Source organism: Amphibalanus amphitrite, unplaced genomic scaffold (genome assembly GCF_019059575.1).
Source record: "Amphibalanus amphitrite isolate SeventyFive unplaced genomic scaffold, NRLGWU_Aamphi_draft 000003F_arrow, whole genome shotgun sequence".
In the NCBI taxonomy this organism is placed as follows: domain Eukaryota; kingdom Metazoa; phylum Arthropoda; class Thecostraca; order Balanomorpha; family Balanidae; genus Amphibalanus; species Amphibalanus amphitrite.
The window spans coordinates 2,556,141-2,628,229 of NW_024881500.1; the positions used below are offsets into that span (position 1 = coordinate 2,556,141).

The 72,089-nt window shown below is 49.9% G+C and overlaps 2 protein-coding genes across 2 annotated transcripts; one reads left to right on the forward strand and one right to left on the reverse strand.

The window, feature by feature from the left end:
* Positions 1-478: 478 nt before the first annotated feature.
* On the forward strand, positions 479-1,793 carry LOC122369269 (ras-related protein Rab-38-like). The gene has a single exon (XM_043343921.1). It carries the CDS (start codon positions 642-644, stop codon positions 1,440-1,442), a length of 801 nt encoding a protein of 266 aa, XP_043199856.1. The 5' UTR covers positions 479-641; the 3' UTR covers positions 1,443-1,793.
* Positions 1,794-19,006: 17,213 nt separating this feature from the next.
* Positions 19,007-52,988, reverse strand: LOC122369338 (homeobox protein Hox-A1-like). The gene is made up of 3 exons (XM_043344048.1): positions 52,788-52,988; positions 37,345-38,433; positions 19,007-20,407 (listed from the first exon to the last, which is right to left on the reverse strand). Exons 2-3 carry the CDS (start codon positions 37,928-37,930, stop codon positions 20,046-20,048), a joined length of 948 nt encoding a protein of 315 aa, XP_043199983.1. The 5' UTR covers positions 37,931-38,433; positions 52,788-52,988; the 3' UTR covers positions 19,007-20,045.
* Between the last annotated feature and the right edge of the window lie 19,101 nt (positions 52,989-72,089).

Consider the following 72,089-nt stretch of genomic DNA (forward strand, 5'->3'; position numbering starts at 1 on the left):
AGGTGCTCTCCTAATGACCAGGTGAGATTGATTTGAGAGGGATGTGACAATGCAACATGCTGCATTTTCTGAAACTGTCAAGCTCTTGATGATGAAGGAACAATTGGTACCTATAATTAGTATTCTGTACCAGAGTGCAAACTCCCCTACAACAAATGGTAAAACCATTACAGGTTTTCAAAGGCTTTACCACTTTCAATGTTGCTGGGCATCCTTTGCATGATTTTTACAGGCTAGACTGCTTATCAGAATGTGAGATTAAGGATTTAAAATTTTATATTTGAGTACTTAAGATTGAGCTTGAAATCTCACAGCCGTGGCCACAGCCGTAGCCGTGTTCTTGGAGATATTTGCAGCCGCCCCGGCCCACAGCCGTGGGGCTGCAGCCAGCCGCGGCTGCAGCCGGCCGGTGCAGACCTCTAGTCGGAACAAACACCTGCGAGCTGTCACCACACATAGCCATAGGCATCCGTGAACTGTCACCAGCCACCAGCATCGAAATCAGCACCAACGGAGCGTCACGAGACGTAGCGATCAGCATCAGAGAAACCAGCGAGTCATCACCAGCCGCGGACGCCGTAACCAGCGAGCCATCACCACACGTCTCCACCACCACCAGCGGCCTTCGGACTTCCTCTGCGATGGAGGGAGCCAGCCAGGACCGTCCGCGCAGCCTCTGGTTCGAAAAGTACCACTCCCGGCGCCGAAAGACCGTCTCTGGGTTCCCACAGCCCGTCTTCAAGATCCTCTTCATCGGCGACCGGTGCACGGGGAAGTCGTCTCTTGTGCGTCGGTACGCGTACGATGAGTTCACCGGTCGGCACCACGCGACGATCGGGGTCGACTACACGTCCCGGACCATCGGCTGGACGGTCAACACCACCATCAAGCTGAACCTGTGGGATGTCAGCGGCCAGGACCACCTCTCTGAGCTGACGCGGCCCTTCTACCGGCACGCCGACGCCGCCTTCGTCGTGTTCGACAGCTCGCGGCCCAAGACGCTGCTCAGCACCGTCTCGTGGAAGGCCGACCTGGACGACAAGGTGCGTCTGCCGTGCGGCGCCAAGATCCCCTGCGTGCTTCTGGCCAATAAGTGCGACCTGGAGGAGAAGAGTGACATGGTGCGGAACGCCCAGTACATGGAGCGCTGGGTACAGCGGCATGGCTTCCAGGGCTGGCTGGAGACCTCCGCCAAGGAGGACATCGGCGTCAACGAGGCCTTCGAGTGTCTGCTCATGAACCTGATGGACGGAGCCGTCCACAGGCGCGTTGGCGACCTCGGGGAGAGCCGGTTCACCCTCGGGGAGGGGGAGGTGGCCTGCGCGTGTATGACGGAGCGCCGGCGGCCGACCGTGGAGCCACTGGGACCGCGGGTGCACGTGGGTACCGTGTCACTGCCGACCGGAAGCAGGGCCGACTCCATGTGCCCCTGCTGCTGGTGACCTGCGAGAGAGTCAGGAGAGGGTCATGTAGGAGGGTCAAGGGTCAGGGTCAGGATCAGGGAGAGAGCTGGGGAGGGAAAGGGAAGGAGAGGGTCAGGACTCGGGACATGGCGGCCGCTAGAGTTTCCTCAGTGCACTTGGGCGCGGCCCGGAGTGTCGTGAGTCCTAGAATGTGCGTTTTATTCAGGGAACTAATTGGTATATTCTGATGATTGAAAGGCTTTGGTGTCTCATTAGTGTGTCTTTGTGTGTGCTCTTTTCGTGTCCGTATTTATACATTTCCATGGCGCGTCCGCATATTTTAGAAATGCATTATGTATTATTTACCCGACAATATACTCGTTAAAAGCGTTCCAGTGTTTTAATGCACAAGTAAACTGATAGTTCGTATTGTATTTTAAAAGTTCTTCTACCGCTCCAGTTATTATATGAAGCTACTCCGGCCTGGGCTATCGGATTTTTGCCAGTTACGTTCGAAATAGGAAAAAAATGTCTGAGTGGTAATAATGGACGTATAAATAATCTCAAGTTTATTTATAAGTCGGTGCACTCGATGCGCTAGATGTTTGCAAAACTAGTTAGTTGCATGGGACGAAATCCATCAGAAGCAAACCCAATAAGAATCAATACATATGCCAAAGAACATCAGCCTGTAGGCTGAAGACTGTGGATTAGTTTGTCCTGTTGCCGCAGTAGCGCTGACATCGCCCGAGCGCGATATCTAGGTGGCGCTGCAGGTCACGGTGCGGCAGTATCTGGTGTTTCGGCGTCAGTCGTGGGGATCAAATCTGTCACTATCTGAAACTTAAGTTCTGGAACATGCTTCTTGTTTAACCACATCTGTCCTGGACAAACCCATCCGCATCCCCCTCACGCTTCCCTCCCGGATTGGTGATCACGTCACAAAGCAACCAGGCCCGGGGCTGACCGTTTGAGGGGTAGTGCGGGCTCAGGGCTGTCCCATTGGGATATTTTCGTCCCACCACGGCGGTCTCTGCCGCTGCGCACATCGTTGTAGTCTGCACAGTCCAAAGTCTTCGCCATGTCCCATCATATCAGTGTTGTGCAATGACCTTTTCAAGCCGAAAGAGACCTTTTCATTCGAACTGTCCATTATGTTCTTAATGATTGCAGCTCGTGATGTTCAGGCGAAAATGGAAGATCGCAGGAGATCGTAAATGTTGGATGATAAATGGACACGCTTACCCAACGAAATTTTCGAGACCGAACGCAACCAAACGAAACGAGACACTCACAAATGGTATGACTCGGTCCAGTAAAGCGAAACACGAGAAGTTTGCGAGCAAAAATGTATTATTTCTCCTTAGTGATTTTCTATCTTCCGCCTTATTTCCATTTTACCTCTTAGGTCATCACCCAGACATTCGCATTACAGTTCGTACCTACATGATCAGTGTCATTTTCTCAGCAATGATAATCGCACTATCGTCATTGTCGGTTCATCTGTCGTTGATGTGTCACCCCGCCCCTGCGCCCGTGCTCTGGTGCTCGCGTGACCCACCCCGGGCGAAGATCTGCGTCCTCTCCTTTCCTGTCACCCCGTCCGCCGCCGGGCCATCCATCACGATTATCGGCCGCAAAAACCGAGCCAATAAGAACCAAACATCGTTATGAATCTGCCAATAATCGCCTCTACGGGCACGCCTCTCAAGGGTCGCCCGGCTCCCGCGGTGCGAGGCCCGGGGGCGTAACGTCAGGCCCAAGCGGCCCTGGAAGCAGAAGGTCTGGAAATTGGCAATGGATATTGGCAAATGGCAGCACTGCTGTAGACTCACTTATATTGTGCCAGTAGCAGGACCTACGCCCGAAAATAAAACAAAACATTGAGAAACAGGACCAGGCTTCACTCGTTCGCATGATTCCTACAACCTCTTACACCATCTGTTTGACCCACGGGCCACGAGTGACAAAATTTGTCGCACATCTGCCATAATTTACGTATACTTCTGCCGTGTTCGCTATTGGTTGTGATCGCGCATTGTCACCCCAGCGTGTCAGGAAGGGTTGCTTCGGCAACAGTGACGCTTCTGCGGCGAATATGACGGATTGGCGCGCTCCCCTCCTACGGGGCCCATTTTCCCAAATACGCGAAAATTGAAAACGGTCGCCGCGCCGAGCGGCCGCGCACAGCCGTGCACACGGATTCAAATGATGGCGCATCGATCACGAGGCATGTCAGCCAATTTGTGGGACCGGTCGCGCTTGTGGATCGCCGCTGAGAGAGAGGGCTATAGAGGCCGGCAAGGCGCGGAACGAGTGGGGGGGGGGGAGCTGGAACGGGGCAGAGTGGACCCGGAACGGAGAGGGAACGGAGAGGGATAGGACCTGGAACGGGCGCTGAACGGGTAGAGAGGCGACCTGGAACCCGTGCAGAATGACAAATGAAGTAGAATTGAGCTTAGAATGGAGAAAGGACACACAGTGTACACAGATCATATGTCCAGTGTCTAGGCTATTTTAACCCTCGCCGGACCTATTGGTTTTCTACATACGCGCCGGCCGAGGGGGGGGGGGGGCGGGTACGACCCCCCCCCCTCGCCGTTTCGCCCCTGGTGGAGCTAGCGCGTCGCGGAAAAAACGAGCGTGTGCGCCGTTACGAGACGCAGAGATTGGTACCCGATTTTAAGGTCCTAGGTCAACCGGTGACCTCTGAGGTCAGGTCAAGTGCCCCAAGGTACGGTTCAGTTTTTGGTGAATAACTTCGCAAAAAACGGCCGCAGAGCGCCGATTTTGGCAGCATCGTGTTCGCCTCGCTCAGGCGCGTCGAATGATATACTTTTTGTCCGGGTCAGGTCAACTTGGGGTGTTGACCTCAGGTCAAGGTCAGGTCAGCACCCCCAGGTCACGAAGTTGGTCGAAAGAGGTCATGTCGCATATCATTCGATTCGGCAGGCCTTCCTGAGTCCATTGGTGGCTTTCCCGACTCGCTAGCTCAATTTGATCAAGAGTTATTGACGAAAAACTAATATGACCTTGATGACGTCATAAATGACGTCACGAAAGGTCAACATTGCAAAAGTGACGCATCTAACCTTGCAAGGAGTGCATCAAATCACGATTCTGTGTGCTTGAGATAGTTGGAGATCGTTCCCGGCGCCAGAATAGCAGTTTTTATTTTTCCCCATTGACTTATAATGGTGAGGTCACGAAAATGACCTGACCTCATATGACCTTTAGGAAAAATCCGAGATATACAAGTTGTGGGACTCATAATGGATACTAGATCCTGCAAGTTTCATTTCCCTGTGACATCTCCTCTGGCAGTGAGGGCGTTGCGAAGTTGCGACATCTGAAGACCGTGCAGAGGTTCACTTGTGACGTCATAGGTCAGTGACCTGACCTGACCCAAAAATGCGGTTGGTGTCAAAAGATCCGGCTTGGATTAAAGGTCAGGTATGCCAAGTTTCAGCTCTCTATCGCCAGCGTGTTCGGAGCTATCGCGAAAAAACCCTATGGGGGGGGGGGGCGGCACCCGCCCCCCCCTCGGCCGGCGAGGGTTAATCTTAACCAAATTTTCGCTTTTAATCAAAGCTGTCAGAGGCATTGAACGTGAAAACTCAAAAACATATTTGCTCACACCTACCAAATTATTGACAGATTGCAATATTCTTACCTTGACCGTCTGACTTCAGCGCATTATATATGTTACAGGGAGTATGCGATTTCAGTTAGTTTGCAACGACCCTAGGGTGGTTGTAACCTCCCTGAACGATCAGTTTGTTTGCAACGACCCTAGGGACGTTACAAAATAACTGCTCGTTCCGGGACGTTGTAACGAAACTAGGGTCGTTGAAACCTCCCTAGTTAGTATGCAACGAACCTAGGGTTGTTACAAAATAACTAGGGAGTTTAAGAAATCATCGAGTCTCGTTTCACAGGGTGCGCATGGGGATGGTTGCCACTCCCCCAGGTAGTCTTTCTGCTCTGCACTCAACATTTTTAGAGCTAGAAGCCGGATTTTTGGTATAGCTGCTCCTCTATCCTTTCTTGATGTTCACCAAAAATTTCAAGTTTTTGTGGTTTTTGGTTTCGGAAATATGAGATATGACCTTGTTTTTAACCCTATTCCTGGCGGGCTCCGCCGGGACAAGAAACTGGCGGGGGGGGGCCGATTCGGCCCCCCCTGAGATCTCGAGAACGAAGCAAGATAGCGACAAGCGGTAAACGGCATCGGATACGCACGGCCAAGATCTACAATTTTTACTGAGGTCATTTTCAGGTCAGGTCAAAGATGACGTCACAGGGGTCGAAAAAGTCAAAATGGCGGCACTAGATATGGAGAGAGTTTTTCTCGAATAACTTTCGAATTAGTCAAGATAGGAACAAACTAAGGGCATCATCGTGATCCTCTCGTCAATCCGCATCGAATGATATATATGTTGACCTCGAAAGGTCAAGGTCAAAGGTTGACCTCAGGTCACGTGACCTCGAGGTCATCATGTATATCATTCGATGCGTCTTGACGAGCTGAACACAATGAGACCATCCACGCGTCTGTATCTTGTTCCTGTACGGAGTTATTGGCCAAAAACCTTTGGTGACCTTTGATGACGTCACATGACCTCACAGCTGCCCAACAGCAAAACAGACCTCAAGGTAGTGAAGGTTGATCGTATATGAAGTCATGTATGGTATATGGGGCCATTCCGACCCGTTTTAGTGGTAAAAACAGGGAGTTGATTTTTCCCCCATTGACTTATAATGGGGAGGTCGCGAAATTGACCTGACCTTAGGTCACCGATATCAAAATTCCGAGATATACAAATTGCACATACTGGTACCCTAACTAAACCCTGAAGAGAAGAAATTGATCGGTCAAAAACTCTAGCTCTGGCGTGATTGCAAACTTTTCTGAGTTAGCGTCACCAAACCGCCTCTGGTGACCTGACCTGAGGTCAGATCAACTCAAAATTTTCAGACATGTTGCGTAGAAGCCTTTTAGGAAAAGTCAGAAAATTTGAGCTTCCTAGCTCAACGCGTTTGGGAGATATAACCAAAAAACCTCAGGGGGGGGGGGGGCTCCTGAGGCCCCCCCCCGCCAGGAATAGGGTTAAGGTCATGTCATGACCCAAATGGCCGATTCTCAACATCTTGCGTTGGCTATGGCCTATGGGCCTTGTGAGCTTTTGACACCTTGATTTCGGCCTTTTTTGCCAGTCTTACCTCCCACCTATTATGGAACATGTTGTTCGACGATGTACAGATGTCAAGGTCAGGGTCAAGGTCAACCTAGGTCATCTAAAATAACTGCGTTTTAGGCAAGCTGAATTTACTTTTCGTGAAGTTTTTTGACTGCATTCTTGGTGAAAGCTTCTCAGATCATTATTTCATGTAATATGGACATTGGACACATAAACAACCGGTACACACATCAGTATACACACAGACACACACAGACATACAAACACATATCATTGACCTTGACCTAACTTGACCTGAAATGACCTCAGCAGCAAAAATCTGGTCGGGTAGTGTGACAAAGAGCCGAGGTTCTAGCTAGCTGGGCACCAGAAAACGGCATCGTCATCGCTATATGATAAGCAGCGCACTTATACAACGGTGACCCAAAACAGCAACATTTTTTAGTTTGACCTGACCTGGAAGGTCAAAGACTGACCTGAGAAGGTAAAACTGGGTATCACTGGATTCGTTTCTTCCCTAAGTATCTTTTTGGTCTTCACCGCGAAGCTCTATCTCCAACAGGAACGAAATGGCGCGGGGGGGGGGTGGCAACCCCCCCCCCCATGTGCGTTCTAGGATGGGAAAATGGCATGTGCGGGCGAAAGTTAACTCTCGCCCTTATTGGTGTTTTGCTAGCTGCAAACGCACATGGCGGGGCTAGGTTATTGGTTGACTTTCCAGGTCAGGTCAGTGACTCAGAAGTCGGGAAAATCGGGTCCTGTTAAAACTTTGGAGAGTTAGCTTGTTACAAGGTTTTTCGGTGCGCTGATCACGAATTTCATGTTAGCTTTGATCACCGATGATGTCTTGATGTTTTGGGTCAGGTCGGGTCAGGTCAGGTCAGGTCAACCAGTAGGCGTCTTGCTAGCTGTCCATAGTAGGTGACAACCACCACTGACAGCCTCGTGACATGGTACGAAGGCGCCAAAATTACTTCTTAAATGTTCAAATGGGTGCTAAATTCGAAATCAGCTCCAAAAACTAGCCTAAAGAATATATGAACCCAGAAGAAGTGAACTAAGGTCATCAAAGGTCAATGACCTTGACCTGACCTTCACGTGACCTTGACACCCACTATAATGCATGGGACCATCATCATTTCACATGTTTGAACGTTAACCCGCGAGTTCTGGGGGGCCGGGGGGCGTTAAACGCCCCCACTTTTTTCTCCGGGCCATGGTATAAAAACGGCGCGCCGCAGGCGCTCCAAATTTTGGGTACTTGTAGGGAATTGATTGAAATTTATTGTGACAAAGTTTAAAAAAATCGGTCGGAAATTTTTTGAGATATCGAGGTTTTAGTGACGTCATGATTTCTGAGTTTTCGACCAAAAACGGCATATGTTCAAAAAATCATATAAAATCACAGAATAGACATACAGACATGCCGTAAACGCCATTAGACTGCCAATACCATGAACGATCAAATGGCTATCTTCGATTATTGATTATCGTTCCGAATTTTCCAAAATCTTGAACTGAATCTTGGCAATTTCTCGTGACGTCTTCACGACCATGATACATGCATTTCTTAAATTGAACTTTTTTAGCCAAACACGTACACATATGATAAAATGAATGTGACCATCGTGTTCTACGCCCCAAATTACCCATAAAACATGTATCACAGGCTGCGAATATCAGTTTTGATTTTCGGGGATATGTGCCTACCCGGTTGACCTGACTTTGACCCTGACCTATGCTTGACTGACCCCTACATGGAGCTGACACTCTTGTATGCTTTATATGATGGATTGTGCACCGTTTTGACAGAGTTTGTGACGAGAGGCGCCCATTGCGAAGTCCTGAAGTCCATGCTACTGAGTACTGAAAGCCCGATTTCAGGTGTTTGACCTGACCTTTACCCGACCTGTGACCTCAAAGTTCAACTTTAAAGTACTCATCTGAAGCGTCTCGTCGCGCTCTTTCGTTTGCCGCCTCGTGCGTTTCGCTGCCCCTATTGGTTCTCGAGTTATCGGCTGGGGGCGTTTAACGCCCCCCCCCCCCCCAGCAAACGGTGGGTGGCGAAATACCCCAGCAACTGCCGGGTTAACAATCACAAAAAGGCTGGAAACGAGCGGATGATAACCGTTTTTACGAAGGGCTTCCTGGCAAATGCTCATCTAATTTGAACAAATCTGCACAAAATGTGTACTAGATGGCCGTCGTGAAATGCTCCTGAGCTGAATGTTCAAATTTTGTTCTCCTTTTCTTTTTAAATGAACTAGATTGAACAAGATTTTCAATGGACAAGATTGCTGACGGCCCTCATGTGAAACGAGACTCGATGAATTCTTAAACTCCCTAGTTATTTTGTAACAACCCTAGGTTCGTTGCATACTAACTAGGGAGGTTGCAACGACCCTAGTTTCGTTACAACGTCCCGGAACGAGCAGTTATTTTGTAACGTCCCTAGGGTCGTTGCAAACAAACTGATCGTTCAGGGAGGTTACAACCACCCTAGGGTCGTTGCAAACTAACTGAAATCGCATACTCCCTGTAACATATATATGGCGTTGAACTTCTTTTGTATTGGCTGACCAGTACTGGTCGCACCACTCGCCAGTCCTGGGTCCAACTAGACCCAACCGGAGTGCCGTGTCAGGTCAGGTCAGACACTTTAAAAGGTTCGTTCATCGGCCTATCTGAAACACGGTGAGGTGGCATCCCCACGTCTCCGGTCCCGCTTTGGAGCATTTCGGTACTGTCCCATGGGCCCCGCACTCGCCAGTCCCATACATCATCGGGACGTCGGGCTGTGACCAGAAATATTTCATCATATCCTGATGTGTCAAAATAGGAGATTCCTTCGATCGTTTCCAATCTGATGTTTGTCTCCTCTGTTTTACACAAACGGTGTTTTGGTCTGCGTCTTCTGGCTTGGTATCAGATGTCAGGAGGCTATATCCTTATGGGAACACTGACACACAGGGTGTCGAAGATGGTTCTCCTGCCTTGCTAGGCCTGACCGATAACACAGACAACATGACTGCAACCGGCCAGACCGAAACCAAGCCACAAATTAACTTATTAAGTTATTAACTACATATAGTCGTTCCCTCTGAGTCTGACGATGACCGTATCAGGTCAGGTCTATCAGACCCAGCCGGGAGCGCCATGTCAGGTCAGGTCCAATCAGAGCCAGCCGGGAGCGTTGTGTCAGCTTAGGTCAGGTCCAACTAGACCCAGCCGGGGTGCCGTGTCTGGTCAGACCCAGCGTCCAGCCAAGGGCGCCGACGCAGTGGCGGCGCCACGAATTTTCGCCAGTGGGAGCAAGCTTCAGGTGACCCGACTGTTGTCTGATAACCCGATCTGCAAAATCCATGAGCTCCTTGCCCCTAGATGTTGCCAATTAGAAATTATCATGGTTTCAGGTTTCATGCATACGTATTGAGCTTAAGCATTAACCCTCCGGGGTCCGGAACGGGGGGGGGGGGGGCGTTTTTCGCCTCCCCTGGCGAATATTTGCGATACCACATGAACGCTTATGAGTAGAAATACGAAACTTGTTGTACCTTATCCCCCATTAATTTGTAATCTTTTGAAGCAAAACAAATTGGACCTAGCCTTCTTGATAACGTCTCAAGGCCGATTTTTTCTAGACTCCTGCACGGCAAACTTCGGCGTCACAGACGTAAACTTCAACCAGCTGCCAAAATAGAGTTTTAGAGATAAATACAAATAACGAGCACCGTTGTGTAGCATTTGACCTAGAAACAATACGTAAGTAACGTTGGTGACCTGAGGTCAGAGGTCAGGTCAACGACCCCGAGCTAAGGCTTTAGTTTTTTTTTCGCAAATAACGTCAACAAAAAAAGTCCTAGAGCTACGGCAGCGGTAGATACCCTCGCATTCGTCTCGTCGAGACCCGTCGAATGACATATATATTGTTTGGGAAAGGTCAAGTTTTATGTTGACCTCATGTGACCTCGAATGACGTCTGGTTGACTTTGACACATGAAAGGTTGTTAGTGATGATTTTGTAGCCACGGATCACGATTCTGGCATCCATTTTGCTCTAAGCATTAATTTAGAGCCTCAGGATGGCAAAACATGTCTTAATTATTATGCCTGACTGAAATAAGTGAAATAGCCTCTAGCAAGGATACTCTCTTGTGACTTTGACCTTGTAGCAGCCTTGTATCGTAAGCTAAAGCACAAATAGGGGCCCGTTAAGCTTCAAAACATTTCAAAACATCTCTGAATTTAGTATAAAAGGTATAAGAAAAAGTGCAAAGTTTGTGGTCAATTTTGATCACGACCGTGACCTTGAATTTGAATGTTATGCACTGCACGTCATCGGAATCCCCAGACTCTCTTCTTTCGTTTAACCCTCGCCCTGGCAGGGGGGGGGGTCGATGCGACCCCCCCTAAGGTTTTTCGAAGATAGCGTAAAAACGGCGGCGCGCAGCGCCGCCAAATTTGGCACAGGCTATGGGGCAACCTTTTTACATATGCCCTGAAAATTTCAGGTCCGGGTGACCTTGAGTCAGGTCACCAGGTCAGAAAAACCGGTACAAGGTCATGGTCAAATTTCAATTTTCTTTTTGCACCTGTCCAACTCACAGTTTTGCACTGATTTCCTTCAAACTTTCAGGATGTGCTAAGTTCACCGAGTTGTATAACATATAGTTCGGGTTTTTTGAGGTCACTGACCTGAGGTCAGTTAGAGGTCATTACGTCGTAATGTTAAGCCTATGGGAAAATACTAAATTCGGAAAATACTGGAGATATCCGCTTCGTTCTATCACTTTTGTGCTTTGAAACCACAGTACTTAACAGCAGGTCACTTGGTGCTTCTTTGTTTGGTGTACTTATCCATGGGTCAGTTCAAATGAGGTCAACTGAGGTCAAATGACGTTTTTGCCAATAACTTGGCACATAATGACGCTAGAGCTTAAAAAATGGTATCGTTGTGTTCCTGGTGATCAGCCTAATCGAATGATATGCGATATGATGCAATTTGGTTAACTTTAACTTAATTTATTAATTTAAGTTTACTTAAGATTTAAGAAAAACTTTAAGTACACTTAAGCAAGCTAAAAAGTATATCATTCGACGCGCCTTGACGTGCTGAGTTCACTGGTGCTTTTGTTTTTGCTCTATCTTAATTAAATCAAAAGTTATAAGCGAAAAACTTTTGAGCTGTTTTTAGCGAAATTTTTACATTTATACCCCCCAAAACCCCCTTAAATATTGACCTAGAGCAACCAAATTTGCACAAGGGCGAGAACTCCAGGGGGCCCACCTACCTACCAAATTTGGTGTTTCTAGGTGCCATAGGAGCCAATCGCGAGGGGGGGGGGGGGGTCGCATCGACCCCCCCTGCCAGGCCGTGTTATGAAAAATGCCCTGCCAGGGCGAGGGTTAACATCCATTTTAGCCGGTTTTATGCACCATGTCGTCCTCTGGAACACGTACTTTAGAGACCACTACAAAAGTGCCGGTTTTTGCCTTGGATCTTGACTTTTGACCTTGAAAATTGACCTGAGGTCAAAAACTTTGGGTGTTATAAAATCTTATCGTAGATACCTTTCGTTTGGTACCATTTTTGTTTCCGTAGCTGCCTCATTTCCTTATTTAAGTACGGAGTTAGACAGGTGTGGGGTGTACCCCGGGCTGCGGTGGTTGGGAATACCCCCGGGCCCGGGCAGGATAACCCTAGAACGCCTAGGGGGGGTTGTATCAACCCCCCCTGAGGTTTTTTCGAAGTGCACGCTAAACGGCTTGTTGTAGCGGGCTGAAATTTTCAATACCCTCTGGGGCAACCTTTGCGCATCTTTTGCTGAAAAAGAATTGATCGGGTCATGTCAGGTCACGGAGTTATGACGTCATAAGAGGTACAGCCTCCGGCCGGATTTTCACAAACTGAGTGCCAACGCCCGAGGTTTCCTGCCGGTGGTACGGACATCGGTTGATGGATCGTGATGAAACTTCCCATGCATGTTGGGGCAAGTATTGGCTATCATATGGTATAAGAAATTTGACCGGGTCAGGTCAGGTCACGGAGCTATGACGTCACAAGAGGAACAGCGTCCGGTACTATTTTTGAAAAGCGCCCGAACCACTATTTTGCTAATTCTTGTCACCTCAATGGGAATATGCAGCAATATTAGCTTCTATAGGGAGCAAATGGACCTCTTAAATCCAAAAATACAATCAGATTTCAAAAATTTAAATTTTGATTTTTCGAATTTCTGCCGCCGACTGTGACCTTGCCGACTTCCGGCGCTCCCAACGCGCCATTTTTAGAGCTAGGGAAACGAAAGACATACCAAACGATAGAGAATTGATCAAGGAACACGATAGTGAATGTTTCAAGTCGATATCTCCCACCGTTTTGCCGCAATCGCCGCCGAAAGTTGAAAAAAAAAGTATTTTTCCGAAAATTTGACCTTTGACCGGTCAAAAGTAGGTCAAATGTTGACCTAGGACCAAAAAATATACCACCAATCGTGAGATCTCGTTGAGAGCAATCCGTTGGTTTTTTCCGCTAAGCTCTACGACCTTCCGTTTCGAAACGCCAGGGGGGGGGGGGGTCGTAACAACCCCCCCCCCCTGGTCGTTCGTGTTATGAGAAATGGCCTGGTCGTGCGAGGGTTAAGGTTGCGAGCAAATAAAACTATAAAACTAAATTGCGAGACAGAAACCTGTGAAAACGTTATGTTGAGATGTAAAATGGTGTATTCCTCAAAACAGTTATCAGTACCTAGTTCTCTTTTTTACCGTAGTGCGAATATATGCGATTCTCTCACACACGATTGATACCAGAATAAGCTCTATTAGGGCGATCCACATACATTTCCAGATAACCCAGATATACCTACCTACCTATCACATTTTGTCATACCTCCCTGAGCTCAGTCTCAGTCTGAGGGTTCCCAAAACAGGGTGAACTCTTCTCTGGCCGATTTTGACAAGCTGCCTCTCAACCTCCTCGAGGTCAAGCTCGATGGCAGCCTTCTGGTGAATGAAAATGAGTAGGAGAATGAGTGGGAGTAGGAGATTTGCGACAGACGGTCTGAGAACGAACGTTCTGCTGGTGCACTTGATACGGGGATCGTCAAAAACAGGCGTACTATTATAACCGCCTAGCATGAATGTTGCACCGGTCTTCTGTTCCCATTTCAACATCAGCCAAATTTTGTGGGGGCAAAAACATAGTCTTGCCCCCACGGCCTCCTGCCAGTGGGGGCAGTCTGCCCCCACTGCCCCCACGGTGGCGCCGCCCTTGCGCCGACGGCCATGTCAGGTTAGGTCAGGTCCGACCAGTCCTAGCCGATAGCGCCGTATCAGGTCAGTTCCGAGTTCCGACCGGAGCAGGCCGCGTCAGGTCATCCCAGGTCGTCAGTCAGCAGTGCCAGGTCAGGCCCAGCGCCCAGCCGCTCTGCCAGTCTGTCGATCGGCGCAGCTGCGGCGTGGCGCGGCGCGGCGGACCTAGGTTAATGGCGCGCGTGCTCCATCATGTGGCCTGACAGCCGGCTGGGGGATTCCTGGTCGGGGCCGGCCGGCCGAGCGGAGCGCGAGAGGCCAAAACAACGTGCCAGCCAGCTAGCCGCTCCCCGAGCCGGGCCGCTCTTCTGCGGCGCGCCTCTCTCTCTCTCTCTCTCTCTCTCTCTCTCTCTCTCTCTCTCTCTCTCTCTCTCTCTCTCTCTCTCTCTCTCTCTCTCTCTCTCTCTCTCTCTCTCTCTCTCTCTCTCTCTCTCTCTTCCCCTCTCTCTCTCTATCATCATCATCATCATCAATTTATTACAATTATAATTATACAGGGTGATCCAAAAAATTTGGAACCCCTAACTTAAAATGTCTATAAGTCCGAAAGTATTCACTTTATTGACAAATTGCAAACACCATTAGAAAGAGTATTAAATCTTCTATAAAATCACGTCAAATTGGTGCATGTATGTTGTAAAGCATTGGCACACTATTAGCTTTTGGAATGAGCGTCAGAAAACTGAGTGAAACGAAATCGCCAAATGTTAACAATGCACTGAAACAAAAAACACTCTATCTGTTGTTGTTTTTTTTTGCGAATAATACCACATCCAAGTTCAATTTCATTACATAAAAGTTAACACAGAAGCACACGGTAGAACAGATACACGCATCCTAGCTTCCGCTCTTCATCCTAGCATGTGCTCTCCGTGGGCCCTCACGCAGGCCTGCAGCCGCTTGGGGACGGCTCCGACTGCGCAGGCCAGCGGACTCTGGGACAACTGGTCCCAGCAGGCCGTCAGCCTTTCCTTTCCTTACAATAGCACGTGAATGAGCTATTTTTTCATGAACCTCTAACATGCGACATGGTCAGAACGGCAAACATTCAATCACTGATTTTCATTTGCGCATAATGTTCAAATCCGTTTCACCGAGTTTCGTGACACAAATTTTATAGGCATAAGTCTAGGATAATATTTATAGTAATAGTTAAGTACAATCAACTTGGTGTTATAGAAAATTGAACGTTCTTTCTAATGGTGTTTGCAATTTGTCAATAAAGTGAAAACTTTCGGAGTTACAGACATTTTAAGTTAGGGGTTCCAATTTTTTTGGATCACCCTGTATATCACAATTATATTATATATCTATCTAATATCTCTCTTTTTCTCTCTATCTCTGTCCATCTTCTCCCTCTCTCTTTTCCCTCTTTTTCCTTTTCCTCCTCCTCCTCCTCCCTTGATCATCTTCTCCCTTCCTCCTTTCCCAACCCTCGCCTCTCCTTTCTTCAATCCCTCTGCTCTTCTCTCCCTCTCTTATAACCCGTCATGATTTCGTTTCTCCTTTTTCCGCTCTTCCCATACTTTTTACTGTTATAAATAATCGTTCATCTATTGATCTGTCCTGTCATCTGTTCTCATCCCTATTTTTACGAGTTGCGCTATAGCATGGAGTACTTACCAGGGTGTAGAGTTGTCGAGTAATCGCTAATGTCCATTATCCATCAGCACGTTAAGTATTATTCGTGATAATGCAGTACTGATAGCTTAACTGTTCTTACTTATTTTTGCCAGTTGACCTTACATGTAATGGTCTCGGATATTGAAAGGTTTTCAACATTGTATTTAAATTATAAATATAATCATTTTTCTAGCATTGTTATGAGTTTAAGCGAATCACAATGTTTAGGAAAAACAATTAGTTAATAAACGAAAGCGTCGTTTAACACCGAGCACGACATTGACAAGCGAACACCCGCGCTGCTGGAAGAGGCAAGCTTCCGTGTTCCTCATACGCTGAATCTTACCTAAGCATTAAACGTAACCTTTTGAGATTCAGCTTCGCCTCAGACATGTGCGCTTGCAGAACCTAGACAGAGCTTTCATATCCCGCTCCGCCATCCGCCAGGTAACCCTCTGCGCTCCCGGCATTCCTCCAACTCACGGGGATGAGGGCGTTCCTTTCACCTGTGGCCGGTGGGTCGGCCATGTTCTCACCTCACTGTGGGGCGGCCCGTCCTGAATTACTGCCAGGCGGCCAGGCCGCCCCGCCCCGGGGCGAACCCCGCTGGGCCGGCGCTGGGCGCCGCGGGACGCGCAGAAAGGTCAGAGGTGGGGGCGGGGTGGAGCGGGGCGGAGGGGGGGGGGGGGGTGGAGCGGGGCGGAGAGCTGTGTGGACTGGGCGGGAGGTGGGAGGTGGACAGTGTGGAACTGAGCGGGGTTGAATTGGTGTGGAACTGGGCTGTGGTGTGGATGGTGGAACTGGACGGCGGACTACGGATGGTATACGGTTTGGAAATGGGGTGCATCTAGCGAGCGATTGACAGAGTGGCTACTAAACAGGTCGTGGACGTTCAGGAGAATATCAGGCGAATATTTCAGCCATTTGTGTTAGCAACTTGTGATCGTCAATATGTTGGATTGGAATATGCATGTCGCTGTCCCTGCTTTTACTGAATATTTCCGGATATAGGTGATTCTTAGTGCTAGTTTGTGTGACGTGCATTTGATTTTGTTCGGTGGAGAGTTCTCACATCTCAGACGTTTTTTTCTGATGTTGCGCTGTGCTTCAAACAGGAGTGTCCGGCTGAACTATTTTTATTTGCTATTGTCTTACCCATTAAAAATATTGGCAAGTCATTTTCAGGCCTTATTAGCGTTATCATGTGTGCGTCAAAGTAAATGTTCATGCGGCAGAGAACACTTTCAGTTTTCACCTCGATATTCATTGAACTCGAAGTAGACATTCGAATTCTAAACCTTTGATGCAGGGGCGGACGCGGAGCTTCCTATACAGTTGGTGGGGTGGCTGCCCCACCATCTTGCCATTTAACCCCACCAGCTTTACAAGCTGATTTGTTGGATTTTGCTGCTTTGCAATCAATATTGTTTCGCATTGAGGTGCTTTGATTATCTCTGCAATGAAAAGAATTGATTCAGTGTAGTGTTTTTATTTAACTTACCAATCAGACATTGTAGGCTTGACGACCTTTTGCCCCACCAACTTCCCTGGAAAAGTTCCACCCATGCATTGACGTATATGATATTGGACTTTATCGCCATGTTTTATTGATTGCCACATTGCCACCACTAAACCCAGTTGCCCCATCCCCATCTGACCCCCGTGACCCCTCCCCTCGCGCCCCCTCCTCCGTGACATCAGCAGCGTCCACCACCACGGGCCCAGTCCTCGGCCGCCTCCAGAGCCGCCGCCGCACCGTCAAAAATAATGCGCCGCGGCCCGACAAAGGCCTCCGCTCGCCGGATAAAGAGTGGCAACTTTGGGAGATGTCACCGGCGTTATGGATGGGGCACACGGTGTGGCGCGTCGGCGCGCATTGTGGCGCGGTGGCGGCGTCCGCGGCGCACCAGACAACAGCGGCGCGTCTCGGGCGAGATGACTCAATCTGGCGCAGCTGGACTGGCAGAGTGGCGCGGAGGATGGGCGGAGAGTGGTGCCGTCAATGTTTGGTGATGGGGGACCAGGGCTGGGCATTGACGGAATGAGAGGTGTAGTTAGACGTGAATCGGACATTAAAGATAACAACAATAATTCGATGTTGTCGGCACTCATTTTCACTTACATATGTTACCTACAGTTACTGTGATATCGATTGTTTTATATAATGATCTGTAACTGGCTTACTAAAACCAACGTAATATTGTTATCACTAATCACCAATGACCAAACGAGCGCGACAGAACCGTTGCGTATTTGTCAATATTGTTTGAGCATAATCACTAATCACTAATCAGACAACATTCAAGTGTTGTTTTGAATCTAGATCTGTTTCTAAGGCTAGCCCGCAATATTTTGCATATGCCTTCAAAAGATAATATGTACGATAATGCCGCTGTGTAGTTGTGCTGAACTCATAAGTTGATATGTTTGCAAGAACGTGGTAGACATGAGCCAAACTGCTATCACAAAAAGCCGAATGATAATCCATGTCCAATCATTCAGTAGTGGCAGATCGTTTTATGCAAACAGCTTAGGAAAGACCAAGAAATTGTCCTGGGTTTCAGGCAAGGCCGAAAAGTCGTGACCGGCTAAGAAGCATCAACTCCCCCGTAATGTAAATGTTGAACATAATGTGATGCATTTACGTTGCACTGCATGTTTCATGAAAATGCTTTATCCGCATTTTTTATGCGCTTTTATGCATTGTGTCGTGTGTTTCCTGAAGCTGGACGCACTTTTCGTCGGCCGGTAATACAGCCCAGTTGAAACTGCTTCGTTCGGAGCCATCGTTTGCTCCATACGCAAATGGCCTCTGGCAAGTGACAGTGGTCGTCGACTACTGGCCTGACGAAGTCGGTGAGTAAGGCTACTCTTAGTGTTCAGACATGCCAAAGGCTTTTATAACAACTCTGAATTTCACTGTTTAGCCGCAAGTTTCCGATCCGACGCGAGTTATAATTGATTTTGACGTAAGTTCTGCTGTGTGAAATTCAGTCCACATCGATCTCGAACTTCATCTCGATCTCGAACTGTAGATTAATTGCAAAGACGTCTACCGTAATTATTACCAGATGCCAGCCTGTTTTCACCGAAGACCTGTCCCCCAATCACCTCTCATTGTCGACTCTGCACCAATCACTGCTGACCTGGTGCAGCCCACCGATGAAGACGCAGTGCTCGTGTCTCCTGTTGAGCCCGCCGGGATGAAAGGCTGCCGTCTCGCCGGTGCTCGGCCGTCCCTGTTTTGCATGCACCGTCCGCCGGCGGCGGACTGTCGGCTGTCAGAGGCACCGGGTGCGCGCGGAGCGGTCAGCCGCACCCCCCACCCCCCCCCCCCACCTCCTCCTGCCAGCGACACGTGCTACTGGTGGACGGCGGCGCGCCTTGTTTTGCAGAGTGACTGCCACCACACGACAGCCTTTGTTCCGCCGCCGAGCGACCGCAGCACACCGAAAAAGTCGACATCTTACAGGATTTCCATCGTATTGTGACCATGAGGAATATCGACATTGCAACAAACACAGTCAGTCGTATTTACAAACACAACAGAGGAGCACGTCAGAGAAACAGGCGCCGGGAGGGCCCTGACAAAAGTCCAGCGACGAGACCCATTATCGGCTTCTGTCGCTGCTCAGAGGGCCCAGCCGAACGCGTCACATAACACATTTCACGACGCCGCCGGGGTCAAGTCCCGTGGCGCCTTTTGGTGTAAAGCCTACGTCAGAAATATGGCGCCCGGGACCAGAGGGGTATCGGCTTGTCAAGCCGGGTTTAAATAGAGTGTTAGGCTGATTGGTCGTTACCCATTGGTGTCAGTTCAAATTAAAACAACGCGACTAGGCTACGACAGGCGCCAATAACACGGGTCTGAGCGAGGTGAGTATTTTACACGTACAGTGCGCTCTCGATCGCTGCCGTTCGAAACGATGCTGACTTAGTGCTATTGCAACCAATGGTCAATGAGGTCTTGATGGGGAAATGCAGGACAGGGTCAAGCGAGCATCTACATAAATAGTTAAGTTATTAATTTAGAGCTAAAACCTGGCGAAGTCGAGAAGGGCAGAACGAAAACGCACGGGTCAGTTAAATAATTAAAATTCCTATACATAAAACAAAATAGGTAATCTCATCTAAACACGAATGACGCTTTACAGCGGGATTCGCCCAGCTTACACACTCACACACACGCACTTATATCACTTCATGATTCAAGACGAAATAAATACCAGGCGTGATATTCATCGCTCGCGAAAATCCCTGAGTTTGGTACCCGCACCGGGCGAGGATGGGCCCCGCCCGTGCCGCGACCCGCTCTGGGCCGCGCTGCTTAAAGCTGCCTGGCTCTACGTTCGGCGGCTGCGATGCGCGTGCCGTGCCTCCCGCGCGTCCTTAACCAGCACCGCCGCTCACTCTTTTGATATCTGGGCCGGCGCCGCGCCGCATGTCTCGCCGCCGCGCGGCGCCCGCTCTGCGACCTGACCTTTGACCCGGTCACCGCGCTGCCGCCTCACTGAGGCGACAGCGGCGGCGAGGATGACTCGGTCTTCGCCTGCAGCGGTGACGCCTTGTCGTCGGAGACGTCGCCCTTGCCGGCGGCGGCAGCGGAGGCGGCGGTTTGGGAGAGCGGCTCGGAGGGCACCAGACCCTCCTTCATGCGCTTCTTCTGTTTCATCCGCCGGTTCTGGAACCAGATCTTCACCTGGGTTTCGTTGAGCGTGAGTGCCGTGGCGATCTCAATGCGGCGCGCGCGCGTCAGGTATTTGTTGAAGTGGAACTCCTTCTCTAGCTCGGTCAGCTGTTTGGTGCTGAAGTTGGTCCGGCCCGTGTTGTTGGCACCGCCAGCCCCGTAGCTGAAGTCAGACTTGGGCACTGGAACGAGACAGAGACAGCTGGTTAGACCGCTGCAGTTCTCCGACAGAATGACACAACACGATGGCTCAATCTGTATGAGGTGGAACCAAACAACCGTCACGGTTTCCGTCCACTTTCACCCGAGCCGCCGCACGGCTCAGTGGTTCCGCGCGTCACAACACAAGTTCCACTGTGTATCTAACATTCCTAACGCTCGTCCACAACACCCGGTTAGGTGACTTGTCGGTGACAGCGACAGTTTTACGTCTAATTTAACCAGACCGGGTCACCACAACACCTCAAATTGAACCGGGCGCCTATTCAAAAGCACGTGAGTGATCCCCAGATAGGATGACAGCTTCAATATGTGCCGCCGCCCGCGTCGCCGCCGCTGCCGCCAGTCGCGCCTGACCTCTGTCACCGATCCGGCGACCCCGCGGCCACTTCAGAGTCGCCGCCGGCTGACCCCCCGACCCCCGACCGGCCGGCTGACTGACAGGTCGCCGGCCGGCGGCCGCCGCGCGCGCACGTGGGCTGGCTAATTTTTAGCGGCACTTTTGTGATGGGAGTGGCGACCGGCCGTCACCGCCAGACACGACAAATTCATTACGGCGCATGCGACGGGGAGGGGGCGAGAGAGACAACTCGAGCGGAGATCGACAGGGGGCCGGGGGCGGATGTGTGGCCCGTGCGAGAGGAAGACGGATCGTCGGCGTGCTAAGAGTATTGTAATCGAAGACGAGTGATGGGGTGGGTTCAGAACTGACAGAGTCTGATCCGTTCTGGCCGAAAGGACAGGGTGCATAACAAGATCAAATGGCGAGAGCCGGCCCCAGTAGACGGACACGTGATTCGTGGCGACCCGCCAGCTCGTGCCTCGTTTGTATATCACATACAAATTGCATGATTATTTGTTATCAAATATAACAGTCAGGGTGTGCTGAAATCTGACTTGGAAGCTCGAAACATTGCACACACAGGACTGATTGGCGGATAAGCTAATCAGACATGTTTGGGATATACTTTATAACGATCAAAATAATAACATAGCAAAAATTCAAAATGTTTTATCAGGTATTTTTATTCAACCGAACATGTGCAGCGCACCAATCAACTTTCGTTAAGAAATGCCTATATATTAACGATACTGGACCTTGGTAAAATCTGGAAAACCCTAAGTACCTACAACTGAAATTGATAAAACACCTATCGCCGATATCGCCGAGATCAGAACAAGATCAACCAGCCGGTCTGTGTTCCGGTTGTCCGTCGTGCCTGTTCTCTGGAAGCAGCACACACCAGTGAGTTCCATCACCAGCGACCGAGTGCCGTCGCACCACGCGCGCCGCCGCTCCTGACCACACCGTGCGCGACAGCAAAAACTCGGCCCAGTGATGGATCGGCGCCGGCGTCGTCGCGTTGCCATGACAACGCGTCCGGATACGGCCGACGCGAACAGGCAGCGCCGGTAGGAGAGGCGGCAGAACCGAAACGGAAACGTAACCGCGTGTTCCGCCCTGATTCGGAACGGCAGCGCCCCGGGTTTTCGACATGGTTTGTGATATGGGTTTGCGGTGAGTTATCGAGGAATCGATAGCGGAAAGTGATAGCCTCAGATGAAGGATGGAACACGACGGCTGCGCAATCGAAACCAGGGTTTATTGAGTGAGTTATCGAAACAGCCGAATCGGATCGCAGCTTGGAAGTGCGTAGCGTTTACAGCTCACAGATAAACGACATCACCACCGTTTTCCGCTATCTAGTATCTGTTCAACCAGCCTCGAGGTTTTAGTTCTCGTTCCAGCCAATCTCATCACACCTCCGTCGCCTGCGTCGGCCTCAAAATCCAAAACGTCGCCAGCGACAGAGCGCGCGGCTGTCGGTGGCGTCTCTCTGCGGAGGCTGCCGAGCGCTCCGTCTTCCTCCGTCCAATCGGCTGTTAGCGGCTGTGACAGCGGGGCCGTCAGGCTACAGCGGGCTCTCCACCCCCCCCCCCCCCAGCAGCTGACATTCCTGAGGACCGCCGGTCTCGACAGTCCCGGCCGCGGTCACCGAAAATCGCCGCCGGCGACTCGGCCGGTCATTACGCCGGGGCACGCCGTCCCGCGACGATAAATGATTATTGATTGGGTAAATACAGCGCCGGCTGGCGCCACGCCACGGCCGCCGTCGGACGCGACGTTGGCGGAGCGACGGCGACGACGGGGGGGGGGGGGGGCGGTGACGGGCTGCCAGCTGGGCTGCCAAATGAGCATGTTGAACAGGGCGGGGGCGTGCTGTCACGGTGAAACATGTCACCCAGGCGGGAGCACACAGGCCGCAGCTGTCATGTTGGGGATTTTGTGAGGGGAAATGTTCTGTGGAAATGCTCTTGATGTTTAGGATAAAAGATGGACTGCGAAGCATGGAGATTACCAGACAGTAATGAACCATTTCAGAGTTTGATAAGATATAATTTTGAATGGTCCTGATTATAAACCAAAGTTTGCATAACCATATCTTCATTAGTCTTTTCTCACCTTCAGGGTATACCATTCCTCATTCTAAATAATCCTCTGATTCTCATTGAACCTTGTTCCGAACTGACAACCATCACCATATGCCGATGAAGGCTTCAATTCAGAATGATTAAACAACTGAAAATGGACAAACCACTTTCGCATTTAACCATTTATCCATTTAACCAACGTGGTCCTTCTTCCGTGTGCAGCAAATGTTGCATTGGTCTCCGCCTCCCTCTCCAACCCGCGTAAGCCGCCTTCGCCGCAGCAGCAGACGGGGAGGAGACTATTTAATCGTCCAATTACACCGGTTTCCGTTCCCAGACTGATAAGGACCGTGTCGACACCGTCAGCCAATCGTCTGCCGCAGCAGCTCGCCTGTAATTGGCCCGCCTGCACCGGCAATCGCTCCTGGCGAGGATTGCCTCTGACAGCGGTGTGACCAGCACCTTATTTGCCATATGTGCTACGATGATGAATATTGGGAGGCATGCTGAAAACCATATTGAAAGCAGGAAGGTCAGCGTCCTTAGCCAGGAGCCGGGTCCGACAGTAAGAGCTAAGGCAAGTCGGCAGTAATGTCACGTCCACTGTCCAGTGAAGCCTTTCCATCGCGTTGCAAGCCTACAAGTAGGTTGTAGGCACATTATTTGTGGGCCGAGAAAGCGCGGAGTACGCTTTTCTTCCCCACACAAATGCTTCAGTTTACAGTTGAAATCCAACGCCGAAGGGAAAGCTAAATAGAGCTTCAGGGTAAAGGCCGGGACACAGTTTCCAGCCCCGACCTAAACGTAAAGCAGGACGGCCGCCGCTGTCTGCGTGGTGGGCGGGTCATGCAGCCAATTCGCCGCCGCTCCCCGGAGGCTGGCGTGCGGCACGCGTCGCCTGACCTTTGCCCTGATTGCCGGGGGCGTCCGTGGCCGCCGGCCGCACATGGGGCACGGACAAGGAGCGACGCTCTGTGGTTAGAACCATCCGCTAATGACATTTCTATTGTAACGCTTTTCGAAAAAGCAAAAAGACGAACACCGGCGAAATATGAGAGAGGCCGTTATCTGAGAGAAGGCGAGAGAAGCCGTAGCCATGTCCTAAACAAAGACATGAAGCACAAGCCATTCTCTTCCAAATATTGTTATGATATGGGTTGATCGTGAGCCACCGTGGTGCATGGCCGAGCGACCAACAAAATTCATTTTCATGCACGCCAGCACTGGATGCCACCTTACAGCTCGACGCTCATCACCACATCGGCTGTCATGGCAAATGTATGCAACTGCTGGCGGTCGCACATTTCGTTACAAATGTCAATGAAACATTGACATTGCCTTCATTGGCTTCATTGACATTGTCTTCTTTGCCCTAACATTACCTAACCATCAAGATGAGCTCATGTGCGTTGAATCCGCTACCAATCCGTAGCATACAGGCCGAAAGACACGCTCCCTTTGTTCTTTCCATTAGTGATTCACAAACGGAATGAGCTGGGTGTATCGCGACATAAGGACCCTGAACGACAGAAACGAACAAAACTTATGCGGCTCTTACGGCTGGAAACGCCACGTCATAGAGACCTCATAAGGATCTCGATCTCAACAGACATTCTACTACGTCAGTTACACACATATTTGGCCAGACGTGACCTGTCAAAAAGGAGAAAGATGATGTGTTTCTGGAGATGCCGCAAGTCTCGTATCAGCCCACGATTCAAATACTACGGCAGATTTTTCATCAATGACGTTGAATACCAAATATACGCGTCATATCCGGTAGGTAAGTAAAACGCAAATCTGGTGACTAAATCGATTACACTTGTGTGTGAATAGAAGACGAGCGTTCTTATGCCTCGACTTCAATAAATTAATATTCCTCGACTATTTCCGCCCGGGAAAATCTCCGAGCGCCTTCAAAATTCCGCACCCCATTCCGCCTCCTCCGCTCACCCCGCTGCCAGCATTCCCAGCCCTCCTGTCGCCTCTCGGGGCCAACAATGCTCCTGTCTCCATTCCTGCCGTCACAGGCCGTCACCGACGTCACCAACCGACGTCACGGGCAACGTCACCGTCCGCGACGCACCCGCGACGCTCACGGCGGCGGCGGCAGCGGTGCGGGAGCGATCGGCAGTCCCGTCACGTGCCCCGCCCGGCGTCGGTGAGTCGGCCGTCCTGGAAGGAGCCGCCGACTGAGACTGAGACAGAGACTGAGACAGAGACTGAGACAGAGACTGAGACAGAGACTGGGACAGAGACGGGCCGGAGACGGCCGGAGACGGGTCGGGGACGGGCCGCAGACGTCTCCATCGGCCTGTGTTGTGACGGCCGGCGGCAGGCGGGAACGCGGCTGAACCTGTTGCACGCAGCGGCGGCAGGTTTTTGTAGTGGGTGCCCACGGCGTCGAACGGAGTCGCTGAGAGACGCCGGACGAGGCGGGAGGTCCGAGCCGAGTTTGGAGGCGATGGAGATGGGGACTGGAGTTCACTGGGGTGAGGCGGTGGTGAATCAGGGCTGTGATGAATGCTTCTGGCTGCGGGGATTATTTTCCATGAAGTGATTTTTCTCATATGCATCGTAGCATGTAGATACAAGCGTCTGGTGCATTCCGTAGCATGCACCAGACGGGAAAGGCAATACATTCAGTATTTCAGACAATAGACGGTTCCATAACAAGTTTCTTATCTTATACTAATGCAACAAAAATCAATGCTCAATAACAGAACAAAAGGCTGGAACATAGTAACCTACAAGCAACTCGCCATTCAGAGTCTCAGACACAAACTATCGCACTGTTAAGCCTTTTTGCTGGCCTGACTGCCCATGGCAAAGTCGAGGCCCACCATGGCTCTGTTCCTCGCTCCTCTTTCCTCGCCCTGACCTCTGGCCTGCCTCTTGTCTCTCCTCTCCCTCCGCCATCTCGTCTCAGTCTCCGCCCCTCTGGCCCTCCCCTGACCCCTGACCCCTGACCTCACACCCCGGGGCAGCCGGCTGGCGGCCCGCCTCCCCGCCCCCGCCCCCGCCCTGCGCTCGCTCGGGCGGCTGTGGGTGGTGGGTGGTGGGCTCCAGCCCGTCCGTAATGATGGGAGCCGGCCCGTCTAACGCTGATGGATCGGCGACGGGCCGCCCGAGGCCTGGAATTTCGACGGCGTGTAATGGCGGGGTGTGCGCTCCGCGATCCTGGTCCGACCAGGCGTTATTTTGGCCACAAACCCAGTGATGGCCGCCGATATCGATTTAGTACACATCCACAGGGCTGTGGTGAGCTTCGATGGACAAATACTGCGTGCTTGTCTGCAGACATGCATATGTGTATCCATTTCACCAAGCATTTATAAGCCTTTCTGCCTGGAACTATAACTTTTTACGCTGACACATGACAGCGATATGACATCGGGCGGTGTGAAGAAACAAAAATCGTGGGAGCAGACATGAAAGTATCCAAGTTGTCTTCACCCATGGAAGACGCAGTCACACAATCATTCACCATCTCGTTTAAAAAGTGCACGGAAGCGAGTCGAACCGTCGCAGCCGTTCCTGAACCGACACGCGGAAAATAATAGTGTGGACGGGGACTGTACCGGTTAATTTGAATGTCATTGATGGTGAAACATTTGAATGCATCCGAAACATCACCAAGTTTTGGTTGACTGAAGTAAATGGTAGTGCATGTTTTACCTGGATACTGGAGTGCATTTCATAGGAGAGAGTCGTTGCCATGATTTCTCCATTTCACTTGGTGTTGTTGGATATGGGTTAAACTGGCTGAATTTGCGCGAGGGTGTACACAGTTCGGGATCGACAGTGCACTGGCTCAATGTAGCAAAATATGACCAAAATAAGAACAAAAAAGTAGCAAAAATAACAAACAAAACTAACGTAAAAACAAGTAGACACAACATTTTCCATCACAATCCTCACGCTGTAGGTTCATGACAACCTCTTCCTCTCCAGCCTCTACCGTCTCCTCTCCTGCCCCCCACACACATCCGCCGCTGGGCTCTCGATCCTGCCTTCCATATCGGCAGTACATTAGCTCCCATCAGCCGGTGACCGGGTCGTATGGGTGCCGCCCCCGCCGACCCCGTCCGCTGCTCCATATATGTCCCGCGGCGCAGCCCGAGGCACTCCGCTGACCCGCCAGCCTATGGACGGATCGGCACCGGAAACGGAATCAGAGAGGAGGCATGAGGGAGAGAGAGGTGTGGGGAATGGGTAGGTCTGGAACGAGAGCAAGAAGGTGGAAAAAGGTAGTCCAGAGTCTACGAGAAACGAACCGGTTTTGTCAGGTATCATGCATAAATACCATTGAGCGAAGACCTGTCATACAAGAAACAACATTGCAGTCTTCACCTTTTTAGATAGATGTCCAAGGATCCCACAGAATGCAGGAAACCAGCAAATGCACCACAAATAGCAGGAAGGCGAAAGAACCTCTCAAATCCATGAACGCAAGCCTTCAGGCTTCAACCCATATCATCCAAGTTGAGTCCGGCTGGCCTGAATGACTCGCGCCATCACATGAGAGGTACGTTTCTTAGAAACCCGACAACACCCCCACCACGCAAAGTTCACGTCGTGACCACAGATCCACAGTCGTATCACAGGACACAGACCCAGCTCTTCGCATGGACAGAAGCTTCTGTTGTCAACTCCTTTGCTCTCTGACCCGGTAGTCCCTCACACACGCACTGCTGACCCAAATATCTCCCCCACGCGCCGCGGACCGGCCGGCAGCGGTCACCCACTGCAAACAGAGCTCTGACGGTAAACCGACTGGTCAACACTGACTACCGTGCCGGTCCGAGACCGCTGCCAGTCACGGTCGCACACAGCCGGGAGGTGGACTTCAACAGTGCCGCCGGGGTAGCGCTGTTGACACGTGTTTTACCCACCATTTGGCCGGGCCGACACAAATATTGACCGGTCGGTGACGAGCAGCGGCGCAGCGGCGGCGGTGGTGGAGGAACAGAAGCGATGTGGAGCGCAGAGGAGAGACGAGGAAGAACAAGACACAAGAGATACACGGCACTGAACGCATATGAGCGGGAGAAAGGCAAATTGGAGCGATTAGAGAGGCAGGGCTGGCGAAGGACGAACGACAGATAGACGGTAAAATGATGAAGAGATGATAGGAACGGTGTGAGCTCCACGGAAGCGCCGAAACGATTTAGAGTTGGAGCACTGGAAAGGAAGGACCAACAACAGGAAACTGGACGGAAACAAAGACAGAGACGGCAAGGAAGCATATTTTGTAAGGCATGAAAAAACAGGATACAAAACAAAAACGCTTCTTAGCCTTCTCTGCATTTCCATTATTTCATTTTCATTCATCTTGTGGACATGTTGCGACATTCAGCTATATTATTACACACACCGTTACCTAGATACATCGCCAAATACATTCTTATTACAGTCCTAATCATTTCCTGCTTCAGTCGTTCTTTCTCGGCTAATAAAAATGACAACCGTAATTAATGATCCATCCTCCCCTGCTACGGCCCCTAATGTCTACACAGGCCTGGAATGCGGCGTCTATTTTTGTCATCCTCCTTCCCGTATTTCCATACAAAATGCAACATCCGCGGGACTAATCTGACCGCAATCAGTACCTGCGCCATCACGCACCATCCATATTTCACACACCGACTGACCGTTTATCTCCGGCGCCGCGCGTGGGGCCGTCGTTTGAAGAGCGGGACCACCGAGTCACTAATGGACGAGCAGCACGGTCGGACCCGCACCTGATCCACTACAAACAGTCTCTGCCCCCGCTCTGCCTCCGCCTCGCGCCCCTCTGCCCAGCGGCGGCGCCTCTCATGTGGTGCTCACCACCAGCACTATTTATTATTCTCGGGAGGTGTCATATCTCCCATTTGTCGGGCTAAGTGGTTTAAATATTTGTACGATGTGTGCGACAATGGGACGGTCGGGAGATTAATGAATTCCCACTCGGACTCGTGATAAATGATGTCGCGGCCGGCTCGGCTCGGCTTGGCTCTCTCGGACTGCGGCGGCCCGGCGCTCGCCTCCGCGCTAGTCCGTTCCGAGCTGCTGCAGCGGGCTGTCAGAAGCCACCAGGAGCTACCGTGACCCGCCTGCGGGCGGTTCGTGCCACCTGCCACGAGCGGCGGGTCGCGTTTCTGCAGCGCGCTGCAGCCGTGTCGCCGTCCGTCTGTCCCCCCGGTGACGTCAGCGGACAGTCAGCTGAGCCGACTGGCGGCCTATGATTAATGATGCGACAACGCGGTGTACGATTTGTTGGGACTGGCGGCGGGCGGCCGGCTGCCGCCGGTACCGGGTGGGTGGGCCGCCGGGGCTGCCGGCCGCCGGATCCCGCCGCACACGGACACCGGTCAGCTGACGGCGGCGGCCCTTCTGATGTCGCGGCCGCCTCTGATGTGCCGGCAGCTCGGTGCACAGAGCCGACTGGCCGGGGACAGGCTGCGACCGGTCGAAGCCGATCGAACACGGTGCTGGGTGCAGGGGTTGGCAGTCGAGACCCGAGCGCGATCAGAAATTGTTGATCAGAGGCGTCTACCGACGATCAGAAAACGCTGACCTCAGATCTTTCAGAGGAGCTGATTAAGTCTCTGTTGATCGAACTGCTGACCACCGATCAGCTCGCCGTCGACCTATTCGTTGCTTTCAGACCAGAAACTGTTTGGTTCATATAGAGATCGTTGGTCTCATATCAGAGACCGATGATCTCAGGTATAAAAATGTTGACTTCAGATAAGAGACTGCTGATTTTAGATCCGGGACCGCTGACCTTGGACCAGAGACTGCTGACCCTGGACCAGAGACTGCTGACTTTGGACCAGAGACTGCTGACCTTAGATCAGAGACTGACGTCTGATCTCAGATTGCCCACTGACAAGGCTGCTAACCTCTGCTCAAACCGTCTCTGACAACTAACCGCGAATCAGACTTCTGAACGACGATCAGGCTGCTATATGTCAATCAGACACTTGACCGTCGATGCAGACAGACTGCTGAGTCATGAGTGGCGACTGGCAATCATAAACTACTGACCGGAGCCAAGGTAAGTGACCACTGGCATAGGTGATCACTGACCACCAATGGTCAGAGACGAATGGCAACTAATTGGCTGCAGTGCAAGTGTTTCTGTTGATCAACTCTACTTCTACATAGTAGCGTGTAAACCTTCCGTGGAGCGTAAAAGGCGGCGTGTGGCTAATAAATGACAAACACATGTCGGTTAATATTTTTAGGTGGCATGGGCAGAGCCTCCTATACAGTTGGTGGGGTAGCTGCCACACCAACTTCCCATTTTGCCCCACCAATTAGCGTTTTGCCCCACCAACTTAAGCTGATTGTGGGACTTTGTTGCTTTGCAAATCAACCTTTTTTGCATTCAGGAGCCTTTGAATGTCTGTGTAATACAAAATATGGTATCTGTAATGATAGGAATTAATTCCGTATGATCTGTTATTCAACTGGACAATCAGACATTGTGGATTTGACGACTTTTTGCCCCACCAACTTCCCTGGAAGCTCCACCCATGTTAGATGGAAACAGCCGCTAGATTGCCGGGAGTTCACGTCAGTCCGCTAGATAGATCTCCTCGATTCTCTGGATGACCGAAATGTTGCAAACGGAACGAACACGGAAGGGATGTGTGGTAACAATAAAAAACGACGCCTGACGACGGGCGTATAAGAAACTGGCCGAAGCACGGTGAAGCCAGCATCAACGCACAAAGTGGAGACAATGATGTTCTCAATGACACTTTAATCTCATCAAGATTTAGTTGAATATCGCTGACCGCACGTCTTCTTGGCACAAGTTACGGAAAACCCTGTCAGGTCTTGTGGTTAACAAATGATCCAGCGGGCTGGGTATATACCACTACACTGCATGACCTTGTGCGAGAGATGCACGCCCCTCGACAGACCACGCCTGACGTACCGCTAAACCGGAGTAGAAAAACCGCAGCAATTAAGAACTCATATGTCAAACGGAGCAAAACATCGGATCTAGCCTCCGACGCTAACAGGTATCAGTACAAGGCGAACTCGAACCAGATCGACTCGAAGTTAACGCGGACAAGTTTCTCGGACAGCGTGTACGGACAAAGGAGCCAATTAAGTCGCTACGTGCCACTGTGCACCGATCCAATAACACTGATAAGTTCTCGATAAACGGCATCAGAGTAGACAGCACGTGGGCAATCCAGCTGAGAACCGATCCATCATTGAAAGCTAGGCGGTGTGAGGGGCATTTTCAATAGCATGACTCTTATTTTCTCTCATCTTTACACGCATACGTCTCCCCTCGATTTTGATGCCAGTTGAAGTTATTTTCAGATAATTATTGTCAAAAGCATAAGCATTTACCTCACACCAGTTCCTGGTATATTGGTCATTTATTGCTTATGCTTACACAATTCTAGAATATGCCAATGACACATCACATGCATTTAAGCAGTGTGAAATGCTTTATCCTCTATATCCCAATTTCAGGCTCTCATCTCATCAAGACCCCATTGACATTACCAGCGTCAGGCTGCGGCGTGCAGCCCAGCGTCGCTCGAAGCCCTGCCACCTCTCTAGGGCAGTGTGCCGCATCCCCATCAGACGCCGTGATCTGGTATTCAGTCGCCGACTGCGCCAGCTCTTTATCGCCTTTTTTTGTGTGGCGTGCCGCACGCGGTCAAGATTGAGCCGTCCGTTAGCCGAGGGGAGAGGATCTGAATGGATTGGAGAGGGCGTCACCGTCAGCCACGCAGTGGGCAGCCGGGAACGGAGATAGAGCAACAAGTGGGGCCGCTCGACTTTAGATCCTTGATTCTGGAGATGTAATTAAACAGAAGGTTGGTAAAGAAACTGTAGCTTGAAAGTGCGTAAGAAAAACATTTTTAGTGAGAGGTGCTCATTGACGGAATCATAGCAAGAGAAAGCTGAACGGAATATTTGCGATTTTTGGATTTTTTGAATTACTTGGATTTTGCGAAAAATCAGCATTGAGACGAGGAAGCCCCACATGAATGCTGTTGAGCAGGTCAAGAACAATGCTTATTTATTTGCAGCCAGTTACCCATTTGTGCCTTCGCTCTTTAAGACAAATATTGTGCCTACTACAAGAGTAACAAAGCAACGATGTTTGGGCACGGGACAGTTCCTCAGATTGTTGTATTGGGTGCAACCCATGCAGAACAAAAAAGAAAAGCTATACAGCCTGTAAAACGGTGTGGAGAGCGAGGATCTTCACGATTCACGAACAAATATTAGGTAATTGATTGTATCTACTGAAGCAGAAAAAGACACACCATTTACCCATTTTCCACGCCATGTAGCACACGTTAAGATCTCGGAGAAGGTACGCAATCTGTCTCACGTAGATTATGCGAGTGGAAAAAGGCTAGAGTCTAGACATGTGATAACTTAAATATGTTACGTAAACAAAATATACGTGAAATTGTTTATTTCGCCGGGATACTGGTATTTTCAAAAGACTCCTCAGTGCACACCTATATCATTATCATACCATGATGTAAATCGAATTTCCATAATGAGTGATAAAATGCATTTATCAAATACCCTTTCACCGAAAGCTATTGGCAATTGTATTTTGTTACAATTTTGGTTAATAGTTCGACTAAAACACTATTTTTATCAAGTCTTTGTTGATTTGATGGCACCGCCACGATGGGCAAAAAACGCCTCCGATCAATGAATAACAAAAAAGCCGCAATGAGCAAGTGAATGTGACAACGCTATTGACCTCATCATTCACCTCTCACCGCTCGATAGCGCTCGCACGCTCACATAGTCCAAAGAACACGCTTGCACGTGTGCCACTGCACGACCCACCGTCGCGCCATGCACGTGCCACGTGCCTCTCGTCTCCGCCGCCACCGCCGCCGCCGCCACCGCCGCCGCCGCAGTCCGAGCTCTGTGACACACCACCGGAGGGCTGCGTTCCTCCATGTGACCCTGTCCCACCGCGGCGGCCACACTCATTAAATGCAAATGGGAAAATCGTAAATAATTGTCGCCGGCCGGGTTTGATGCGGTCCAGGACGGACATGTGTCAAATTATTCAATTTATCTGGGATTTGGCCGGCGGCGGAGCGTATTCAAATCACGTCGGCTCAATTAAATAGTCGCGCCCCGGTGACGCGACAGTGTCGCGCGACTGATTGTGTCGCCGGCGACACCCGGAATGTGGACAGACACCAAGCCGGTTTTTGTTCGGAGGGTGCTAAACGCAGTCCATTGTGCAGCAGTTAGCGCGCTATCAAGCCTTTGACTCGACGATGATCTGCCGCCGGAAACGCCAGTTGAGTGTTTGCTTGGTGCAGGGGTTCATTTATGAGTCGAGAGGGTGCCTGTGTGTGGCAACACAGATTCGGGATGTGCCAGCATAGATTCGGTGTATGTATAGCAGCAGAGAATCAGTGTGTGCCAACAGAGATTCGGTATGTGTCAGCAGAGATTCTGTGTATGCCAGCAGAGACTCGGACCAGCAGAGACTTGGTATGGTCTAGAGATTCAGTGTGTGCGACAGCGGAGATTCGGACCAGCAGACTTGGTATGGGTCAGAGATTCGGCGTGTTCCAGCGGAGATTCGGCGTGAGTCGGCTATCGGCGGCGTCGCTCAGGAGGCTGGGAAGGTCAACACACCGTGAGAGGACCGATAAGCTCCGATAACGGGAAATCTCAGCTGCTGGTAAATTTCCTGGGAACTTGGCGGTGTAAAACGCAAACTTGCTCACTGGGCAAACATGGTCGAGACAACAGGTTTACAGGTCAAACATTGATCCATGACCTTGTGAACGCTATCTCAATACCAAACGTATTTCTTTTGCGGTTTGGCCGGCATTGTGATGCTTTATTTTAAAGCTAGGCAATAAGTGTAAAGAGGATTGAAGCGAAACAAAAGATTAGTAACACGAGCAAGTAAATGGGAAGTAAAATGAATTTGTATTGAGCCATGGCAGCAAAACAATTTGTTATGCTTATTAACTCTGCTCATGTGGCTGGGTTCTGGCTGTATACCAAACATTTTGCAATTAACAATTCACAATTGTGCAGTACAATAATTGAATGTAATTACGAGCGAGCGAGCGCAGCGAGCGAAGCGAGTCTTTTCAATATAACGGAAAAATCTCAGTATGAGCGGCCCGGCCCGGCCCGACCTGTAACGCTTCTGAGAGGCTTATATCTCAGCAACCGCTGGACCGAATGGCCTGCGGTCTTTTTTGCTGGGTAGCTCCATCCCTTCTACCCCGTAATTGACTACTTTTGATACATCTCAGTGACCGCCGTGGCACGTGCCACGTGAAAAGTCAAGGGTGTTCAAGCAGTTTTGCAAAAGTAATGATTTTGAGAGGCCCATATCTCAGCAGCGGCTTGAGCGATTGTCTTGCGGTAATTTTTATAGGGTAGCTGCATCCCTTCTACCAAAGGTCGGATACTCTTGATCTATGTGAGTGACCCCCACTGCACGTGCAAAATACAACAATAAGAGGTGCCAAATTTGTTACCATTTCAGTAACTCGGTAATTACTGGGGCGATTTCGCTGAAACTTGGCATACAGGTAGGCACCCACCAGGCAATGCATTCCCATGTGTTGCGGTTAGGGTGCTACTGCACGTGCGCACGTGCAGGGGGCGTTTCCAGATCTCGAGAACGGCTGGGCCGATTGCGCTCAAATTTGGTACACGGTTGGGGACCAGTTAGTAGGGTGCCGTGCAAAAGTCAGTTTGGACCCCGTTTGCACGTGCGCACGTGCAAAATGCCGCTTCCAGATCTCAGGAACGGCTGGGCCGATTGCGTTCAAATTTGGCACACCGCTAGCGACCGGTTAGAAGGGTGCTTTGCGCAAGCCCGTTGAAAGCACCTTCTCGCCCTTCCGCACGTGCAGGGCTCACTATCTCGCTCGCTCGTTCTTCGCCCAAAAGGCGTTTTACTGGTTTTACTTACTACCGAGACGGCAGAACAGTTAGGAAGTGAAACTGATTGCTACAGCTTGACGGATGTAATACTGTTTTGCCATACTATGCATACAATTAATAAAGTCATCAAAATGGTGCCAAATATAATAAAACTGTAAAATATCAAGATGTGCCAGATCTTAGCTCCAATCTGGCTCTGTGGAGACCTTATCATGGGGTGTGTGAATCAAATAACGTTATGTGGTCGCATCTCATCCAAATAGTCACTGAGTGGCGGGGAACATAATAGCTCACAGAAGATGCATTATCAAAACCGAAAATTGGCTAGAAACACGCATTTTTAAACTTCAGAAAATACCTTGGTACGTTTGTGGATAAAAGTAAAGAGACTTGACAAATAAATTTATCGGAAATAGGCAAATACACGCAATAAATGTATTTACGATCGTGGGCGATCCACACAGGGAAGTTCATATATATTTTAAGGCATTATGTACCTGGTTACGTGGACATAAATCATCTGTGGTGAAGAAACCACGTTTGAAATATGCATAAGTAGCTAATGATTGTGTTATTTTGTATATCAGACATACTCATGGGATCATAAACCGTGATGCTTTTTTGGCTTCTCATCCCATCAACATAAGCAAAATACATTTTATTCACTTTATGGTTTTAAATGTTCTCTGCGAACTGGACGGCAAATGTTACATGCATTTTGGCTTTTGTCAGGCATGAATTGAAAGTGAAACCGTATGGCATAATGGGAAAACTATAATAACAGTAACCATTGGGTCGATTAGCCATTAAACTATTTATTCCTTGCTCGTAAAATATCACATTCTAGATTCTAGTAACTCTAAATATAAACACTTTCTCATCCGGGTGATGATCACAATTGCTTTCATGCCCATGTCAGCGTATACCAAAGGGTTATGTCCAATACTGTGGATGTATTTGAAAAAAAAACCTGGCGTGTGCTATCTCCATTTGGTAGCTGATTATGTTTATTTCCATTCAATCGCAAACTATTTCCTAAAAAAAGATCCAACATTGCCATCGTCTCTAACCACTGCGTGTGCATTTCAACAATGCATCTTGATCATTTGTTTAATTAGACCCATATTTAATACATAGACCCATATTAGACCCATGTAGACCCATATTTAATACATAAAATGAAAATCTCAGACATACAAATAAATATTACCTAAATTTCAACAATGTATACATTGCACGGTTCGTAAAACATGAAACAAATTACAGGCTTTCATGGGATCGGCATAAATTTATTTTCAATCAATCCGAACAGTATTCAGATAGATCTCAGTAAAATTCTAAACGGGCTCAGCATACGCGCAAGTTCCTTTATTCTTTGCACACTGCACAATTGGCTTGAAACATTGCGTTGAACATTAAGAATTACGTCTCAGACCTTGCTGTTTGACATATTTATTTGGAATTCGTTCGATTTAGGTGTGAAGCGGTCGGAACCGACGCAGCCTTTCTCTGTCCGAGAGACATGGCTCTACCAAATAACACCTTTGGATAGAAATGGACGAGCTGACCAGTCCAGCTTACTGATCCGTTTTCAGCAGAAACATGCGACCCCGACCCAACACATAACCAGCGAAACATAGATTTTTATCACACGGCTGGATAGCAGTTCCGCTGCACCTTGAAATACCAGTTTAAGATGGAACTCAGATTCAGGCCGTGTTTCGTTGGTAGCGCCGTGATCACACACCTGCCAAAAAGCGACACGGGGAGGACTTGAAGCGAGTACTGAGAGCTGGACGCGGAGAGCCAAACCGATTCAACCTGAAGTCAAGTCACGACTAATCGAAACAACTCAAACCGAGAAGCAAACACTGAGCGGAGGACCACACGACTCCACATCGCCCACAGGACAGCGGACGCGTATCAGACGACGTCAGAGGTCACCAGGGGGGCGAACCACGGCAATCCCGGCCGGGCGGTCGGCAATCCCGGCCGGCAGGTCGGGGGCGCCGGCCCCAGTGCGGCGCCGGCCCGGATTTTCACTACCGCGTCGTCCGACCCGCCGGCGTCAGTGACGGAAATGCCGCCACTGACGCGGCGTCACCCGGTCAGATAGTGGTGTGTGTGTCACGACACACCACGCGCCGTGGGCGGACAAGGCTGCACGAGAGGGAATGCCAGCGATCTGTGGCGTGTGCTGGTCAATGGAGCTGGGTGGAGGCTCATGGGATGAGGTTGCCATGAATGACCATCGCAGCCTTGTGAGTCCTTGTCAAATTAATCCCTTTGGTTTTCAATCATTTGAGAAATGACAAGGCACTTCCGTTGGGAAGCACAATAATGCAAACAATTTGCATTGTTCGTCACACAATTGGAACGATAATGGATAAACACTAACGCCTAGGCACGCTCCAGACAGTCGCAGCAAGTATGAGACCTGCTACACATTTGATCCAAGCAGCGGCATCCTAACCCTTTCCAGGACGACCTAAGCCCCTCCACGACCCGTCTCACCCCCTTATCATCGATGCATATTCCTCACCTGGTTTGGGGTTGTTCCTCTTGACCTGCATCCACTTATATGTGGGCGCGGCGGGCGGCGGCGGCGCTCGCACCGCTCCGTGCAACACACTGTTCACCTGGCATTGTTCCCTCAGCTGTTCCATGTACCCATGCACGCCCATGTGCGTCCTGGCGCCATACGCCGCCGGGTCAATGTACGGATACGCCTGCGGGTGCAGCGCGGCCGCCGCCGCCGCCGCCGCCGCCGGGTCGTGCCCGCCGTACTCGTCGTGTTTGAAGTCGCCGCCGGCGGAGCGGTACGCCGGCTGGAGATGCACGGCCATGGCCGGATGGTAGCCGCCCTGAGCGGCCGCGGGGTACTCGTCTAGGTTTGTGTATGTTGCGGACGAGTCGTGATGGCTACCCGCCGTGCTGGCGGCCGGGTCCGCGTGCGCTACGGCCGGCGAGCGCGCGTCCACGGCGGAAGGCATCATGTAGGGGTTGGTGGCGGCCTCCTGGGCCACGGCTGGGTAGTAGACCATCTCGCCGGCGGCGCCGTACGCCTGAGGGTGCTGGTAGCCGGCCGTGGCCTCCACGTTGCACATGCCGTACACGCCCGAGTTCATGGCTGCGCGGCGGCTGGCGCGGACGCGGCTCACTCCCCGTGCACTGCTGCTTGCGGCCGAGAATCCCGATTCACCGTGGCGGCCGGCTGGCAGTCAATAAATATCAATAAATATCACCGTCGGGCGCACACGCTGCTGCAGTCACTCGCGCCCGATCGCAACAGCCATCACTCGCACCACTGCACCGCCGCGATAATCGCGTAATTATGCAGCCCGGCCGCCGCGCGATGTATCACCTTCATAAATGCACGGTCTGCCTGAACGGCACCCGCTCCGCGCCGGCCGCCGAGAGCCCGCTGTCACGTGATCCACCGTCAGCCAATGAGCGCGCCGCACCGGGCTGAGGTCCATCGGGGGGCGGAGTCAGTCGCGCCGGGCCGGCCCCGGCGCCATGTAAATTCGCCCGGCCGCCGCTCGGGCAGGCATGAATTTCCAGCCGGGCTAATAGGAGGCCGGGCCAGAGCCTGTTATGAAGGCGCTCGCGTCCGGCCGACGAAGGGAATCTGCAACGACAGAGTGGCGTAAACAGGGCGTGTGGGCGACGGGCGTGGGAGGTGGAGGAATCCCCCCGGGGATAGAGCATGACAGCGGGGCCGGTTCTCAGGGGAAGAGCTGCACAGCTGGGTCGTCTAAGAATGAACCAGAATCGATTCTGTGCTGAAAGAGGTCCAACAAGAGCGCTGGAGTTAACGAAGGGGTGTGAACTGAATGTAGTCACGATAGTAAATGCAAACATATCGCCACTCAATCATCACAGCTCAATAGTCTGTTTCACTTTCTGCTTCTCACCCTTCAACAATGAAACGATTCAACAATGAAACGATAGATGATGGGAGATAACAACGCCTATCAACGAAAAACGAGTCGACAAAGTGTTTGATCGACAGTCATGGCCCCACGCCACCGGTCGCTATAAGCCACCTCAATAAGTCGCCCGCTCTGCCATAAATTACGGAACGGCCTCTGACATCCGGCAGCCCGTGAGTTGCGGAATTGCGGAATGCCCCCTGCCGCCTGTGTGACATGACACGGGAGAACGGATGGGCCCGGGGCCGTTTTTAATAACCGAAAACGGAGGCTGGGTGCAAAGGTCGAGTCGTAACCGCCTGGCACGTGCCGGGCGAGGTATGGGGTAGGTTTGGCCAGCTGGCTGCGACGGATTTGTGAGCTGCTCCCCCCCGTCCGGTGTTGAAAAGTTGGTGGCGGTGGGGTGTGAATAGTTTTATATCAGTGAATGAAATCTAAATCATGATATCGTGAAGCGCTATGATTGACGGATGATGAAAGATGTGATACCGTTTTTAGACCCATCGATTCTATTCTCTGCTATAAGGCGCACTCCTAGCCTACAAAGTACAGGACCAGTCTCATTCCTACAAATATTGATTCGATATAACATTTTCAGTTTCAGCGCTATCAGACAAAGCAAAGGATAGGCAAGTGAAACAAGGCGGCAAATGAAACAAGGGCTTTGCACGTACGAAACACTGGGTAATTGTTACACTGGTACGCAATATGTTAGGTGATGTTAGTAACATATTGTGGTTACCCTATCTCAGTCGTTCGGAACACAAAAATAAAAGCTCACCAATTCTGTAACATTTCTGAGAACAAGCTCAAATTGGCAAAAAACACGTTGTTGATACAAAGGACTATCTGTACGTTGCCACTAAACAACGCCGAGAGCACCTGTCTCAACAAATACCTATCGCGTTTATGGTCCACCAGCGCTCACCTACCAACACAACTAACGCAACACCGGTATCCGATATACCCTCCACCAACAGTGCGGTGTTTATCACCCATATTACAAGCATTCTTCCCTATCCCTCATTTCCTCATTGCACCGTCCCCTTGTCCTCCTACCCCTCATCAAACCCTCCCCCGCCTCCCCAGAACACCTCCGCTCCTCTGCCCACCCGTGCCTGCCCCGCCGCGGCCATCTCCTCATTTATAACGACTCTAACAAGCGGCCAATGATGTGGCAACGAAAAACGTGATTAATGATGCTGCCGCCGCCGCCGCCCAAGAGTTGAGCCCGACACCGTGTTAATAGTCGGACCACACAGCGACTAAGGCGGCGACAAGATGGCGCTGGCGATGGTGGACGCTGGTCCTCTGCCGCCCCCGCCGCCACCGCCGCCGCCGCCGCCGCCGCCGCCGGCCGACCCCCGCGCGGAGACGAAAGGACTGTCTTTGTCCTGGCGCTCGGGACAGGCCGATGGAAGTCGCGGCGGGGAAGGGAGAGGGAGAGAGTGGGAGGGAAGAGCGAGGAGAGGGAGTGTGCGATAAACAACAGGCGTCTGCTGGAAGGTTTGCGGCGCTGTTGTGGTACACAGTGCCTGAGGGGCATCCCTGTGGTTTGAGGGTATGTGAGAAAGGCGGCTGTGGTTTATTCATGCCTGTGGTGTGACTGGGAAATTCACCCAGGCAAACGGTGGTGGTGGTATACTAGATTCTTACGCCAAGGGAAAAAGATTCCAAGTTTTGACACACAAATTGCATCTATATGCTATACATTCCAGAGTGATGCATGGGCGGGTAGGGGTGGGGCTACACCACGGAAATGTCTTTGTCCGTGCTTTGACGTGAGTGAATGTGTGGATGCTGTGAATGTTTAGAATAGTAACCGCGGACACGGATTCTGAGCAGTAATCGCAACGCAATTTGAGAATGTGGATCGCTCATGATTGTTCAACACAATACAATACAATTCCGGTTACCGCGAATGTAATGTCGCGGAGGGCTGAGGCGACAAAATTCATTGCGGCTCAACTAAGCCTTTCCGATGGAGATTGCCGCGAAAAGCCATTGCAATTGACCCTCAGCATAGTGAACGAACGTAACGTGCACATTGAATCTTCTATGATAACAAACCAATTTTCTGTTCGTCCACCGTCTTGTTCCTCTGGCTCTGCCAAAACCGACCCACACCACCACAGTTGTGTCTGCTTTGGCCCCCAGTTGTGTCGTTCTGTGGCCCCCAGTTGTGTCGTCCTTTGGCCCGCTCCGCTGTTGATGGGGCCGTCGGCGGCAATGTTTGCGCTCCCCGGGAGCCCACTGCGCCGAAAACCGGCCACAAAACCAGCGAATCAACGCTCCCGTCGATAATCGCTTTCAAGCCGCCGCCACCACCGCCGCCGCGGACGCTTTTCTATGGGTCGCGTTGGTGCGTCAGCGGCGGCGACGGCGGCGGCGGCGGGGAGACGCGGGGAGACGCGGGCAGAGACGCGGCGCCGGTGCGGACCGCGGCGCGGCATTCTCTAATGAGCGCGGTCATGATGGGCCGTAAGTAGGGTCAGAGACATTGATCGATCAGGATTGAGCACCCATTGATTTCATCGGGCCGACGGCAGGACGGTATGCGCGTGGCGCTCCCCGGCGCGCCTTCCCCCAACGTCCGTCCCTGTGGACCGGAGGGTCCCCGAGCCAGCCGACCGACTGGCGGGGAGTGGGGGTGGGGGCGAGGTGGGGGATGTGGTGCGGGGTGGACAGGGGTGGAATGAGGGTGGAAGCGGCGGCGACTCTTGGGAAAGAGTGAGTGGGATAGGACGGGGCGCGGATAGAAGGAACAGTGGACCGGAGGAGTGCGGTGAGGGTCAGTCGGTCAACCGTATCCGATTGGCACCTCTGACCGCGGCGTCGGGGGTCGGCGGGGTGTTTGAGGTGACCCGACGGTCCCCTTGTCAACTCTTCCCCTCCACCACCGCTGTCTTCTGACGCACGTGCGCAGAGTTGGCAACCGATCAAACATAGGCTACCGCCGCGGCGGTGGAGGCGGCGGCGGCGGCGGCGGCGGCGGCAGCAGCGTCTGAGCCCCCTTCTCCTGCCGCCGGCCCCCTCAGCCCGTCCGTCTGCCGGCCGCGGCGCAGCCGGGATCAAATTATGTGAGAATGGATGGGCGGCGGTGTGTCGGCGGTAGGAAGACGTCGGGAGCGACGAGGCCGCGCCGCCGCCGACGATGGCCCATCGGTCAGCCGGCCTGACAGAGCGGCTGCGCCGGGCTCAGGTGCCGGCGATGTGCCACTTCCTGCGGCCGGCTCGCTCCCCGGCGCCGCCCGCAGGGGCTCCGGGACCTCCCAGGGGTGCGTGGGACAGTAGGGGCCCTGAGGAATCACTGAGGAATCACTGGACCCCGGGCCCGTGGGCTTTTTGGGGCTCACCGGACCGTCGAGAAACTCGGTCATTTGATTTTTATGTGATTTGCCTGTTTAACATTGTACTGCCATTGCAAAACAATGTCTCATGTTTTTGTCTTATTCGTAATTCATAGTTGATCAAAACGCTCAGATATGGACCACTGAACTCAATTACCTACACAGGGCCAATGCGCGAGGCTCAACATCGATGTAGCTCATCATAAACCCATCTGCATTACCCGAATCGTCACGACGGTCGACTTCCGATCCGACCCCCTCTCGTCCGAGACGTTACGTGACCCCTCTCTCTGACAGAGCGAGTGTCGTACGAGACGGGAGTGACAGTGCGACCCGAGTCGACGGCTCAATCGCGCCCTGTTGTGACGCCAGTACCGGCTGTCAGGGCTGCCCTTGTGCCGGGACCGGCCTCGTCTCGTTAGCAAGTGTTGAGCGATATGGCATGTGGCGTGCGGTGCTGGCGGCTCCGGCGGAGCTAGGCGACGGGTCCGAAAATATTTGGTCAACTGCGTAAGATTCAGGGCCAATCGACCCCAAAAGTGGTCACCTGTATTGGGTGGTTTCGTCGACCAGGTGATATCGAAGTGGGACAGTGTGCATAAAGTTTCAAGATGACCATTATTTGCACCTTTTGCGGTATGCAAAAAGGAGGAAGGTATTTGTAGATGAAAAACTATGCACATTCTTTGTTACGTCATGGTTCAAAATGATCCACAAAACATGTCCAAATATCTACTGATAATGTTTAAGTGTCATTTAATGTTCTCGGGCATGGGTGTCTGCCTATCTTTTCGCATGATAGCGATTCTACTATCTTAGATGGTATAGGAACGGCCAGGCTTCTTTTATCCACGCATTGTCACACGCCCGACGCCCGTATCAGCCAGTCGCCTCTAATCCCTGCTGGGTCAACACAGAGCGCCACTAATTTGCTGAGTTTGTACAGGAGGCGCACCGGTCACCATGGGCCCACCGCGGTCGGCGTCATTATCGAAGGATTAGCGGCCACCTCAATCGGCCACCTCCGGGCGGGGCCTTTGATGCGCGGCGTACCTGGGCGACTTCAAAGGGTGCCGCCGGCGCGGCGCCGGTCACCGCGAGGTGGCGACCCGGTGGCGGCTTCCGTTTGTGGCTGCACACGGGAGGGGACACGTGATGGATCGGTGACACGAGGTGCCGTGCCAGCACAGGAGGAAGATTCACGGCGACTGTCGCTGGACGAGTCTGGAGTCTGGGTGATTCGGGTTTAGGACTCGGTCGTTGAAGCTAAGAAAAGTTCAAAGGCGGCATTTCGAAGTGAGCAAGTTTTCACTTCAGTATGAACAATGAGTGATATCAAAAAGCCATGAGAAACAGCATTTGTAATAATGTCTCGACAACAAAAATGCCGTCTTTTTGTTACGGAGCGAGCGAAGCGAGCGGAGTCTTACGTAGAATAACGGAAATTTCTGAGTATGAGCGGCCGGCCGGCCGGCCGTGGTCACGATTCTGCGACGCTTATATCTCAGCAACCGCAACCACTTGACCGATTTACATGCGGTAATTTTTGTAGGGTAGCTTCATTTCTTCTACCAAGTATTGGACTATTCCCGATGCATGTGGGTGACCCCTTAACCTTATGCAGTTAGGGACCAGTTAGTAGGGTGCCGTGCACAAGTCAGTTGGGACCCATTTTGCACGTGCGTACGTGCAGGGTGCCGCTTCCAGATCTCGAGAACGGCTGGGCCGATTGTGCTCAAATTTGGCACATCGCTAGAGACCGCTTAGTAGGGTGCCGTGCACAAGTCAGTTGGAGGTACCCCCTCGAAATTTCGCAAGTGCAAGGCCCACCCTCTCTCTCGCTCCGTTATTCGCCCCAAAAGGCGTTATACTGGTGAATAAGTCATTAATTGGTGTCTGGGTTTGAAGATGAATATTTTTTATGCACCCAGTGGTTATAATATCCTATCCATTTATATCATTTCCATTCCAACGCCGTTGGATATCTTACTTGTATTATGGAGTACATATTATTTCGAGCACCGGGTCCCTCACATATGAGAAGCCAGTCGCGTTCTTGTCTTTCTCGTCAAGAGATAGAGCAATCATTCATTCGTCGGATCGAACATCGTCAGACATTGCATGCACATTCGGTCTCCTGCAATGTCTATCGTCTCCTCCGCCCTTCAGTCGTGCTTGGCTGATGTAACTTCAGCCCGCTTGCTATTGTTCCCGCCTTGATTCCCAAGTCCTTGGACTCATAGATGTGCACACTATCCTTGAGCGAGACAGATCACCCCAGCTCGGACGCTCTTATTAAATCATCAGATGGCCGGGCGAATTTGATTTTCATGTAAAGCTTAGCGTTATCTCTTCGAATCCGGCGGGTTTCTTTTTCCATTTCTGCCTTTCTTGTGCTCGAAAGCTTTGGAACAAATGTTGGCTTTGGCCGCTTGTTGTTCTTCTCAAACTGAAGCAGCTTTTTCAGAAGAATCTGATTTTCCCGCTCGATCTGCCTTGCTTTCTCGCGGCTGAAGGTATTGTTGGCATTTCTCCTCGCCCTTTTTCTTGCTGCCTCCTCTGCTCGTTCCTTGCGATCTAGCTCAGTCATGACGCACCGCAGGAAGCCACACGATTCCTTTTGACCACTCCCTTTGTCTCGATTGTTCATATGTCTTGCAGCGTTGTGTGTATTGATATTGAATTTGGGATAAGTCTCGCCAACAACCCGTTTTCCAACGCCCTGGGAGTGATCTGACTCACTGGTCTCTGGAGAAGAGCTTGATACTGGAAAGGAGGACTGATATAGGTCCTCTGATGAGCTACTGGAATCCACACTGCTTCCTTCTTCAACAGTGCTGAGCGTACCTTCACTTTTGCAGCTGGTACTGCGTGGAAGTTTTGACGACGGAAGAGAAGGGGTCGATGACACGGGACGTTTAGCCAATGTGCATGTTTTTGTGGTCAAACTTAGGCTGCTCAATTGGCGCTGCAAAGCCAGAGTGGCAGCGTCGACTGACATTGGCCTACATATTCCCTTTCCGACAATCGTAGGTATCCGCCGTTCTATTTTGATTTCCTTTTTGTTTTTCTTGTGATGCCGAATACCTCCAAGCTGTCCTGTTATTCCCCGTATTAGTGGACAGGGCACCTGGAACATTTTGTTGTCCCTAAAGAAGTCGTGCTTCTTGAATATTCGGTCAAACTCTGATGAAGACAGCATTCATGTATAATATTCCTAGCTGAATAGCAAGGTGCTGTTCTTGCACATTGCAGCTATAAAAGTGAATACACCGTTCCGGTAAAAGTGCTGTATGAAATGCTCTAAATACGACTAATCTTTCTCCCGTCAGTATGAATTATAAATAAACGTATGAAACAGTACTATTTCATTCAAATCCATAGAAATAATTTTTCAGTTTGCTCCTATGCGAGAGACAAGGCATTGAATTTTGAACCCCACCCACGTGACATTGGATACCGAGTTCTTTTAAAACGCCGAGTTCTGTTGACTGAGTAAGTACCATTTAAACGCACCCTTCCCCGTCAAATATCGCAGTTCGTAACAAATTGAGTTGTATGTCAATTTAACCCGCGCACCGACGGGGGTCTGCGCCAACTTCGCACCGACGGGGGGGGGGGGGGCGGATGACCGCCCCCCTGAGATCTCGAGAACAAAGCAAGATAGCGACAAGCGGTAAACGGCATCGGATACGCACGGCCAAGATCTACAATTTTTACTAAGGTCATTTTCAGGTCAGGTCAAAGATGACGTCACAGGGGTCGAAAAAGTCAAAATGGCGGCGCTAGATATGGAGAGAGTTTTTCTCGAATAACTTTCGAATTAGTCAATATAGGAACAAACTAAGGGCACCATCGTGATCCTCTCGTCACTCCGCATCGAATGATATATATGTTGACCTCGAAAGGTCAAGGTCAAAGGTGACCTCGAGGTCATCATGTATATCATTCGATGCGTCTTGACGAGCTGAACACAATGAGACCATCCACGCGTCTGTATCTTGTTCCTGTACGGAGTTATTGGCCACAAACCTTTGGTGACCTTTGATGACGTCACATGACCTCACAGCTGCCCAACAGCAAAACAGACCTCAAGGCGGTGAAGGTTGATCGTATATGAAGTCATGTATGGTATATGGGGCCATTCCGACCCGTTTTAGTGGTAAAAACAGGGAGTTGATTTTTCCCCCATTGACTTATAATGGGGAGGTCACGAAATTGACCTGACCTTAGGTCACCGATATCAAAATTCCGAGATATACAAATTGTAGCTACTAATGACCTAATAGTATCCTGCGACTTTCAAAGGCCTCCGACATCTACTGTAGCTCTGGCACGGTGACAAAGTTGCAAAAAAGTGACTTGAGGTTGGGTCATTCAAAGTGACCTGGTGACCTGACCTTAAAAGGTAGGAGGTTCAAACTTGCACACCATGTGTAAAATTGATGAGGTTATAGTCATACAAATTTCGCGGCGCTACGCGCCGCGGTTTTCCCGCTATTTGCGAAAAACCTCAGGGGGGGGGGCGGATATCCGCCCCCCCGTCGGTGCGAGGGTTAAAATGGTTTGATGTTATTATGTCTGTTAGGATATATCCAAACACCAAGTCTAAACAATATCCAACACTCTGTGTTTGCAGCATTTGAACATCATCCCCATTCACGATAAATATGGACGGCAATAATAGGCGATTTTAGAGCACTGTTCATCAAATACGCGTTTCTCGGTCAGAATGCAGTTTAATCCAGCATCAAGCTGCATTTGATGATACCTTTTTGTTGAAAAACTTCAAATTCGAACTTTGACCTTCTTTGACTTGATGGTGACCTGACTTAACCCGCGCAGGGCTGGGGTCTCCAGCCGAACGCGCGGGGCTGGGGGGGGGGGGGTAAATTTTACCCCTCCCCCCCTGTTATCTCCCGAACTAATGATCCGATTTGGAAAATTCAAACGCCAATCAAAAGATCTCATCACGAACAACTAAAACAACTAAAAACATGTACTTAATTTAAAGTTTGAGGTCAAGGTCAAGGTCAGGTCAAGGGTACAAATTGCAAGTTTCTACAGTATCGGCCTTGCACCGTAGTTGCCGAAGAATGGAGTCATGGACTGAGACTGATTGCCCAAAACGTGTTCTTAGGCTACCAAGACAATATTCGTTGCATACAATATCATTCAAAGGTCAAGGTCAAGGTCAGGTCAGGTCAGGTCAGGTCACCAAAAACAAAATATAGAAAAGGGCATGTGCGACACATGTTTTATGGGTCATTTTACTCATAGAATTCAATAGACACACTCAATAAGTGATATGGACCACCTCTGGATGAATTTCAGGTCGAGGTCAGGTCAAGGTCAGGTCAAGTGAGGTCAAATTTTGAAGTTGGTTGTTAAGGCCTAAAAAGGTATCTATCTGATGCAGTTTTTCACGGCAAATCGAATGGTGCTATTTTTGTTTTCGTACAAGGTCTAGAACTTCTAAAAATTCATTTTTCAAAAAATATGTTTGTCGTGACGTCCTAAAATTTTGAATAACTCCCACATTTTTAACCGATTCTTCTAAAAATTGGTATGTAGGTGCAAATGGACCACTTCTCTGACATATATTCCGTTTTTTTGTACACTCAAAATTTTAGTTTTTATAATTACTTTCCCAAAAAAGTCAGTGAAAAAAATGAGCCAAAATCCAAAATTTTTAGAAAACCGAGATAGCCATTTGATAGACAAAGTAGAATTACGTATAACCTTTTTGTTACGTCTTGATTCCTTTAAAAATGAAGATGTTAGCGGCGTTTGAAATTTTGCCGTTTTTGAGGCGAAAATGGCGAACATGACTTCACTAAAACGTCAATTTCTCAAAAAATTTTCCGACGGATTTCGCTCAAATTTTCAGGGAACGTGTCAAATTGATGTAAAAAAGGTACTTAAAGTTTGGCGGCGCTGCGCGCCGCCGTTTTTGAGATATTGCAAAAGTTCGCGAGGGTGGGTAAAATTTACCCCCCAGCCCCCGCGCGGGTTAAGCTAATTAGGTATTCGGCAGAAAATGACCTCAGACAAAGCCCGACACTGATTTCGAATTAGTTATATGGCCGAAATTGACCATAAAACATTTGGCACGTGACCCATGCATGACATAAAATATCCGTGATCTAGGCTGACTTTGCCTTGACCTGAAAAAAAATCGAAGTACAAGTTCGGTACATACCCTCAGAATATCTTGGGCAATGGGCATCTATTCACGATGGTGTAAACAAAAAATTGAGCGTGATGTGACTTGTTAGGTGGTGGCCAGAGACCAATTTGTGAACAAGCCAAAGTGTTGATAACATTTACCTTGACCTGACCTGTGACGTCATCGATGAACTCACTCAAGGTAAATAAAGTAAAGTTCCGCTCGACAATTTTTTTTACCAATGCTATCAAACAACGCTTAAATTTTGACTACCAGTCTAGTGGTTTCGGAGATAAAATTGGGGGAGGGGCCTATAGAGACCCCCCATTCAACTGCGTTATGGAAAATATCCCACTCATGCGCGGGTTAACTTCTGGACTTGGAGCCAATGCCGTGCCACACAGTGGTTCACTCACCAACTTGCACAGATAACGTTCCTGCTTCGTCTAATTCAACTCATGGGCCACCTAATGAGAAACGTATGATACAACAGTGTTCGAAAATTTTGTCGATCAAATGCAATGGCACTTCGGTCAATTTTAGTTGACCCAAACGTGGAATCATTCGATGCCGTACTCGGTATTATGAATGCTTCCCGTCCTTCCCGGTTCATCGTTTATATGACGTTCCTTTTCTACTCCAGCGCCAGATACCAAATGCTAATTCGGTTCACCTTGGCCGTGAGTTTTTGTCCCCGACCAAGCTCGCTCGGCTCGGTGACAGTCGTGGCGCTAAAAGTCACCCAATGTGACGGGGTGTGGCATTTCACATGTCCGGAGAGGGTTCACCGGTCCGGGCGCGACGCAGGGGTTTGTAACATGTAAGGCGTGGCGTCCGTACAAAAGTAAAATGAGGTGCGTGTAGAAGAAGGCCATTTCTCCATCTGCATGTGTACTGAGCAAAGGCATAGGAGTATTTTCGGTGATGTATCATAGTTGGATCTGTGAATATGCATGAAAAAAATTGCTACCGACAGTTCAAAAGAAGATATTGCAAAAAAAAAACAGGATACTATAGTCTGTTCCTCATCAAGCTTGCGGTCGGAGTTTCTTCAACAGTTCGCTCCTCCGTTCAATAATTTGCGTAATTGTAAGAGCTGTATGTATAGAAATCATGCACACCTTTCAGCAGGGCACTTCGGACGCAAGCTTGGCATGGAACAGACTATAACGACTACGTTTCTGAGCATCAAAACATCGCTGACGTCTATCCAAATCAGTTCCCAGCACACAGCCTAGCCACTGAACTGCTTTTCTACCCTCCCCCTCACCAATCCATCATAACGCATCCTTTTCGTGCTGTTTGCCCCGTCCCCTCCCACCCTCCCCTCCCCACCGACCACCACCGGGCCTGCGCGCGCGGCGACTCCAAATGAGGCGCTCACTCTCCGCAAACACTCCTCCCGGGCGGCCGTTTTGAAGCCGGCTAAAACAAGTAAAACGCCCGCCTACTACCCGTGATCACATGACCCCGTGTTTACCCTCAGGGCAAACACAGGCTGCGTTTGAGTCATCTCTGGGGCGTGTGCGACGCGTGGCTGCACCGGAGCAATGTCGCCACTGCAGGTGTGTTGACTGGCTGCACGATAGGGTACTTTCGAGCCTGGTTGACAACAGTTAGCACTCTTTGTTGTGCAAATACGCCGGCTGCGACCGGGGATTAATGCGGTACGAGTCAAGTATTTAACTCAGCGAGAGGATGTCTTTGTAAACGGTACAAGGCACAACTAAGCGTTTGATAGTGTGTTGTGTGTAAGCTGATCCTGTTTAGCAGAATGGAGATGAGAGTGCAAACCTGTTTTTGTCGATATGCACAGCTGATTGCTGCAATGATAAGCAATAATGAATGGTAAGTGTTTTATAATTGCTGCTATTTAATTACTTTATCTAGCTGTGTAAACAGTTTTTATGTGTAAGCTTCATCATAGATGGACGCCTGTATTTCTGCGTTGTTGAATTACTAGCGCATGTAACTTGTTAACAATTGTCTTTAACCCTCGCCCGCACATGCCATTTTCCCATCCTAGAACGCACATGGGGGGGGGGTGGTTGCCACCCCCGCGCCATTTCGTTCCTGTTGGAGATAGAGCTTCGCGGTAACGACCAAAAAGATTCTTTGGGAAGAGACGAATCCATGAATGATACCCAGTTTTACCTTCTCAGGTCAGCCATTGACCTTCCATGTCAGGTCAAACTAAAAAAATGTTGCTGTTTTGGGTCACCGTTGGATATCAAGTGCGCTGCTCATCATATGCCGATGACGATGCCGTTTTCTGGTGCCAAGCCAGCTAGAACTTCTTTTTCACACTACCCGACCATATTTTTGCTGCTGAGGTCATTTCAGTTCAAGTTAGGTCAAGGTCAATGATATGTGTTTGTATGTCTGTGTGTGTCTGCGTGTATACTGATGTGTGCACCGAGTGTTTATGTGTCCATATTACATGAAATCATGATCTGAGAAGCTTTTACCAAAAATGCAGTCTGTAAAAAGTTAATTGTTTCCAAAACGGGCTTCGCTGAGGAAAAATTTTCAAGCCAGTGTACAAGGCTGTTTCAAACCTATTTCAAACCAGTGAACAAGGCTGATCAATAAAGCCGAAATTTTTGGTTATAATACTTAGTTTTCCTCAGCGAGGCCCGTTTTGAAAATAATTAACTTTTTAGAGATTTATTAACCTGAGGAAAAGAATAATGACGCTTCGGCAAAAATGCAGTCAAAAAACTTCACAAAAAGTAAATTTAGCTTGCCTAAAACGCAATTATTTTAGATGACCTAGATTGACCTTGACCCTGACCTTGACATCTGTACATCGTCGAACAACATGTTCCATGATAGGTGGGAGGTAAGACTGGCAAAAAAGGCCGAAATCAAGGTGTCAAAAGCTCACAAGGCCCATAGCCAACGCAAGATGTTGAGAATTGGTCATTTGGGTCATGACATGACCTGAAAAATATGGTCATATCTCCGAAACAAAAAACAACAGAAACTTGAATTTTTTTCGTGGACATCAAGAAAGGATAGAGGAGCAGCTATACCAAAAATCAGGCTTCTAGCTCTCAAAATGTTGAGTGCAGAGCAGAAAGACTACCTGCGGGGGGGGGGGGGGTGGCAACCCCCCTCCATGTGCGGGCGAGGGCTAAGCGATATTGCTGCCCTTCAACAACTTTTGAGTGAAATAATTTTGTTGATGCTTAAAAAACTTAACGAGCCCTTGATCTATGTAGTAGCTACTGAGTTTCGAGTGATAATCGCAACAATAATTAGTTGATGGGCTAAGTACAATGCGCACTATGTAATTTTGTCATACTTGCATCTTCTATCGAAATGCACTATTTCCACGAATTTGATTTTCGGTCCAACGATCCGGGCAGGGAGACGGTTAGGCGATGGGCATATGCTTTCAAAATACTTGTACTATAAGCCATTGCCCTTTTATGACAAGCTTGATCCGTCCTAAGCTAAAATAACAACTGAAATAGGTAACTGAAATAACATTAATGGTTCAGTAGTATCATCCACCCACGTTTTGCACAAGCCGTCAAAAATCACGAGTCACAACAAACATTTTTCTGTGTCAACTACAATACCCGAAAATGCACAAACTAAACCAGCGATCACCCATGCTATGTCACCACAATGCTAACTGTAGCATGTCCGATAGATGGTCAGCCATCGGTCATAATTATACCATTACGCTTACACGCTACTGGGTTGTTACCGGCTAATTAGGCAAGCGTCATTACCTTGTCACACAAGTCCAGTTGCGATGCTCGTGTCCCCCTGCCTATTTTCAAAATGTTGTGATTGCGGTGAATGACAAAACACCTCATAAATGATGACATGAGGTTTGTGCTTTCACCTTATAAGACAAAATGGTGATTTAAGGAATGTGGCCAATGGCCAATGCTGGCTGAAAATAATGATTAATTCAAAAGGTTACAAAGCGTAAATTTGCTCAAAATAAAATTTAGTTCGAACGGTGGAAAGGATGACTGCGGCATGCCAAGGCCCTATCGGCATGGGAAGCTTGATGCCCGCCTTATAGCATAAGCCTCTGCTCAGCACCACGGCCCCACCACCCATACTTTGCAGTCCGCTCCCCGTTCACCGGTAGCAATTTGGGAACAACTTAGCAAAGGGCTAAAATATAGATCAGGTTTTTCACAAAATAATTTTGAATTAATGCTCGTCAAAGAAAAATCAACAATTTCAAAGAACAAGCTTTCAATCTTTAATTTTCCTTAGCTTTGTAGATCACAAAGCTAGGAACAACTTACGGCCTGGAATGGGGACCAAGGTGTAACACTAGGTCGCAATATAACAACTGAGTAGAATAGTTAGATGTTAGATCCAGACAGGTTCGCTTCACAATTAACTAAGCGGAGGGCATCGTCATAACAACCCAGCACTTTTGAAGCTGGATAGAGACAATACGCCAGTGATAGTGTTATTCCAGTTCTAACCATGCACCGAGCCCATACCATGAGAGCATTTATGAAACTCTCCTTTCCTCCACCTCCCCGCAACTGACCTGTCAGGCTCACCGCTCCCCTCAGAGCTATCCAAGGCGACCGTCCTCTCCGGTGTCCAGTCCGCGTCACCTCCCGACCCGGCAGCCCACAACAAAAGCAACACGCGTCTCGGTGTCCCCGTGTCGCAGCTGCGCCGACGGCTGGGCCATGACGCCCGGTACAGTCTCTGTTCCGCCCGGCAGCCGAGCGGGCCGTCCCCACAGCACGGCCCCGCTCTGTCAGAGACCGTACGGCCGGTGTGGTGTCGGGACCAGTGGCACTGAACCAGCGGTAATCAGACCGACTCTCGACAAGGAACACAATTAGATGGGGTGAGATTGGTGGCCGGCGGTGGCACGCCCGGCTACATTTCGGACAGGGGGAGAGGTGTCGGGCTGACGGCTGTCTGTCGGCGCCAGACGGTGACACATCAAATGACACAATGGGTGACACACAGGTGACACAGACTATGACACACTGGTTATGAATTTTGAAACTGGCTTGGGGAGAGCAGGAATGAAAAGTTACAAAGGCATAAGAAATGCTAAACAGAACAACCAGAGCAGAGGCAATTTACGCAGTTTATCGGCTTAGATAAAAGTTACGCAAATGCAAAAGTTTCAATAAGATTGAGAAAACTAATCATTTATAAAACTTTTCCTCCTAATTGAGCCAGAGATAGAAATTGTTGAAATTTTCTTTCAATAGAATATAATATATTGTCTGGAAAGGCCTGAAAAAATGGTAAAGAATTTACATTTATCAGTAAGAAAATTGATATGTGGAAAGCAAGTCATAAAAACCATAGGCATCGCTTGTCTTCCAAGTATATTTGCAGATCATATGCCATCAAACTATGTCATACCTATCACAAATAATCAAAACATCAGCAGTATTGTAAAAGCTGTTTGAAATCCAAAGCACGACAGTCGCAACAGTTCCATTATACCCACTCACTAGCTCCAATCAAATCGCAATTAATCAACAAACGAGCAGCCAAATCTACGCTCATCCATAATTCTTTTTCATACACCGGTTACTCTGTCACCACAGAGCAACCAATCTATTGTCCCTCCCATCCAAACAATTCACCATTTCAGCACCCCGCATTACACCAATTCTAATTCCATTAAACCCCCATTACCACTTATTTCCAAGCCTACCGCAATTGTCCTTCCTGCGCACACAACAGCAAAACCTCTATTCAATTGTCAATGATTTTCTGTTCCTCCATCCTGCTTCCCACCCAGACGGATCGAGTTACAGTCGACAATTAACGCCGCTAACGGAGACGTATCACACCCGATTATACACCCACTCGAGTCCTGAAATGATACCCGCGGCCGGGCTGAGATTGTACGATACCGGGGAGCGTGTAGGACGGCCTGTATCGGCGCTCCATCACCGTAATAATTTAATGAGTGGGCTAATTATCGAGGTGGCGCCGGACACGGTCCGTATGTCAGCGACAGAACATGGGTAGCCGGATGGACAGGAACATGGCCAGATGGTTAGAACGTGGTCGGTATGGAAGAGCATTGGGCAAACAAATCTGCTAGGAAAGTTAGTGGCTCTAAGAGTAGATCACCTTTAATGACAGTAAACCTAGCTAACAGTCTGCGAATGAAGCTCGCATAAGTGACAACGCGTTATGAACATGGAAATCTCTGCTGAGTTTGCTCGCAAAACGAAGACGAACTTGTTCTCCTGACAAAGTCTGAGATATGATTCTGGCAAAATACATTGGTGTCTGGATAATGGATATAGACAGCCTCTGGCATATGACAAAAAAGGAATGGAGCGTTAGCTTCCGGCGTCCGGCTATTGCCTAAAAAGCCCGTCTTACCGGCGTGAAAAATAGGCACTCAGAACGATAGGACTAGTAAAAACGCGACGGCAGTGATGTCTGTGTCTTGTCAATGGCTCCAGTGTCAATTGGTGGATGTATTGAATAATCTACACAGCTGCAAGATTATACAATGCAAAGCTAATCCTATATAATTTGACTATTTATCACAATCGTGTTGGATTTAATGTCACTCAGTTCATCACGGAACAAGAAAGGACAACCTTTGAGAAGCCAGTTTTCTTCATAGTAGGTTAACGGTACGGTACGGTATGCATTACATCTTTCTCCGTGGTCTCCCCACCGCCAATCTTCTCGCACCTGTTTCCCACCGGTCCGCAGTGCTCACATATTTACTAAGCCGGATCAGTGACCACTTACCCAAATCCCGCGTTTATCCAGTCCCGGCCACGAACGTCAACACTGTCCCCGACTTACAGACCGCGGCCGCTCAGCCTCCGTTCGCCAGGTGAGTCAACAGCGCCACGCGCGCCGCGTTAGTCGCCGCCGCGCCGCACACGTCACCTCTGCGCTGCGACTGCCGCTGCTCTGTGCGACAAACACGACGCATGCGGTCGACTGGAGGCGTAAGCGGCGCAAACGGCACCAAACGGCGCTGCCGGGATACATTATAGACGAGCTATGGGAATAGCCGACTCGGGGTCATTCTGGCCGCCCCTGCGCTGCCCCCGCCGCACTCGCGCCAGTAATGTCGCGACTGCGTTTGTGACGTATCGTGGCGATAATAACACCAGACACAGCCGGGAGTGTCGTCCTAGACGCAAATCCATTTCGGATTGCCCTCCGCAGCTTAGTTCAAGCTCGATGCTTGGAACAAGTGCTCCCATTCTTTCACTCGACATGTCCGCTTATTTATCCATTTTTTATTTTATCCATTTGTGTAATCTCTCTATCTAATTGGCTTGCAGTTTGATCTAGTTTATTTCACCAACTGACCTTCATCAGTCTCCTGAATATTTTCAGTACACTGCCAGCTTGTTGAATCGGATCTCACTTTGCCCCCTATGCACCCTTTTAGATCTCCCTTCACCCCGTCCCAAGCCTCCCAGTTACATGACGACAAACATTGGTAATTGGATACTGCCAACGGCCAACACAGCCCGCTCGACGCAATCGCGCCAAAACCACCATCGAGGCCAGGCAGATCAGCGCGCTGTGAAAATGGCGCCGGGCCGCGGTCGGCTAAAAATGTAATTACGGTGCGAGATTTGAATAATCAGTCCTGGATGATTGATCGGTCCGGCCGCTGAGCCCAGAAGGTCGCTGCGACCGGCCCGACCGCCCCCACCGCGCCGTGAACAGCGTGAACTATGTGCCTGACCTCCGGCAAATTCCACCCGGCTCTGCGGTCAGGTAATTGATATATTTTTAATTACGGAGTATCGGTATAAGGAAGTGTGCTCTATGTGAATAGATGCCTATCATGTGCATTTTATATTGATTTTTATTGATCCCGCCACAAATTTCATCCAAAGTTCACGGACATTAGGTATTTTCAACATAACTACATATGTATTTCGACCTTCTGCAGGATGTGACGCATAGTTATTGCTGCTACTGTCATACTATAAATGGGATTGATGATACTAAGAAATGAATGAAGGGAAAAGTATGGAAGGAAAATGTGTATGACAACACATTGAGCTAAATCTAGCCGATGTTTGCACACCATGAGTACAACAGCCCCACAGCAATCCCCTTCCACCCCCTTCTCTAGCATCTGCACCTACTGCCTCGACCGGGCCAATAACTACAGGTCCACTGTGCCTGCTCAGAGCCATTAGTCGGATTAGCGCCCTTCCTGCCACCGGTCCAGCGCGGGTCGTCGCCGGGGTCGGTGCCAGCCGGCGCCGACTCGCCGACGATCGTCGCCGCCGATGTCATTCCGTCGGCTTTGCATGTGTTTCCGGGCGGCAGGCGCGCACGAGCGACGCAATCACGAACGGGGCGCGAGCCACGCGCGCGCCCGGGTCGGCGGGAGCAGGATCAATGGCGCCGTAATAGCGCAGATTATCTGGGTCATTACGACACGATGTGGACGGTCACGACACGGTATGCCTCGGGGGGGGGGGGGGCGGGGGGGGGGGGGGTATGGTTCAGGTGGGAGGGGTATCCCCGGTGCTGTCTATTCTGGGTGGAAGGGGAGGGTACACTTGGTCTGGTTTAGATGGGATGAGGAGTGTTTCTGTCACCTTCGCATCCAAATCTAGTTAAGCTGAAGTGGGTTGGGCGCCGCGGGAGAAGGATGGATGCCTTCCTGCGAACGACATAGTGATTGACTGTCACGAGAACGGGAAGTACTGCCTTAACCTGTGCTATATGCTGGCATTTTGGTTATTTAATCTCGCTATTTACTAGGCCGCAGTGCTTATTCCTTATTTGCATTTAACTGATTTTGTGTAATGTGCTGACTCTGTCCGAGCCTTACATTCATTACGCGGTCTCGTACACTCAGCAAACAACCAAAGGGCTCGACTAGCACGTGATACAGTCGTCCGAAACGCACCCAGACATTTAGCATTTCAGCATTTGACGGCGACTGCAGCGAAACACAGGAACGTATCCAGATCGCAGTTCACTGCTGTGCATTGCAGCGCGGAGCTGCCGCCTGCCGTATGACGGATAGGCTGTACCGCACGACACCAAAGCTTGGCGACTGCAGCGGCAGGTAGGAAAATAACACTGGTTTTGTCCAGGTAAACGGGTTGACTGCCGCCTGACAGATTTAGGTTAGACTGTACCGCAAGACACCATTATGGAGACTGCGATATTGGACACATCAATAGCACTAAATTTAACTTGCTAGCTCACCACTGCATGCAAGCTTAGTCATCAAGCCAGCATCAGGAATGACTATAGGCGGGATACAGCCAAAACTAGCGCCCGGATTATACACTGCTGCCTGTATTGAGCAATATCATCGCGTTGTTTTCTTGTCATTCTGTTAACTGTATTCATTCATGCTCAACTGTAACAAATATCCTTTCTGTCCCAGTCCCTCCGTCGAGTGAGCCACCCGCCCTCTTTCCAAACCCCCGACGATCGGCTGCTGACCATCCCATCCCACTCAATCATTGCCGCGATGGAGACATCTCAGACCGTTCTGCTCGACCGCCGACTGTCAGAGTGTCCGGTGTCATCTCCAGGGTGTCCGGGGGGTCGGAGAGGGGTCAGGGAGGGGTCCGGGTCTGTTTGGCTCTGACGCCTCGGCTGGCGGCTACCTTGGCTTCGTCTGACCAACAAAGGGGCGGGTGACGAGCGGAGAGCGGCGTGCGGCGGGCGACGGGAGGAGGAGGACAGACGACGGGCGGCGGGCGGCAGTCTCATCTCCGGTCAACAGAAATGTCACTGACAGAACAATACCACTCACGAGCGGCGCAGACCGCTCCCCGCTGTGCACTGGTCATCTCCCGGCCGCCCCTCTGTCCTCTCCCGTCCTCTTTCTTTGGCCGGTGCTCCGTCTGCCGGGGTGGGAGGGGTGGGAAGGGGGAAGGGGAGATGGACAGGTGTGGGGCGGTGGCTGCCGGAGGTGTTTTTGTAGCGTGAAGAAGGTGATGGTCTGAAAAAGGAACCTGGCTGTGGTTATTGTGAAGACCGAAGGCTTGGTAGAGGGAGACGGCTGCTACTAAGATTTGATTTTGAGATTTATAAATTGTTAAACAACAATTGCATGTACCATATAATGGATGTTTTGATAAGCATATAAAAAGAAATGCTTTCAAATTTCTGGCTAGTTTGAGCAATGAGCAGCAATATTTTTGATAATGAAAATATGTAAACTAAATTGTCTCCTCTGCTTTATGAACTGATGAATTTTATACCAATTTTCCTCTCTTCCAACATTATCTTACTCAAACGACAAATGATGAAATGAAGACCAACGTACCCACTATCGTATCACCAGAGTTTTAGATCTAAGCTAAACAGCAGCTCATGACCCATGAGCAGAATGCATACATTCATGGCTACCAGAAAACCTGCCTTGCATCTATTCACACTTATCTCATCTGCTACCACCGAGTCTGTCCAGTGTCCACCTCCACACACAAGTTCATCCCCACTAATCCTAATGACATCCAGAAAAACTCCCGTCACCAGCCACCAGTCTATGAAACGTCAGATTAGCCACCCTTTTACAGGCAAATGGAGCACACTGGCCGAATACAAATTGGATTTAGTGCTATCGCCATCCATTATCAGTCCAGGGCAGACCTCCCTGAACGCTCCTGGGCTCAAACGGGCGCGGATGCTGCGAACGCGGCGCAGAGAGCGGCGCGGCGGGCGGCGCGCGCGGCCTTGGCGGCGTTCATGGCGCACTGCGTGTCTCGGCGGCGGGTGGCGCGGCCGAACGGCGCCGTGACTGCCGCGAGTTCACGCCAATGTCACGGCGGCCGGCCGGCTCACGGTGGATCACCGTTTCTCCGTCTCGCGAGCTGTTCGGGGCGGGGCTGAGCGAGCTGTGTCGGACGGAGCCGGGTGCGGAGCGGATCGGAGCGGATCGGAGTCGGATCTGGCGAGATAGCCGGATCGGTTGCGGTAGATCCGTCAGATCTGGTCTCACGGTTTGTTCGGGACCGCACGTGTTGTGTGTGAGAGGGAATGGGAGAAGGGAGAAACGGTGTGAGAGAGTGAGACGGATACAATGGTGGCTATTGCTTCAAACAAAATGTGTGTATTTTATCCTAGCATTTGTAGCCTGATAGTAATCAGAAGCAAATCAGTATATTCATCCGGAATGCTTTCTAAGCACTGCTTTTTCATTCCAGTCCCCATTGAACCATGATACTCATGTGTGGCCGAAAAATCAACGCTCAGACATTGACAGTAGCACGAGTCCTCAATGCATTTCTGTAAAGGATCTCCCGCGTCAAACATGCATATCAGCAAGTGCGTCAGACCAGATTACCGATGACGCAACAGAACCCTGAGGACAGACAGCAACAGGAGCACGATCCGCCACTGTTCTCTGTGTGTTTATTCCGTGCAGGTTCCGTTTGCGGACAGGCGGTTCCATTGTCTGGAGCGGGCTCCGCTGGCGGCTGGCGGGCTGAGCCCGGTCCGGACTCGACCCGGCTGTAATCGATCGGGCTCATGGACCGATTGCGTGCCGCGGTCGGCCGGACCTCGGCCTTCTTTAGCTATTATCGGACCGTTTTCGACCTAACTCCGGAGCGGCGATCACCGGACTGCACCAGTCTAGTTCGCACTCATCTCATTTTATTTATCTCAGCTCATCTCGTCCTACCAGGCACCTTCAGCTCGTCAACTTAAGAAAAAAAACAGAGTGATAATCACTGAAGTAAAAGTCTGTCTGCGACTTTGCGATTATTTTTTTCCTAGTATTGTTCCTTCACCTGTTCTCCCTCTTTTCAATTCACTTCCCACTTTTTCCTCACCTCTTGCCCAGCTGTCATTCGGTCATCTCTTTTGCCTCTTATCGCCTCTCCACCTCATGTCTCTCACTTACCTCGTGCTGTTTCGTTTTTCCATCTCATCCTACTCCTAATTTCGCCAGTCCCTATCTTCCCTCGGCCGTCCTCCTGCACAGCCACCCCGTGCCACCCGTGTCAGCTGGTATCACTGGTGGCGGGCCGTGTCAGGCGCGTGCTCAGTGTCGGTGGAGCATTAACACCGTCCGTCGGCGGGAACCATTACTCACCGGTGGCTGCAGACATCGCGACGGTGGTGGGCCCGCTGTGGCTGCAGACATCGCGCCGCGGCGAGCTAGCAGCATGGTGGCAGCACGTGCCATCGACGCAGCTGTTGTAAGAGATGTTGCTGGGGATTGTCACGAGAGCAGGAGCTCGATGGCAACATAACAATGTCCTAATTATCATTGCTTGATATACTAAATTTAGCTAAGTCGTAGTTTTGTAGCATTTGGTAGCACTTGGTGACGCCAAAAAAGCAAGTGGGTGCTTTCTCATCAGTAGATTTATTATCCAAGCTACTCTGACAACTTTGTAAAAAAAACTACCCAAAATTTCGCTGAATTACTGCTACGTGACAGTTCGCAGGACATTAAATTTGCTCCGAAAATTTGCTTTAAGACAATTTCAAGCAGCCTTTATTAATATGGTAGCCATACGCACCGGACTAATCGTCTCACTGCGCTAACAAGAAACAGCAACAGCAGTGGCCGTGGCATCAGCGACAGTGGCAGGCTGGCGTCCCAGGCGGTCGCTCGGTGAGTGACAGCCCGGCCACCAGATATGACAACAGTCCGCACCGCCACAATGGGCGCACAATACGGCCGTGAAGGTCGGCGGTCGGCCGGTGACGCTTCTGTCGCCTTTCTGTCCCTCCCCGCGGGCCCCGCCGCCGCGCCGGTTAAAATACACTGGGATGAGCGCCAAACAGACCGGCGATCTGATTGAGAGAGCCGAGGGTGGCACTGAGGGGGTGTTTGGTGTGATATCTGGGACGGAGAGATGGACAGCTCGGTGGCAGATGAGGTGTCCACCTGCGGTGAGCGACACCGGTCTGTGTTTACGCCAGGGCCCTCCGGAAGGGTGAGAGATAAAGGAGAGGCGTCACTCCGCCGGGCTGAGGGAGGGGAGGAGATCTGATCAACCAGACACGTGCGTGACGGGAGAGAGATACCAGGTTATTGGTGTGGATGATGAGAGGTGATACTTTGAAAAAGAAGGTTAACTATGAAATCAAGGAAAGTAAGAAGGCTGATTTCGAGTGTAACTAGCTTTATCTGGAGTATCCACTAGTCAGGAGGGATTTGTGACGTTTCGCCCTGCCACAGACAGCGTCTTTCTGAAGCGCACGTGGACCCGTGACTAATGCATATGTCGACGTAACCGACCAGCCCACCAGCATCGATGATCAATGGTTTCTTCATGGCTGCCGCACCAGGACACGACCTGCGGTTTGGAAGTGGACACCGCCGGCTCTCAGTTTGCTGATGTCACAAACAAGGTCTCGAAGGGAAGAGCTCAATCCGACACGAGCTCACCGGCGGTGATGTATGCCCGCCCCCCTCTCGAGCCCATCGGGTCAGTTGATCAATGACCACGCCACCGACACGCCGAAGACGACAAGTCTCGCCTCGCTCGGCCGACCCGCTGACACTCCCCGATCCGCGTGTCTTGGTCCACACTTCGCGGCGACACCGACGGAGCTGGTAATGAATGGCGGCTATTTTGGCGCAGCGACGCACTCAATTATCAGCGCTATTACCAGCTGACTGCTCCAATCGATCGACGGAGGTCGCCCAGCGCGCCCCGTTCGGCCTATCATGCCGTCGGGCTCGACGCTATGGGCTGCAGTGCCGACGAACAGCAATGTATCGGATATTGGCTCGAGCTGTAAAAATAAAAAGTGTAAAAAGACTAGAGTTGCAAAACTGGTGTGGGGCCAATTGGTGAATTGATCTGGCTTAAGATTTGAAAGGGCGGCACACTTGAAAAAAAAAACAATTACGCATAAAAACAATAGCTGATATTAGTTTTTTTTTCTGTTGAGTTACGTTTTAACAAAGAAGTGCTATTGATTTGATATCGTCGCAAGAAATCTAAATTAATCTAAATAGATAGCGCATTGTCGCCTTATTCAAAGAACGTGCGTTACTATGGCCTCTCCGTGTTTTCTTTTCCTTCCTCTCAGCTCCTGTTCCGATCCATCTTCCTCCCCTGCTTATCTCTCCCCACCGTCCTCCTCCCTCTGCCGGTCCGCTCCACCCTCCCCTCTCCCCGCTCTCTCCCCTCTGCCTGTCCGCCGCTCTCTCCCTCTCCGTGTTGCGTGAATGCGTGTGTGTGCGGGGGTGTGCGTGCCGCTCCCCCGGGTCCCGGCTGGCCGGCCGACCCGCCCGCCCGCCCGGCGGAAGAGACCGTGTCGCGGGGCCCGGTGACATGACGATGGATGGCTGCGTTTGTTTACAGTCGGCCGCCGAGAATACAGTAGCGGCCCACCACTATCTGGCTACCATCTCTGCCCATCACTAACTCGGCCGGCCGCCGTGGTGACAAGCCATGAGCTACGGCCTCAGATAGAGGAAATTTGTTTTATCGTCGCATAATGATGATGAATTCCCTGTATTGTGTGTGGTGTGAAGTGTAAGCCCAGGACGTCGGCTCACGTCTGGAGTCTTATATGTTTGGAACAGTAGCCGGGTGCTCGATAGTTCGAACATCTAATTAATAAACGGTGTTAGCCATATAAGAGGAAACTATTTAGTATAAGGAGGCTTAAAATGATCTCACGCATGTTAAAGTGTTTTTATGTTAGGCAAAACAAATCATTTCAAGCCTCCTTATATTAATCATAATCATGTCATCCATCCTCGCCCACACAGAAACTATTAAGCTTTGATAATGATCAAAATGCTTTGCTCGGAGAAGGCTACTAACTAAGTATGAAGATGTTGAAAAGACTTAAGGTTTGTTAATACCAGTATAACGCCTTTTGGGGCGACTAACGGAGCGAGCGAGAGGATGGGCCTTGCACGTGCGAAATTTCGAGGGGGTACCTCCAACTGACTTGTGCACGGCACCTTACTCGCGGTCTCTAGCGATGTGCCAAATTTGAGCACAATCGACCCAGCCGTTCTCGAGATCTGGAAGCGGCACCCTACACGTGCGCACGTGCAAAATGGGTCCCAACTGACTTATGCACGGCACCCTACTAACTGGTCCCTAACCGTGTACCAAATTTGAGCGCCATCGGTCGAGCCGTTCTCGAGATCTGGAAACGACCCCTGCACGTGCGCACGTGCAGCAGCACCCCAACTCTGGCACATGGATATGCAGTGCCTAGTGGGTGCCTACCTACATGCCAACTTTCAGCGCAATCGGCCAAGTAGTTACCGAGATATTGCAACAATTACAAAACTGACACCTCTTCGTTTTGCACGTGGCGCGTGCATAAGGGGTCACCCACATGCATCGGGAATAGTCCAATACTTGGTAGAAGGAATGAAGCTACCCTACAAAAATTACCGCGTGTAAATCGGTCAAGTGGGTGCTGAGATATAAGCCTCGCAAAAGCGTCCGCACGGCCGGCCGGCCGGCCGGCCGGCCGCTCATACTCAGAAATTTCCGTTAAACTAAGGAAAGACTCCGCTCGCTTCGCTCGCTCCGTAATTAGTAACATCGCAATCGGCAATGATTTAACGGAATTGGGACAAAAAATGCCGTTTTCGACACAAACGTTGATATTATCTTGAATAAGCTAACATTATTGTGTGGGGACATAAACGCATGAGAAAACAACTACCTACCAGTAAAACGCCTTTTGGGCGAAGAACGAGCGAGCGAGATAGTGAGCCCTGCACGTGCGGAAGGGCGAGAGGGTACTTCCAACGGGCTTATGCAAAGCACCCTTCTAACCGGTCGCTAGCGGAGTACCAAATTTGAACGCAATCGGCCCAGCCATTCCTGAGATCTGGATGCGACATTCTGCACGTGCGCACGTGCAAACGGGGTCCAAACTGACTTTTGCACGGCACCCTACTAACTGGTTCCCAACCGTGTACCAAATTTGAGCGCAATCGGCCCAGCCGTTCTCGAGATCTGGAAACGCCCCCTGCACGTGCGCACGTGCAGTAGCACCCTAACCGCAACACATGGGAATGCATTGCCTGGTGGGTGCCTACCTGTATGCCAAGTTTCAGCGAAATCGCCCCAGTAATTACCGAGTTACTGAAATGGGAACAAATTTGGCACATCTTATTGTTGTATTTTGCACGTGCACTGGGGGTGACCCACATGCATCGTGAGTATCGTATTTTTGGTAGAAGGGATGCAGCTACCCTACAAAAATTACCGCAAGACAATCGCCCAAGCGGCTGCTGAGATATGAGCCTCTCAAAATCACTACTTTTGCAAAACTGATTGAACACCCTTTACTTTTCACGTGGCACGTGCCACGACGGTCACTGAGATGTATCAAAAGTAGTCAATTACGGGGTAGAAGGGATGGGGCTACCCAACAAAAAAGACCGCAGGCCAATCGGTCCAGCGGTTGCTGAGATATAAGCCTCTCAAAAGCGTTACAGGCCGGGCCGGGCCGGGCCGGGCCGCTCATACTGAGATTTTTCCGTTGTATTGAAAAGACTTCGCTTCGCTCGCTGCGCTCGCTCGCTCGTAATTATTTTCAAGATAGCGGTAGCTGCGAACATTAGCACTTGAATCAGCACTTGAATCATATGATTTGTAAATGCCGAACAGTCATTTGCAAGTGGTTAGTGCGAAAGAAGGCTCGTCACGTGAGACATCCATATAAATTTGAATTTGGGTTACCAATATTATCTACGTCTTTTTACTGTTTTTCGAATTTTAAGTTTAGTTAGACTTATCTTTGTTTAAGTTGAATAAGAAACGATAAGAAACGGACGAACGAACTGAACTGAACATAACGAAGGAAACGAAACGAAAAATCAAGATCGTACGAAACTACGAACTGTCAAGTTATGTCAAGTGCGCTTTTGGACGTGGCTTACTTTATCGTGACCTAGTTAGGTTTCATAAGGTATTACCTACTTAAATTTCAGCCTTGTCTGTCCGAAACCTTTGTTACCAGCAATACAGTATTTTCATATTGTTTTTGATTGCGGTGTTGACAATTAGGACAAGAGCTGAAACAGTAACAAAGTTCGTTTCGACGTTCGAAGTAAGGGTAACGTAAAGTAGTTGTAGCGTAACTGTAAACTCGAACCTACCAGGTCCTAAAGACTAAAGTAATTAAATTATGTCTGGAAGATCACGAAGTGTTAGTAGCTGTGGCAGTGAAGGGGAGGTGGACCATTTATCTGTCTCCTCCCAATCGTACGCAAATTCTGAACGCATTCGTGAAGCTGCCATAATGAAGGGCTTGGCGGCCAAGATGGCAGTTATGGAAGAACTGCATGCTCTCGAAGACGCCGAAACCAAAATTAGACAGCGAAAAGAGGAAATGGAACTTAGGCTGCAGCCACAAGCCAGGGCGAAGGAAGGGGTTTTTGAAATATTCAGTCGAAAGAAGTACGACGAAAATCTAATGACGAACGAACGAAACGATTACGATGATCGAGGCGGACTTTCGACGAAACCGACTGAAATAAAAACCGAATTCCAACCAGCCGAACCGAATCTACACGAAAACCCCACTGCGAGACAAGGTCCATCCATAGAGAGGTCAAGTATCGAGCTGGTCAGAAAGATGCAACTGCCTACATTACAGCTCCAGCCGTTTAACGGGGACCCTACTCTATACACCAACTTTATACGGGGATTTGATGCCAAAATTGCTTGTAGAGTTGAAGATGAAGAAGAAAAATTGTATTATTTAGATCAGTACACAATTGGGAAGCCAAAGGACATTGTTTCGTCCTGTTTGTATATGCCGCCCGGGGAAGGCTATGCTGAAGCGCGACGACTCCTTCAAGAGCGCTACGGAAATGTTGTTCAAACGGTGGCTTATATGATCGAAAAAATTGTTTTGTGGCCATCTATCAGATCCGAAACCGATGATTTAGACAAGTTTGTGATATTTCTGAGAGGCACTTGGAATGCGTTGAAGGCTATGCCACAAGGGATTAACGAAATCGATTCGAAAACGATACGAACGATTTTAGATAAACTGAACCCGTCGATAAAGGATCGTTGGCGGCGTCTGGTCGACCGAATTGAATACGAAGAAACCCGCATCGCGACCTTTGCCGACCTGGTAAAATTATTAGAACGAGAAGTACGAATCAATATGAATCCATCTTACGGTCAACAATTTGATAGTCAGATGTATGCTTCGTTGGCAGCATCCTCTTCGTCGGCTTTACCCTCTCACTCCGGAACAAGACCTCTTGATAGCCTTAAATCCACAGTTTCAGCCGGTGGATGCGAGGTATGTGCGCAAGGACATCCGGTTCATGAGTGTCCGGAGTTTTTGCGCTGGGAGCCAGATGAACGGAAGAACTTTATATTGAAACAAGGGCTTTGCTTTGGGTGTCTAGGCAAAGGGCATATTAGTCAAAATTGTCGCAATCGCCAAACATGTCGCATTTGTCAGGGAAAGCACCCTACGGTTCTACACATCCAAAAGGATTCCCGAGAAGTAAAGCCAAGCGCTATTACATCATGTCATTTGTCGGCAGATCAGTTATGTCACATGGGAGCTAAATTGCCGATCGTTTCTGTATTGGTGAAATTTGGAAATAAGGAATTACGGACAAGCGCCTTTCTCGACTCGGGAAGTACACATTCATTCTGTTCGGGGAAACTTTTCGAACAATTGGGTGTTGTGAGGAGGAATCGCATCGCTTTAAATCTTACCACCGTGGATCGTGAACGCCAACTTGAAGGATACGTAGTTCAAGGATTACGCATGACCAATGAAGACCGCGGTTATCCTGTAGACCTCCCCCCATTGTTTACATTGGACCATATTCCAGTGTCGGAAAATGACGTCGTTCAAGTTAATGATTTAAGTTCGTGGGACTATTTGTCGCAGAGTGACATCACACTGTACGATGGCAAAACTGAAGTTGGTTTACTACTCGGCAATGATTGTGGGTATGCCATGGAGCCTCTGGAAGTTATACCGAGTAAAAATGGAGGGCCCTACGCCATTCGTACTAGGTATGGATGGATCGTTGGTGGAGCACGGAAGCAGAGGGCTTCGATGAGGGTCAGTAATATACTGGTGAGGAACGTAATGAATGGACAAGAGATAGGAGATAATTTAGCAGACTCTCGGACGGCATCATCTGTGGAGGACGGGCTTTGGCTAAAAAAGGTGGCTACAACGTGCCGGCGGCGTGAAGGTAGATACGAGATCGGCCTCCCATTCAGTAGCGACAAGCCGATGCTTTCAAATAATTACGGGGTAGCACGGAAGAGGCTCGAGACTCTGAAGACTAAATTTAAGAAGTGTGCATCTTTTGCGGAAGACTACAAGAGACAAATGAGAGAACTGATAAGTAAAGGCTATGCTGAGAGAGTTCATAAGAACCCTGATTATCGAATGGGACAAGGTCCTCGCTGGTATCTACCACATCATGGGGTTTATCACTCGCAGAAGCCAGATAAAGTAAGAATCGTTTTCGACTGCGCCGCAAGGTACACCAATATATGTCTGAATGACGTTCTGGCTGGCACAGGGTCCAGAATTAACCAGCTCTTTGATGGACGTGTTGCTCCGATTCAGACAGGAAGAGATAGCCTTCACAGCGGACGTATCTGAGATGTTTTTGCAAGTTAATGTCCCAGAAGCCGATAGAGATTATTTGAGATTTTTGTGGTGGCCCAATGGTGATGAAAACACGCCCCCAAGAGAATATAGAATGACGGTGCACATTTTTGGCGCAACGTCTTCCCCCAGCTGCGCCAACTACGCTTTACGCAGAACGGCTGACGATTTTGGCTACATATTCCAAACGGAAGCAGCGCAAACTATTTTTGACAACTTTTACGTTGATGACTGTTTAAAATCTGTAAAATCGGAAAAAGAAGCAATTGATCTAATACGAGATCTTCGGCAGCTTTGTGACTTGGGCGGATTTACTTTAACCAAGTTCGTGAGCAATCGTTCGTCGGTGTTGGAGACGATTCCCCTAGATCATCGCTCAAAAAAGGTGAAGGAAATCAGGCTCGGAATCGATCAGCTCCCGGCCGAGCGCGCTCTTGGCGTACATTGGGATGTTGAAGCCGACACACTGGGCTTCAAGGTCGACGTTAGCGCGTTTCAAGACAGACCATTGACAAGGAGGGGACTATTATCTGTGATCTCAGGGGTATATGACCCGCACGGGCTGGCGTCGCCATTCGTTATGCGAGGGCGATTGCTTCTTCAGGAGTTATCACGCTTGAAGATAGATTGGGATAGTGATATTCCACACGACTTTCAGAAGGCTTGGAAGTTATGGTTGTGTGAGCTAGAAATACTAACGAAATTCCGAGTACCCCGATGTTTCAAAGCAACTAAGGAAGACACTGCATTGGAATTACATTATTTTGCGGATGCTAGCGAGAAGAGTTATGGTGTGGCAGCTTATGTAAGGCAAGTGGACAGGCATGGCGATGTCATGTCTTGCTCCTTGCTCATGAGCAAGTCCCACGTGGCACCCCTGAAGAGCATCAGTATTCCTCGCTTAGAGCTCTGTGCGGCCGCGCTAGCTGTCAAAACGAACTTTACGTTGGAACGCGCACTGAGTGTCCCGATTATGGCTGTACATTTTTGGACGGACAGCACTACTGTTCTTAAATACATCCGAAATGTAACAGCAAGGTTTCAGATATTCGTGGCAAATCGACTGTCTATCATACACGATGGATCTTCAGTTCAGCAGTGGAAGTACGTGCCGTCGGCTCACAATCCAGCGGACGTCATAACTCGTGGACAGAAGGGAGAAGCGTTCCTAGACAATGAGATGTGGAGGCGCGGTCCATGTTTCCTATGGTCGAACTCATGGCCTGCTCAGCCTAAAGAGGACAGCCTACCGCCCACGGATCTGGAATTCAAGAAGGTGTCAGTCGCCTTAACGACTCAAAGGCAGCCAGATATAGATCCAGTAAGTCGACTGTCGGAACATTATTCGTCATGGATGGGACTGGTGCGAGGTGTCGCTTGGATTCTGAAAGTTAAAGCGGCACTGAAGGTAAATGAGCCCAGATCGAGCGGACGGTCAGAGTCAATGAGACTGACTCTGCAAGACATCCAAAACGCAGAGAGTGCGATATATAAAGCTGTCCAGCTCATTGCGTTCCCACAAGACGTACGATGTCTCTTACTCGGTGAACACGTATACAAGATAAGTAAATTATCTCGATTGAGCCCATATCTGGAAAATGGGCTTATTCGTGTAGGAGGCAGACTCACTCGCTCCTTTATTGACCGTGAAAGCAAGCATCCAATTATCCTTCCCAGCAAGACCAGAACTACTGAGTTAATTATACGGCATACACATGAAATCGCTGGTCACGAAGGACGTCACCACGTTCTATCCGATTTGAGGAGGAAATTTTGGGTATTGAGAGCCAATGCTGAAGTGAGGAGGGTCTTAAACGATTGCATTGCATGTCGGCGACGACTCCGCCCACCAGAGTCACAGAAAATGGCCGATCTTCTGGACGAGAGGCTACAATTTCGTCAGGCTCCCTTTTCGGTAACGGGAGTCGATTGTTTCGGTCCGTTTTACGTAAAACGGGGAAGAAGTCAGCTGAAGAAGTATGGTGTAATTTTCACGTGCATGTCCATTCGAGCTGTTCATTTGGAAATTATAGAGAGCTTATCAACAGACTCGTTCATCTGCGCTCTTCGGCGTTTCATGTCACGCAGGGGGCAAATTCGAACAATCATATCAGAGGCCTCTTGCACCAAAATCCTCTTGCACCAATGCTTGGATTATTTTGCATCGTATACCCAGTCCAAGTCTCAAATGTAACAATTAGCGTGCAAAATTTAGCAAGCACATGTAGGATAATGTATTGGGCTATTGCAAACAAATTTACCACCGTTAGATTAGCTTATTCTGAAACCGGTTTTTCGATTTTACCTAGCTAGGTAGTTTGGTGCAAGAGGCCTCTGATCAAGGTAGAAACTTTGTTGGTGCCAAGGAAGATCTGAGGAAGGAACTAAAGGCATTGCTGAACGATCGGAATCGCTTGGAGGATGGTATGTCAAAAAAGGGCATTCAATGGAAGCTGAATCCGCCAGGGGCATCTAGGTTTGGGGGAGCGTGGGAACGGCTCATCAGAAGCGTCAGAAAGATACTGGACGCACTCATCGACCTCCAACCACTGACAGACGAAACACTGCAAACGCTTATGTGTGAAATTGAAGCCATCATGAATAATCGACCTCTCACCCCGGTATCAGCTGACCACCGTGATCTAGAGCCGCTGACACCAAATCATATCCTTCTTCTTCAGGGAAAATCAGCAGACCAGATTTGTTTATGCACTGGCGACGAATTGATCGGTCAAAAAATGTGGAAGCAAGCACAGTACCTATCGGATCAGTTCTGGCTTAGATGGCGAAGGGAATACATACCACTGCTTCAAACAAGACCCGGGTCATTGACGCGTTCAAGACCTAACCTGACTCCTGGAGACATCGTGCTATTGATCGATAACTCCGTACCCCGGGGACAATGGCCACTTGGAAGAGTAGAACAGGTACGAAAGAGTCGTGATGGTCTGGTGCGCTCGGTACGTGTCAAGACGAAGAGTTCTGTCCTGGACCGACCCATCACAAAGCTGGTAAAGATTGTTGACGTAGAATGGCGCTCAACTCCTGACTCCTGATTGCGACCTCTCGGTCTTGCAATGGGGGAGAATGTAAATGCCGAACAGTCATTTGCAAGTGGTTAGTGCGAAAGAAGGCTCGTCACGTGAGACATCCATATAAATTTGAATTTGGGTTACCAATATTATCTACGTCTTTTTACTGTTTTTCGAATTTTAAGTTTAGTTAGACTTATCTTTGTTTAAGTTGAATAAGAAACGATAAGAAACGGACGAACGAACTGAACTGAACATAACGAAGGAAACGAAACGAAAAATCAAGATCGTACGAACTACGAACTGTCAAGTTATGTCAAGTGCGCTTTTGGACGTGGCTTACTTTATCGTGACCTAGTTAGGTTTCATAAGGTATTACCTACTTAAATTTCAGCCTTGTCTGTCCGAAACCTTTGTTACCAGCAATACAGTATTTTCATATTGTTTTTGATTGCGGTGTTGACAATTAGGACAACAGCTGAAACATGATTCAAGTGCTGTGTCTCGACGGATTGTTATGGGCATAATTTGATAATAATCGTTACCTATGTTATAATAAAGATAAGGCATCGGAAAAGCCTCAACAACCAACTTTTGGGGGAAGCTGAGGCGAACAACAAGAAACAAACTCAAAACATCCTCAAATGAATAGCGAGACAACCAATGAATAACGAGAACAGAAAACTACTCAAAATGTGAAAACCACAGATCAACCAGCAGACAGCGCCTCTAGAGATTCTTCCCTGAAAAGCCACCCACATGGATCCCATCTCAGTCCCGTGAGCCTTTGTCAGGCGCTCTGTGGCGCACATCTCTATCGGACGGCGCGTCTGTCCGCCTGTCCTCTGTCCCACTCGCGCGCGCGAAAAGCGCGCGCCAGACGCCCGCCACCGTATCTGTGACGCATCTGTCTCGCTCTCCACTCGCCATTGAGTGTTGTGATATTTGAGCTGTGGTATCAATGGCGCGATGGGACGATACTGTCACGTTAAAACGCGCCTCCAACGCGACGGCAAGACGGCTGACGCGCGCGCCACAATCGGCCCGGGTGCGTCAAAACTGGCGCGCCGCGCGGCGGACGGCCTGTCACAGCGAGAGGTGACGTACGCGGCCAGATTTGGTGAGGCTCATCTGCCCGGTAGCTGGAAACTCAGAGACTGGTCTTGTATTGAATCAAGCTCATATTTCCCGAAAACAAGGATGTCTGAACAGTTTCAAAACGGTGCATTATGGCTACTGGCTATCACAAT

Coding starts and splice junctions, on each gene's coding strand:
- LOC122369338 (XM_043344048.1), bottom strand. CDS start 37,930: ATGAACTCGGGCGTGTACGGCATGTGCAACGTGGAGGCCACGGCCGGC. Junction 20,408..37,344: donor GAGGAACAACCCCAAACCAG/GTGAGGAATATG, acceptor GTCTCGTTCCAG/TGCCCAAGTCTGACTTCAGC.
- LOC122369269 (XM_043343921.1), top strand. CDS start 642: ATGGAGGGAGCCAGCCAGGACCGTCCGCGCAGCCTCTGGTTCGAAAAG.